The sequence below is a fragment of the Coffea eugenioides genome, chromosome 7, assembly GCF_003713205.1.
Source record: "Coffea eugenioides isolate CCC68of chromosome 7, Ceug_1.0, whole genome shotgun sequence".
NCBI classification, from domain to species: Eukaryota; Viridiplantae; Streptophyta; class Magnoliopsida; order Gentianales; family Rubiaceae; genus Coffea; species Coffea eugenioides.
The window spans coordinates 20,881,218-20,953,306 of record NC_040041.1 but is presented as its reverse complement, the minus strand read 5'-3'; the positions used below and the strand labels follow the sequence as shown (position 1 = coordinate 20,953,306).

At 40.7% G+C, this 72,089-nt stretch overlaps 3 protein-coding genes and 1 pseudogene across 3 annotated transcripts; all 4 read right to left on the bottom strand.

Moving 5' to 3' along the window:
* Nucleotides 1-48,380: 48,380 nt before the first annotated feature.
* On the bottom strand, nucleotides 48,381-49,049 carry LOC113778227 (splicing factor 3B subunit 6-like protein). The gene has a single exon (XM_027323551.1). The coding sequence runs from the start codon at nucleotides 48,950-48,952 to the stop codon at nucleotides 48,572-48,574; it is 381 nt and encodes a 126-aa protein (XP_027179352.1). The 5' UTR covers nucleotides 48,953-49,049; the 3' UTR covers nucleotides 48,381-48,571.
* A 5,372-nt stretch (nucleotides 49,050-54,421) lies between these two features.
* LOC113778343 (splicing factor 3B subunit 6-like protein) lies at nucleotides 54,422-54,960 on the bottom strand. Its single transcript, XM_027323728.1, has one exon. It carries the CDS (start codon nucleotides 54,870-54,872, stop codon nucleotides 54,492-54,494), a length of 381 nt encoding a protein of 126 aa, XP_027179529.1. The 5' UTR covers nucleotides 54,873-54,960; the 3' UTR covers nucleotides 54,422-54,491.
* Nucleotides 54,961-60,344: 5,384 nt separating this feature from the next.
* Nucleotides 60,345-60,892, bottom strand: LOC113778456 (splicing factor 3B subunit 6-like protein). The gene has a single exon (XM_027323872.1). The coding sequence runs from the start codon at nucleotides 60,793-60,795 to the stop codon at nucleotides 60,415-60,417; it is 381 nt and encodes a 126-aa protein (XP_027179673.1). The 5' UTR covers nucleotides 60,796-60,892; the 3' UTR covers nucleotides 60,345-60,414.
* A 2,147-nt stretch (nucleotides 60,893-63,039) lies between these two features.
* Nucleotides 63,040-66,980, bottom strand: LOC113778198 (annotated as a pseudogene).
* Nucleotides 66,981-72,089: the final 5,109 nt, after the last annotated feature.

The following is a 72,089-nucleotide window of genomic DNA, read 5'->3' as shown; positions in this document are numbered from 1 at the left end:
CCACACTGGGGCAAAATCTTTGTTTATAAGATTTCATGAAAACGAGCCCACACAGGGGCAAATATTTGTGTAGTCCAATTGAGGATTTCGTCCAAGAATCAAATAATGCATTTTTCAAATCAATCACGCTGCTCTTTTCATGAAAATTTGAGTGCATGTCATATTTTGGAAGCCCCCTGTGCAGGTATTCATAGTTGAAATCGACGAAAGAGCATCTGGTGCTGTGGAAGGTCGATGCCGAAGAAAGAAGGGAAAAGGGCCCTACACTGGGGCAAATTATTTTTGAAAAAAGATTCTCTCGAAAAATCAGAAAAATTCAAAAGTCAAAAATAAAAAATCAAGTTCAAATTCTTGTTTCTTGGAAAATCAAATTTAATTTCTTGTTTCTTGACAAATCAAATTCAATTTCTTGACCAATTGGATGGCAGGACTGGGTCTTATCCCACTGACCATCCACAAAGTTCACGTTGGAACTGGGTTTTATCCCGCCAACCTCGGCAGAACTGGGTTCTATCCCGCTGACCGCTTATACCACGTTGGGCCTGGATTTTGTGCCGCCAATATCACAAAATTCACGTTGGGCTTGGATTTTGTACCACCAACTAAGGCAGGCTCGGGTTTAATCCCACTGACCAGTTCATCACACTGGGGCAAATCTTTGGATAACTCTTTCTCGAGTAAATCTTATACAGTTTCTTCATACATGCCGCTAGCCGTTGGGTCAGTCCCACTAGTGCGCATTTCTTTCATTTGGCCACTAGCCGTTGGGTCAGTCCCACTAGTGAGCCCTTTCTTTTATTCTGCCACTAGCCGTGGGTCAGTCCCACTAGTGCGCATTTCTTTTATTCGGCCACTAGCCGTTGGGTCAGTCCCACTAGTGAGCCCTTTCTTTTCTTTTACACCGCCACTAGCCGTGGGTCAGTCCCACTAGTGAGCGTTTCACTTTTATCGCCACTAGCCGTGGGTCAGTCCCACTAGTGCGCATTTCTTTCATTCGGCCACTAGCCGTTGGGTCAGTCCCACTAGTGAGCCCTTTCTTTTATTCTGCCACTAGCCGTGGGTCAGTCCCACTAGTGCACATTTCTTTTATTCAGCCACTAGCCGTTGGGTCAGTCCCACTAGTGAGCCATTTCTTTTATTTACACCGCCACTAGCCGTTGGGTCAGTCCCACTAGTGCGCATTTCTTTTATTCGGCCACTAGCCGTTGGGTCAGTCCCACTAGTGAGTCATTTCTTTTATTTACACCGCCACTAGCCATGGGTCAGTCCCACTAGTGAGCGTTTCACTTTTATTCGGCCACTAGCCGTTGGGTCAGTCCCACTAGTGAGCCCTTTCTTTTCTTTTACACCGCCACTAGCCGTGGGTCAGTACCACTAGTGAGCGTTTCACTTTTATCGCCACTAGCCGTGGGTCAGTCCCACTAGTGCGCATTTCTTTCATTCGGCACTAGCCGTTGGGTCAGTCCCACTAGTGAGCCCTTTCTTTTGTTCTGCCACTAGCCGTGGGTCAGTCCCACTAGTGCACATTTCTTTTATTCGGCCACTAGCCGTTGGGTCAGTCCCACTAGTGAGCCATTTCTTTTATTTACACCGCCACTAGCCGTTGCGTCAGTCCCACTAGTGCGCATTTCTTTTATTCGCCCACTAGCCGTTGGGTCAGTCCCACTAGTGAGTCATTTCTTTTATTTACACCGCCACTAGCCGTTGGGTCAGTCCCACTAGTGAGCCATTTCTTTTATTTACACCGCCACTAGCCGTTGGGTCAGTCCCACTAGTGCGCATTTCTTTTATTCCGCCACTAGCCGTTGGGTCAGTCCCACTAGTGAGCCATTTCTTTTATTTACACCGCCACTAGCCGTGGGTCAGTCCCACTAGTGAGCGTTTCACTTTTATCGCCACTAGCCGTGGGTCAGTCCCACTAGTTTACATTTCATTGTCATCGCCACTAGCCGTGGGTCAGTCCCACTAGTGTGCCCATGATTTTAAATTTTATTCGGGTCAGTCCCATGATTTTCTAAATTTTATTCGGGTCAGTCCCATGATTTTTAACTTTATTCGGGTCAGTCCTATGATTTTTAACCTGTTCGGGTCAATCCCATGATTTAAAACTTTATTCGGGTTAGTCCCATGATTTTAGATTTTATTCGGGTCAGTCCCACGATTTTAAATTTTATTCGGGTCAGTCCCATGATGTTTTTGTTCGGGTCAGTCCCATGATTTTAATTTTGTTCGGGCCAGCCCCACGATTTTAAATACCTGTTCGGGTCAGTCCCGTTTTAAATTCCTGTTCGGGTCAGTCCCGTTTTAAATTCCTATTCGAGTTAGTCCCGTTTTAAATTTTTTGTTCGGGTCAATCCCGTTTTAAAATTCCTATTCGGGTCAATCCCGTTTTAAATTCCTGTTCGGGTCAATCCCGTTTTAAATTTTTTGTTCGGGTCAGTCCCGTTTTAAATTCCTGTTCTGGTCAGTCCCGTTTTAAATTCCTGTTCGGGTCATTCCCGTTTTAAATTCTTGTTCGGGTCAATCCCGTTTTAAATTTCCTGTTCGGGTCGGTCCCGTCTTAAATTCCTGTCTGTCGGAACCATTTTGTGGTCGAATAACACAGGTAAGTATTTGGTGTCTACTTCTTTGTCTTAAGTTTTTCCAAAACTCAGACAAAGAGGGGCAAACGGTAGACACCAAATTTTTAAGGTATTTTGTTTACTATTATTCTTATTTTTTTTATTATTTTATTTATTTTTATTTTTATTTTTTTTTGATTAATTTCATTTACTTTTAGTCTTTTATTTTTAAGTCATTTTTATCATTTAATCATTTAACTTTTATTTTGTTTGTTTCGATTCTAGGTTTTTGAAAAAGAAAAGGAAAAAGGGAAAAAGAAAAAAAGAAAAATCAATTGAAGGGACAAGAATAAGACACATAAGCCTACTTTGGGGTTTGAAATCTTGGTCTTTCAAATTAGGTTTAGTTTTGGGGTGCCCTAAAAGATGAGGAGCCGCAAGTCAAGAATCAGGGGGAGAGGTACGAAAGGCTAAAAAAAATCCGAAAGGCTCTCGATTGGGGCGGCTAAAGAAACGATTGGGGGGCAAGCAAAAGAAAATCAGAGGAGAGAAGGACGAAAAGGCTAATGGGAGGAAAAGGAAAAACAGAGAGGGACGGCTAAAGGGGACCGGAGAAAAGAAAGGGAATAGAGGGCAAAGGAAAAAGAAGTAAAAGAGTGGCGGAGTAAGGGAAAACAAAAAGGCAAGAGCTGCGGCTGAAAGAAAAAAAACAGAGGAGGGGCGGCCGCCTAGCAAAGGAAAAAATAAAAAGGCCGAGAGAAAAAAGGAGGGAAGAATTAAAAAAAGGGGGACGGAAGGCTAAGGAAAAAGGCAGAGGAGGTTTTTCGTCTGGGAGGAGCTGTAAAAATAGAAACAAGAACAAGAAGAAATCTAGGAAAATTGGGAAGGGGGTTTCGGCGGACAAGGAAAAAACAGAGAATTGATTTCGGGTTAAAGATTGATTGGTGATGGCTGTCTTTCTGCGCAATTCTTCGTGTGAATGGGATACGGTTTATGGTGGAGGTTCTGAATCCCAGAACGTGAGAGATATTTCAAGGAAAGAGATGGGTCTGGACTGGATGTTGTGACCGCAGAATACCATGGAAAAGACCCCGGTAAATATTTCGAACAAGCTTACGAGGGAGGGAAGGATCGGAGAAGAACACAAAAAAAAAAAGGAAAAACGGCCGCCTGCCCAGATTCTTCCTCAACGCCGTCAGCCCAAACCACCACCAGCCCTCATCTGCCGTTGCTGCTTTCCGCCTCTGCCGCCACTTTTCAACCTCTGCTGCCACCTCTGCCACTGTTGCCGCTGACTCCACCACCTCGTTGGAGTCTTCCATTACCGTTTGCGCATTTCACCGAAAGAGTAAGCTTAGCCCTTTTCTTTTAAGTTTCACTCTTCTTCAATCAGAAGGTTCTTGAAGTTCCAAGAGCATGACTGCCGTGGCTTTATCTATTGCATTTTTTTTTCTTGCTAATTGGCCTAAATTTTTTGAGTATACATGCTTCATATGATGCCTGGAATTGAAATCCTGTTGTTCGGATAATTTTTTTTGGGTTGGTTGCAACGTAAATGGAGCAAAGATTTGTTGGGATTTTTTATGCCTATTCACTGTTCGATGAAATGCCTGATTGGGAATTCTAATTGAGAGCTGATTTGTCTGCAATTTTGCGTGTGAAGAATCCGGATAAATTAGCAAGTTCGTTCCCTTGTGCTTGGGAGATTTTGATGTATTGGTGTCTTACATTTCTCTGTTTTTTTCACTCCCGTATGCTCCCCCCGTACGAATTTGAATTTGGGTGAAGAAAGAGCTTGAATTTGGAGTGGCCAGAGTTGAACTTTCTAGTTTTTCTTTGTTTGCGAAATGGTAGGAAAACAGCAGCGTGTGGCTAATCCATTGAAGAAGACGACTGCTTAGCCAGTTTTTACATTTTCCTCTGCTTTGTATTTTAACCCCAGAGTTCTAAAGCTTCTGATTGTGACCTCAAAACCTTCATAATTTCTTCAATTAGGCCCCTATCTTTGTTGTATTGGGACCTCTCAAGTTTCCCTTGCTCTGATGTGGCCCAGAGAATTAGACAACTTAATCAATTCTGTCCCTTTAAATGTTTTCTTTCGTGATACAAGTTAATGTGTTTTTGGATAGATTAATTCTGGGGATTTAATGCTTAATCAAAGCTTAGTAATTTTTAGTGGGGTTTTTATCTTGTTGGATTTGGTAACATTTGTTTGGGGTTTCTTGTTGGGCTTAGGAAGGTTAAAATTCAAAACTTTTGGTTGGGTTTTAGGATTGGGTTGTTGATTAATTTGGTTGGGTTTTATTTGGTAAAAGTGAGTTACTTGGCCCAAGAAAAGTTAAAGAGGGCCCAGTGGCTTTGTCTCCTAAGAGACCAGAAATGAAATTGCGAATCAGTCCCCGCATTTTTAAATAACTATGCTATGGCCCTACAAACTTCCAATGCTTTCAATTGGGTCCCTAATTTAATTGTAAATAGATCCCTAGACCTCTTTTCCCTTTCGTTTTAGCCCCAAAACTTTGTTAATGTTTGCAATTAAGTCCCTGCTTGTTTTACTTTCTTCAATGTAGGTTGTTTACATGAATTAACTAATTCAATTTCATGTTTATTTTCAATTCCATGATTATTTGTCAATTAAAGCGATGCCTTGACCCTTTCTTTTATTTTGGAGGGAAAATAAGTGATTTCATTTCATTGGGCCCTAATTCAAGGGAGGTACACCCTAATTCCTTATTTTTTACTTTATTTGACCCTACGTGCTCCTACGTGTTATGTGTGAATATGCGTGCTTTAATTTGCTTTCCATTTTGATTTAATTGCCTATTTTGCTTTCTTTTCATTTCGCCTTTTTAATTGGCAAGTCATTTGAAAGGCACTTGAATGCCAAGTTTGTAATAGTTAGGTATTTATTTTAATTATTTATTTATTTCCCCTTTAGATTGTAGTAGGGCCTCCCCAAATGTAATAGTTAGGGCTTATTTGCTTTTTTATGTGATTTGCATGCTTACGTGCTATGTGTTACCGCTTTCTTAGGGTTTTGCATCTAGATACCATGCTTATGTGTTATGTGCTATATGTGTTTATTTGCTTTATTCGCCTTTATATAATTTATTTGATTTGTAATGAATGTGTGACGTCACCACACTAGTCCAACGCTAGTTGTGGCCTTTGTCCTCGATTTTCCACTAGTCCAATGCTAGTAGGAATTCATAGATATGGGCTAGTCCAATGCTAGACCCTTAGGGACCTCCCTCTCGCTAGTGCATTTTTTGTATGTTTCACTACATTCCATGCATTTTTCTTAGTTTTCTAGTATTTGGCATGCTCCTCCAACCCTTTTCCCTTCATTTTAGGTTTTGCATCTTCATGCTAGTTATAGGGTACATTTGCTTGAGAGTCCCCTTTCGATAAGGGAAACGAGCGAGTGTGGCTACAAAATAGCCTTAGCACGCTAGTTCTTCCTTCTAATCAAAGGAAAAATTAAAGTCGTGAAATTAGGAGTCATTCCCGTACCCGATTTGATGCATTCCTCTAGGTTCATGCACTCTCATTCTTATCATATCACTTCCTCACTCTTTTATCCACATTTTCTCACTACTTATATCCTTCTCAATACAAATGCCATGTTCACACATTTTTCTTCTTGTCACTTGTTTTTCTACCTCACAAATTGCACCCAATTGCACTTATATGTATCTACTATCATATTTTCATCCATTTGCACACAAACACCTTTATTTTCCCAATTTGCACACGTGCACTTGTCTTACATTCGCATACATGCACGTTTTCTTAGATTTTCACACTTGCACTCATATTTGAGTCTTCATTTGCATCATTCGCGACCTCTATGAGGACTTTCCTTATTGGCCATCACAACTCATGTGGTTGGGACCAAAAAGCCTCGTAAGAGACATTTTAGATTTAGGATTGCATTTCTTTTTCATATCCATTAGTCATATCCAACATGCAACGCATATTTTGGGTAGAAGAATTAGGAAACGTGGGGCTAAATCGCGCAACTAGCTTTGGCTAGGGTAAGGGAGTGCCTTAGGCTTTGCCTTTGCCTTCTCCTTTATCAAATATGACCCCCGATCCCTTTCTTTGGTTACGTAGACCTAAAAATTCTTAAAAAGGGGTTTGTTTACTTTGCTTTTCAAAAATTCATTTTTGGGTGATTTGGTACACCCTAACTCTATACCAAGTGGCGACTCCATTTTCCATGCAAAAAAACCCTTTTTGAACTCTGTTTGGCCAAATCGTCGCATTTTCAAGTCCCACGGCCTTTTATTTTCATTTTCACACACGTTCACATCCACACTACTTTCACACACCATCAAAAAGTGGGGCGCGACAGTACTAAAACTGGCAATATGTAAAGCTGGCAACATGCAACACAAGGAAGTGCAATTCCAAGTGCAAAACCAGCAACTCCTCAACCATATTCGAACAAAAAAAGTAAGGGACATCAGATTAGCTACTGTTGTGGATGATATTGTTCAACTAAGAGATTTGTTTCATATGTGCTCCTTTTGTCTAGTTAAAAATAATAAGAATCAACTAAGCTCCAAGCTTAGCAACTATGCCTTGGGCATCATCTTAGATGAGGAACTTTGGTTTCCTTAGTGGTAAACATGTTGCTTGTAAAGTTAAATCGAGTCTTTGCTCGCAATTGTACATCTTTTGACAAGAAATACAATCACTTATCGTTTCGAAAAAAAATGTATGTGGCTGAGAGATCTCAAATTATCTCAGCAGCTTTTGCCAAGTATGAACTCAATTTTTATTTTCAACTAAAGGCAGCTTCTTTAGTTAAAAATCTGGAAAATGACTACTACTTTATACCTTTGTCACTAGAATATTGTTGTATGGGATTTGTCACTTATAATAGCATTGACATTGTTGCGAGTGCTAATCAAAGTATAGTGTCTGCATACTTCTGATAGGAATTTAACATGTTGGAAAAGAAATTAGTGTAGATGTTTGAAAGTGCTAGTACTACTGCAAAATTCTTAATACGGCAATATTGCAGGTTCATATGCCTTTCTAATGAAATATATTAGGAAGTTAATGAATTGGTCATATGTGAAGTTATGAATTTAACATATCATATTATGTATCTTCTGGGCAATTGTTTTCAGTGTGCATTCTGTTTTATGATGAAGTATTTACTACATATTCTCCAGTGAGACAGGGTGTATGACCTATTGAGAAGAATTTGACAAACACCTCAACTTAAGGAGCATGAGTGGAGTGCAATAAGTAATAAACTCGTCTATGACCTAATGGCTTAAAGCATTTGGAAGAAGCTGTAAACTCAATAGTTCCCTCATGTTGTCCTTAGGAACAAAATTTGTTCTTAAAAATCTTAGAAGTCCCAGAGTTCATCATTTCTGGACCTGAAACGAAAAGGAAAAGTGTGATTTTGCTGAAACAGTTTATGTTAAAAGAATATAAGTATTCTTGTAGATAATAAATTAGTAAGGATATTCTTGCAAATAGTTTGTTAGGTTTGTACTCCTATAAATACTAGTTGGTCACTCATAATACGGTGACTAGATGTTTTCCTTCCAAAATACCTATTCTTATAGTATTAGAGCAAAAGTCCTAGGATTAGGGCTAAACATCTAGCAAAAGTCTTGTTCACGCGATATTGGTCATTGCGTGTTATTCACGCGATACTGTGTCAACGGGGTACTGTTCACGCGTTACTGTTCAAAGGTACTGTTCATCGCAAATTTTGACTGCTTTTTTGTTTGAAGTGCTTTTCACTATGGCTGAAAGTTTGGTTAAAGTGGTTACCACTGACCAAGTTGAATCAAGTTCTTCAGCACATAGGTCCCATAAGACTTTACTATATCCAAGGAAGATTATGTTAAATTCCTACAGTACCAAACTACAAATCACGTATCTCTTTCCTCTGCTTCTTTAGCACAAAAAGATAATGACTCATGGATTATTGACTTCGGGGCGATTGATCATACGTCAGGTACCTCTAAAAATTTTTCTAATTTTCAAGAGTCTACTTCCTTTTCTCATGTTACTTTAGCTGATGGATCTACCACTAAAGTTAAAGAACTAGACACTGCAGAAATTAATCCATCTCTTCCGCTGTCTTCTGTTCTTTACGTACCCAATTTACCATTTAATCTAATGTCTGTTAGTAAGCTCACTAAATCTCTATAGTGTTCAGTTACTTTTTCTCCTGATTTTGTTGTCATTTAGGATTTAAAACAAAGAGGACGATTGGTGGAGGGCATGAGTATAATGGTCTTTATTTTCTCAACTCCAATAGTCCGATTGCATGTTCTACTACTATTTTTCCTCTTGAAATTCACTGTCGTTTAGGTCATCTGTCTCTACAAAATTTGAAAAAGTTGGTTCCTACTTTGAGTCAGTTGTCTTCGTTAGAATGTGAGTCTTGTCAATTAGGAAAGCATCATCGTGTTTCTTTTGCTCTTAGAGTCAATAAACAGGTTTCTGAACCCTTTTTGTTAGTTCATTCTGATATTTGGGATCCTAGTCGAATCATTTCAAAGTTAGGTTTTAAATATTTTGTAATCTTTGTTGATGATTTTTCAAGAGTTACATGGTTGTATTTAATGAAAGATCGTTCATAACTATATTCCATTTTTTGTACATTTATTACAGAAATAAAGAATCAATTTGATGTGCTTATACGTATACTTTGCAGTGATAATGCAAAAGAATACATTTTCACTCCTTTTAATACCTTTATGACTAAATCCGGTATTATTCATCAGTACTCTTGTCCTCACACTCCACAACAGAATGGAGTTGCTGAAAGAAAAATTGGACATTCAATCGAGGTTGCTCGGACACTTTTGTTGCACATGAATGTGCCCAAATAATTTTGGAATGATGCAGTTCTAATTGCATGTTATTTATTTAATTAATCGCATACCATCTAATATTCTTGGAGGCTAATTACCTCACTCCATTCTTTTTCCTCATGAACCTGTGTTTAAATTACCTTTTCATATTTTTAGATGTGTGTGTTTTGTTCATCAGCTTGCTCCCGGGGTGGATAAATTAGATTCTCGTGCTATTAAGTGTATTTTTTTAGGTTTTGCACTAGCACAAAAAGGGTATAGATGTTACAGTCCAGTTTTAAATTGATTTTTTTACTTGTGTTGATGTTGCTTTTTTTGAATTCACTCCATATTTTATGAAACACAGTTTGTCTTGTGAGTTAGACCAGTGTCATTTTTTCTCTCCTGTTTTATCAATCCCTTCCTCTTTATTATCTGAGTTATCTAGTCTACCAGATTCTATAGCTCGATTATCTCGTCCTAACCTTCAAATTTATTCTCATCGTTCCATGGTTGAGAAAGCTCCTGATATACCACACACTTCACCAATTAACTCTTAATTTTCAAATCCAGGTATGACGGCCTCCTCTGAGTTAGATCTGCCTATTGCTTTACGCAAAGGTAAGATGCATTGTACTTCTCATTCTATTTCTAATTTTGTTCTTTATTTTCATCTCTCTATGTCATATTTTTCTTTTGTTACTTCACTTGATTCTGTCTCCATTCCTAAGTCTATTACCCATGCTCTTAATCATCCTGGTTGGAGATTAGCTATGCAAGAAGAAATGTCTGCTTTGGAACAAAATAGTACTTGGGATTTTGTCCCTCTTCCTTCTGGTAAGCCTATTGTTGGTTGTAAATAGGTATACACTATAAAAGTGCAGCCTAATGATTCTATTGATCGATTGAAGGCTCGTTTGGTAGTTAAAGGATTTACTCAGGTGTATGGAATAGACAACTTAGAAACATTTTCTCCTGTTGTAAAAATTACTTTGGTTCGTCTTCTTATCTCTTTGGCAGCAACTTATAATTGGCCATTGCATCAGTTGGATGTGAAAAATGCATTTTTACATAGAGATTTGGAAGAAGAAGTATATATGGAACAATCTCCTGGCTTTGTTGTTCAGGGGGAGAATTTACGGTTAGTTTGTTATCTGAAAAAATTTTTATATGGATTGAAACAGACTCCTAAGGCTTGGTTTGACCGGTTTAGTAGTGTTATCATAGAGTTCGGCCTGACAAGATGTAAAGTAGATCACTCTGTATTTTATCGGCATTCTAATGTTGGTAAGATTTTATTAGTTATTTATGTGGATGATATTGTGATTACAGGTGATGATGTTGCGGGGATCCAGAAACTTTAATCCAATCTGCAAGCAAATTTTCAGACAAAGGATTTAGGTTATTTATAGTATTTTCTGGGAATTGAGGTAGTTCGATCTAAATATGGAATTTATTTATGTCAAAGAAAATATGTACTTGATATGCTGAGTGAAATTGGGATGTTAGGTTGTTGACTTGTGGATACTCCTATGGATCCTAATGTGAAATTAGTAGGAGATTAAGGTGCATTACTAGATGATCTTAGGCAATATCGAAGACTTGTGGGTAAATTAAATTATCTCACTATAACGAGACCTGGCATTTCGTTTGTAATGAGTGTTGTGAGTCAATTTCTTGAGATCCCTCGTATTAGTCATTGGAATGCTATTATACGGATTCTCAGGTATCTTAAGAGTACTCCTGGAAAAGGGTTGTTGTATCAAAATCATGGACACGCTGATATTAAAGAATACAGTGATGCAGATTGGGCTGGTTCTACCTCAGATTGAAAATCGATCACAGGATATTGTGTGTTTGTTGGTGGCAATTTAGTGTCGTGAAAGAGTAAGAAACAAACAATTGTTTCCAGATCAAGTGCAGAATCTGAATACCGCACTATGGCTCACACTGTGTGTGAGTTGGTTTGATTGAAGAGCATGTTATTTGAAATTGGGTTTGAGTATAAACAACCTATGAATTTAGTATGTGATAATCAGGTGGCTGTTCATATTACGTCTAATCCAGTGTTTCATGAAAGGACAAAACATATTGAAGTTGATTGTCATTTCATTCAAGAGAAATTGCTTGATAGAGTCATCAAGACATCTCATGTACCTCCTATAGATCAATTGGCTGCTTTGTTTATCAAGAGTTTAGGGGGATCTAAGGTGAAATATATTTGTAACAAGTTGGGTTCTTATGATATATATGCTCCAACTTAAGGGGGAGTGTTAAGAGAATAAAAGTATTCTTGTAGATAACAAATTAGTAAAGGTATTCGTGTAAATAGTTTGTTAGATTTGTACTTGTAGACACCAAAATTTCATTTATTTAATTCAATTTTAGCTTTGTTATTTAATTCAATTTTAGCTTTATTTGTTATTTAATTCAATTTTAGCTTTAGTATTCTTGTTTTATTTTATTTTATTTTAATTGATTAAATCATAGTTAGTATATATTTTTATAAATTAGGTTCATCATTTTTATTTTTAAGATATTTTTGCATTAAATTTTGAAAAGGAAAATTTTCACAAAAAAGATTCAAAAATTTGTTTTAATCTTCTTAGATTCAATTTATTTAAAATAAATGAAAATTTTGCAATTAGGAATTAACATCTTGTTTACCGAAATTGATTTTGAAAAAATAAAAATATAATAAATAAATAAAAATAAGAAGATAGGTGGAGGGCATGCATGGTAGACAAGTATGTTAGGGGAGCATTAGGCAAGTGTGTTAGGGAAACATTAGACAAGTGTCTTGGGTTTTAGCACAACACATGTAAAAGGGGCAGGTGGCAAGACAAGTGTTGAGTCTAGAAAAATTTGAAGAAAAAACAAACAAAGAAAATGGAAAAAGGAGAGAACTGGCGGTGGAGGAAAAAGGGGAAACCAAAAAAAAAGCAAGGAAAGGCTACGGGCTGCAGAGAAAAGAAAAAAGCAAGAAAGAAGCTACCGGCGGAGCAAAGGAAGAGGAAAACCATGCAAGGAAAAGTAGCTATAGGCAAGGGGGGAAGAAACAAGAAAAAGCTGCGGGCAAGAAGAGGAAAAAAAAGGGAAACCAGAGAGGAAAAACTAGAAGGGGGGGCTACGGGTAATGAAGGGAGGTTTGGGGCTGAAAAAGAAGAAGGCAGGGGGAAAAGCTTCGGGAGTGATCAGAAAAAAATGGAAGCAAAGAAAAAGCTACGGGCTGGGGGGAGAAAGGAAAAAACTGAACAAGAGAGGAGCTGGGAGGAGAGTTTCGGGCAAGCAAGGGAAAAGCAAAAAAGAAAAAAGAAGAAACTAAGGGTCCGTTTGTTTCGGGTGAAAATGTTTTTCAGGAAAATATTTTCCTAATTTCCCGTATTTGGTTGCACAAAAGTTACTGAAAACATTTTCCTATGTAAAATATTTTCACTCATCTTATGGAAAACAATTTCCCTTCCAAACTTACTGAAGTTGTTTTCCGAAATGCATGCATCCTGCCTGTAGTATGTTTCAAACTTACTGAAAATATCTTGTAGTATGTTCTTTTTTTTTTTAGTGTAAACAAGAGGATTCGAACCCAAGACCTCTTCCATACATTCCCTCCCCCGTACCACCCAACCCAACCCTCCCCCTAGTATATTCAAAATAAAAAAAAAAACCTCATCCTGCTCATCCTATGCTAGTAATTAATTATGTATAATAGGGACATTCTTTTCTAGAGAAACTTTCAGCAATGAGAGTGCAAGATATATGTCACAATAAGCATTGCATGTGATTGATATTTGACACTAAATGGCCAGCAATTTGTTTATTGCTTAAGGAGATATTTTTTATTCATATATACATTTCTCCAAGATTTTTTAAAGTTAAACAATGAGATAAATTTTCTTATTTTGGATGGGAAGAAGTATGTAGTTATAATGTGTAGAAAGTAAAGATAGAGATAAAAGTGAAAATATTTCAAAAGTTAAACAAACTCCAGAAAAATGAAGTAAGAAAATATTTTCAATAATCTAACCAAACACCTGAAAATGATGAAAGGGAAATGATTTTCATGGAAAATTACTTCCACGAAAAATATTTTCCCAAGAAAAACATTTTACTTCCAACCAAACAGACCCTTAGTTTCTTCTTTTTTCTTTTTTTACTTTTCCCTTACTTGCCTGAAACTCTCCTCCCAGCTCCTCTCTTGTTCAGTTTTTTCCTTTCTCCCCCCAGCCCGTAGCTTTTTCTTTGCTTCCCTTTTTTTCTGATCAATCCCGAAGCTCTTCCCCCTGCTCTCTTCTTTTTCAGCCCCCCTTCACTACCCGTAGCCTCCCCTTCTAGTTTTTCCTCTCTGGTTTCCCTTTTTTTTCTCTGCTTGCCCGCGGCTTTTTCTTGTTTCTTCCTCCCCCCTCTTGCTTGTAGCTACTTTTCCTTGCTTGGTTTTCCTCTTCCTTTGGTCCGCCCGTAGCTTCTTTCTTGCTTTTTTCTTTTCTCTCCAGCCCGTAGCCTTTCTTTGCTTTTTTTTTTGTTTCCCCTTTTTCCTCCACCGCCAGTTCTCTCCTTTTTCCATTTTCTTTGTTTGTTTTTTCTTCAAATTTTTCTAGGCTCAACACTTGTCTTGCCACCTGCCCCTTTTACATGTGTTGTGCTAAAACCCAAGTCACTTGTCTAATGTTCCCCTAACACACTTGCCTAGTGTTCTCCTAACACATTTATCTACCATGCATGCCCTCCACCTATCTTCTTATTTTATTTATTTTTTATTTTTTTATTTTTTCAAAATCAATTTAGATAAACAAGATGTTAATTTCTAATTGCAAATGCTTGCAAAATTTTCATTTATTTTGAAGAAATTGAATCTAAGAAGATTAAAACAAATTTTTGAATCTTTTTTGTGAAAATGTTCCTTTTCAGAATTTAATGCAAAAATATCTTAAAAATAAAAATGATGAGCCTAATGTATAAAAATAAACACTAACTATGATTTAATCAATTAAAATAAAATAAAATAAAACAAGAATAGTAAAGCTAAAATTGAATTAAATAACAAATAAAGCTAAAATTGAATTAAATAAATGAAATTTTGGTGTCTACAGCATTCCTATAAATACTAGTTGGTCACTCAGAATACGGTGACTAGATGTTTTCCTTCCAAAATACCTGCTCTCAGTTAGCCTTTTGAAGGGATTTGAATCTTACATTTGTATTCATTTCTTACTTGTTGGAGCCACTTACAGTTAGGAAGTTAACGTGGCTGCTCTCTTGGTAAATATGTCATTTTTTATAGTGATAAAAAGTATGTCTTTTTTTTTATTATTATTACATGACGTTCATGTTAATCATGCTCCTTGAAGGTGTATATTTATGTATGGTATCTTATTTTCTATAAGAAGGAAGGATATAATTGACAAACAATGATCTTGCTTGTCCACTATTAATTTGGTCGGCCATCAAATTCATTTTTATTACTTAGCCTTCGTCAGGGACCTTGCAATAGTAGACAAATAATGGAGTTTTATTTGCTTTAAAAAAAAAGAAATAAAATGAAAATGATGGAAGTTTGCGTTATGCAGCTTTAGCTAACTGTAATGAAAAATTGGCCTTTATTCTGGTTTCTATTAGACTGACATGCCAAACCATTATTTCCATATAAGTTCAAAATAATTTCATCATCTGTCGACTCATCCTCACACCCCCCCCCCAAAAAAAACAAAAAAAAACCCAAAAAAAGAAAAAAAATCATCATTAAACATTAAACACATGTTTTCAGCCCAAAGGGGTCCAAATCCACCAACCTTAAAGTTTAGTTGGGAATTATGGCCATATGCTACGAGTTATTTTCACAAACAATATGTCCATATGGAATTTTAATTGAAGCCAGCATCACTACATTTTATGTCCTTTATATATAAGATAACATTTTTATGTGTTATCAGTGTATACTTTTTTTCTACTAACAAATTTAGATCATCTCACGTAACATGAATTCAAATTTGTAATAATTTCTTTTTTTCACTAGCAGGTTTAGATCATGTCAAAGAATATGAATTCAAATTTGAAATTAAATCATACACATGTCGTATACATTTAAAATTGTTAGTGAAAAAAATCATTATACTATTAGTGCGTAAAAAGTTGATCTTTATATACACCATAAAACAATTAGCAAAAGAAGGAGTAGGACATTGGCAGAAAAAAAAAAAAGGAGGAGGTAGGACATTGGACAACAACCTGCCTCTTCCCATTTGTGGGGTTGTCTTTTCCTTTGTGTGTGTGTGTGTGTTTTTTTTTTTGGTTCTTTTTGTTCCCTGCAGGAACGGGATTTAATTTTTTCTATGTTGCAATTGCATTTCCTTTTGTATTTTCTAATTTCTATTTGTTAAATTGGGTTCCTCATATTAAACTTCAACAGAATTGGTCGGTGTAGTAGTTTTATTATGTTTACACAAAAGGCAAAAAAAGTAGTATGCGATTGACATATGATTGACTAAATGAGATTAAATTGGCCTTTGCTTTATAATTTAGACTAAATTTGGACCTCTCTGTGAAATGAAAATTAGATGAGAGTCAACTAGGGATTCATCATATTCTCCACATAATTTATTATCTTAATCAAGTCTCCATATATATAATTTCTTGGCAATAAAAAAGTAGGCCACACAACTTAGGATACGTTTTGTGACTAATGGTTTGGGCCAAAAGGGGACAACAGGTTAAGAACTCAGACCAAGGCCCAGTTGGGTTCTTTCCTTCACGTGATCTATATCACACACATAGCAGAAAAACTGAAACCTTCGAAGTCAAAACCCAGAAGAGAAAAACATTTTTGACTTTGTTTAAAGATGCTCAATCTCAAGATTCTTTTTTTATTTTGTGTGTAAATTAGATTAGTTCGAAATGTAAATATGATGATACATCATCTATTCATTCATGATTACATTGTAATTTCTACAAGAAAAATATAATTCACTTAAATTGCTCCAATTGTTTGGATTATTTAAAAGATATTTGAATTTATAATTCACCAATTATCAGATTATATTTTAAACACTATAATAATTTATTATTCTCAAGTACGTCCTAAATAGTCTAAAGACTTATAGGGATTTGAGAAAATTTCAAAACTTTCATCAAATTCTTAAATCCAAATGAAGCCGAAGTTCAAACCGATTTTGATCCAATTAGAAATATTGATTAGGTCAATAGCAATATACTTTGATGACATTTGATGATTTCGGTTAAATAAAACATTTGATGATTTTGCAAGATATCGACATACAATTCACAAATTCTCCCCCCCCCCGGGGTACACATTTTAATGCAAAGTTCATTTCATTGTTGTTTCTGTGTTTCTTTTCTATTTAAGAAAAAACACAATCATATACAACCAAATTTCAGTTTGAGTATTAAATATGGCTAGTCATATCTAGCTTCTGTATTGAATAACAATTTAACAGAACAATAAAGAACAAGATTTTATGTGAACAATTTAACAGAACAATAAAGAAAAAACGGTAGGTCACCGGAGAATAGAAAGATGGGGAAGAAAAAGGATAACTTAAAATTTTTGCTCTCTTTCTTTATTTAGGGTGTGTGGGATTGGAGAACAATAGATTGTTTGACATAAATTTTTTTTAAAAAAATACTGTAGCACATTTTTGAATATAATATATATGAGATGATTGAAAAATGTGTTTGTAATGCAGGAAATAAATCTATCTTTTCATGTGCATCTATTAATTGCTACTAAAATTCGGAGAAAGGTTAAAAAAGAATGCAACGGTTCTTTGTTCTAGCAACCCATGAGTTTTTCTCACTAGTAGTTATGTGACTTGCGTCCATATACAATTTTAGTTAGAGCCAGTACAGCCATAGCCATAGGTACCTGTTGACAACACTTCCTGTCCTTTGTAGAATAAAGGGATGATATCACAAACTTCCATTGAGGTCTCTTCTAATATCACTTGGCACTTTTAAAATTTTAAAAATATCACTTACCTTCCCTAATAATTATAAAAAACTATATTAACCCTCACTTGATGCATAATTTACATATCAAATAAATGAAATTCAAATTTTTTTTTTAAAAAAAGAAGAAACGAAAGCCCCTTTCTTCTCTTTTCCTTTTCTCCAACATTCTCTCTTATTCATTTTTTGGATGACTATACAATAGTATTTTATTTGTAAATTATAATAAATTAAATTTTATTTATCTTTTACTCCTTGTGATTGTGATAGAGTGGGGTATGATTCATTTTCTTATTTTGAGTTGATTTTTTATAATGATCAGTACAATTTAAAAGATTTGGGCACTGATTTAGATGAAGTTGGAAAAAAATATATAATTCATAAAAAATCAGTTTTGAGCATATAGAATTCAATTGGCGCAAGTGCATTTCTTTGTAAATATCTTTTTATTTTTGAAATATATTTTTATGGCCTATAGCATTATGACCTGGCAGTATTACTAGAGATTATTTTTTAGGTTATGGTTTTATTGAAATAAGCAAAGTGGTTTATGAATATTTTTATTTAGCAATTAAAGGGTAGTTTAGGGTTTTTAAAAATTTTGTTACACAATAACAAAAATAAGGGAGGTAAGTGATTTTTTAAAACTTTAGAAGTGCTAGGTGATATTAAGAGAAACCTCAAGGGAGGTTTTTGATATTAATTCTAGAGTAATACATATTTAGAAAAGAAAGCAAGTTGACAACACGCAGTCTCATCCCATCTATGGTGTTATCCCTTTTTTTCTTTTTTCTTTTTTTTTACCGTTCATTTTGTTTCTTTTGGGAACGGAATTTATTTTGTACGTTACCAGGTAGAGAATGTAGTTCCTTTTATCTGTTTTCTACACGTTAAATTTGGTTCCTGAAGTTTAAACTTGGACGTAATTGGTCTTTGTGTTTCTTTCATTATGCCTTCTTAACTGTACTCAAATGGAAAAGACAAAAATAAAAAAAATAGAATGGGATCGAAATATGATTGGCTAAACGAGATTAATATTGGACTAACTAAACACCCTTTTTGGCCTTCTTTACCTTCCAATTGGCCTTTGCTTTATAATGATTCCAACAATTTGTATCTCTCTCTCTCTCTCTCTCTCTCTCTCTCTCTCTCTCTAACGAAAATTGGATGAAAGCCAACTTCGAGATTCAATCAAATTCTACTTTTAAAGTCTTCATTTAGGATCTGGTCAAGTCTCCCTATAAATTTCTTGGCAATTAAAAAGTAGGTCACACATCATCTTCAGATCAATAATGTTCATTGCTCTGGGCCAAAAGTAACTTGACCAAGATGCAGAGTTTGGCGAGCTTCAAGATTGATCTTAGTACGACAATAATGCAGTGGTAGAGGCTCCACCTTTGGTCCAGCCTTCTGCTTCCTGTGACAATAGCTCTGTTCTTATGCATCAAGATTTAGGTACCGTGATTTTTAGTATCAACTAAGTTGTGTTTCAACTTCAATTAAGTTTTGTGATAACTAACGGATAAATTTTATATACACTGATAGTATATACACTATCACCGTTAGATTTATGACACATGTGCAAAAGTTGGATTTCAAATTTAAATTTTGTATAGTTGTCATTTATCTAAAACTGATAATGTATACATTGTCAATTTAAAAAAAATTAATCCATAACTATATTTTAACTTCTACACATCGGCGTTAGTTCCGGGTAATCAGTCTGTACAGGCCACGGTAAATCAAGAAGATAGCCTTCGGGTTAGACTTGATTCCTTCCGACAAGTTATGTTGAATAAGATTTGCATAAATTTTTAATGCTTTCAATTATTTTTTATTACTTGGTTTTAGGAAGAATTTGCAAGAAAGGAAGAGGACTGTTGGATTTCATAGTTGATACTCCTGATATTCTGCCTAAACAAAAAAACTGTCCACATTGCGGACACCAGCTAATTTATTTCTATGCTGTAAAAATCCACAGATTATCAATCAATAAGCACTTCTTAAAAAATTAACAAAATTGTCATTTCTTTAAACAACCATGCACATTTTCCTTTTGACTGCGAAAAGCTAATAAAAAAATGAATATTCATGAAAAAAGAAAACATAAGCATTGTTCTTTTTACTATTAACGGCACACTACATTGTCAACTCCAAAATTCTAAAAACATGTGTACGCCAAATATAACTATAAAGAGATATAAACACTTAGCTATATTTTTCCAAAAATATGATTGTAATTAAATGCTTTTGGATGGGCATGGCCTCAACTAGTTTTGACATATGGATGGAATGTACATTTGCCTTCAGTTATTATACTCGTAATATGGTTTCGATACATCGAAATTTTTAGTGTTGCAGAATTTGAACTTTGTTAATACCACCAACAGATTTTTGGCATTCAATTGGCTTTCAATTCTGTTGAATCAATGCTCTTTGCATATATTTTAATCTTTATCATATTCAACTCAACATCATAAAACTTCAACATCCGACTTAGATAATTAGCACTAATTACCAATTTGCAAAATTTAAAGTCAACGATATGCAAAAATGCTTACACCTGGGCGCCACTGCACAAATGCGTGGAAACCAAAACTAGTACAATGGGAAGGACACAGACAAGCAGCAACAATCAGCAATGGTATTTGAAACAGATGAAATGCAAAGGATGCCATGGAGATTGACAATGGTTATAGGCTGTGAAAGAGAACTCGAGATCATCTCAATTTCGACCGAGCAAATGTTGCAAAGATCACAAAGCTTGAAGCCCTAAAAATGCTAAAGCTTCAGCTTCCACATCAGTACGCACACCAAAAGGACATGAGAGGTCCCAAATAACTTCAATGTAAATCCTGCAAACTAACGTCTCTGCAACCGCCAGCTATCTCTGGGTTACCCTCAAAACCCTGATCAATCTGTAACTTGTACGGTAGTAAACCAGGTTCATGCCATACCACTGCTATAACTCTACTCAACGCTGATGACAGGGCACATACAAACAAATCAAGATCAGATTGAACCTGATGAGAGAAGGGAAAGCTTGAAAGTACAATGGAAAAGCTGTTGTGCCTCAAGATACATTTCTGTTTGCATAAGAGACTACTAACTCAAAATACAACCTTTTTTTTTTTTTGCCATCCCAATATTCCAGAAAACAAAACCTGGTGTCTTAGTTCCCAAGTGAAGAATGAGGTCCGCCAAGTAGCAAGAGTACAGCCTCCCAATATTATGCAATTTGGTGTCTTAGTTCCATCAATTGTGTAGTGGGGCAAATCCACGTGTGACATGTGTCACCTCGGCAGACTGCGCACACTAGATCGGCCACACAACCTTCGCGGCTGGCTCGGCCCAGCTCGGCATAAGAGAACCAGCTCGGCCATATCAGGGGCCTTCCATGGTGGGCCTGGTGGGCCGCCGCCTCCGAACATTTTAGGGCCGTTGCATAAAACCCTAAGAAGACTCCGAACCCTAAGGGGACTTTGACCTCCATAAGGAAACTACCACCCGTCCGGTCCTATATATATTACGCTACCAAGACTACGCAAGGTACGCCCACATAAGTACTCTCTACTACTACCCTACTAAAAGGCTCTACTGACTTGTCCGTCGGAGCTATTCCGGGGACTTCTGTCCCGTCTCCGTTCTCTGTTTTCAGGACCCTTAGCTCGATCCGCCCTCAGGTCGGCTACGCCCGAACAGCCCGGCTTACTACAGCTCAGCTCGGATCTGGTTTTTGGCAGTCGCATCAATTGGCGCCGTCTGTGGGAACACGTTACTCTTCTTTGCGAATCATGCCGAAAACTAGGTCGCAGAGGAATGCTGGCGGATCCAAGGGGACCGAGCAAAGTGGCCCCCGAAACTCTTCTCGGGGTCCAACCCCTGGTGAAGGAGGGGCGGGGCCCTCACGAATTCCTCCTGAACAGCTGGTCCAGACAGTGGCGGAAAACCTGCCCACCTTTGAGGCGATCATGAATTACCTCAAAGGGCAGTCGGAGGGTCATCAGAACAAAGAACCTAAAATCCAGGAAGCAGACCTGTCAGAATCCCGGACCGGGAGTCCTAAGACCGGGGCCAAGCGGACGCGCCGGGAACTCACGCGTGAGCAGGTCAAGGTCGTAGAATCCTCCCACAAGAACTCCCGAACGGAACACCCTGAACCCGTCCGGAGGCTCTCCCCCCTGAGGGAGCGGCAACAGGTTCGGGACAAGCTAGACCTGCTGCTGGACCCTGAGGCGGATAGGTACATTGCTTCCCCCTTTGTGCTCGATATTGAGGACTACCAACTGCCCGCGAAGTTCAAAATTCCAAACATGAAACCATACGACGCGACTACGCATCCGGAAGACCACCTGTTCGTGTTCATGACGCAGATGCGCTTACAAACGGCCGCGGATGCGGTCCGATGCAAGACCTTCCCGATGTTCCTGGAAGGAAGGGCCCGACAGTGGTTTCAGGGATTTCCCCCCAGGTCGATCCGGTCTTTTACCCAGCTCGCACGACTGTTCTCTGCGCAGTTCATTTCTTCACGAGCCTTCTCCAAGAGCACTGCTCATCTGATGACTATCCAACAGAAGCCAGAGGAGTCCTTGCGCGAGTACATGGTGCGCTTCAATAATGAATCCCTTCAGGTTCGAGATCGCGATGACAAGGTGGTCATGGCCGCCTTCATCAATGGGCTGCGCAAGCAAAAGCTCTACACCGAGCTCGTGGAGAAACCTCCCAAGTCAGTTCGGGAAATGCTAGACCGAGCTCATGAGAAGGCGAACGCGGAGGAAGCCAATCGCCTTAAGAGTGCACAAGAAAGATTGAGGGATGACAAGCGCAGGAGGGGCGCCGACCAGGTGGAGGCACGGCCTAGCCAGGGAAGGAAGAGCACCTATGACCGCCTCCCCAGGAGCCGCCCAATGAGAGGGGACAAGTCCTGGACTAGCCTCACGGCAGCTCGGGTGCTCGCGGTTATGGAGCAGGAGGGGCTCTCCCGACCTCCTCGACCATTAGGCGGGGATAAAAACAGACGGGACCAAGGTCTGTACTGTGCTTATCATCGAGATGTGGGGCATGATACGGAGGACTGCCGCCACCTCAAGAAAGACATTGAAAAGTTGATAAAATGAGGCCACCTCGGACAGTTCATACGGGATGAACGAGCTGACCAGCAAAGAGGGAGGCCCAGGTCGGAACGTCCGAGCTACCTCAGGGACCGACCCCAGGGTCCTCGTGGCCGAACCCCCGAGCAGGAAGCACAGAATCTGGAGGGGGTGATTAACACTATTGCCGGAGGACCTGCTGGCGGGGATAGTCATACAGCTCGGAGGCACAACCGTCCCCCTCCCACGGGAGAGAGCTCGGCTAAGCGGTTGAAGATGTATGAGGAAATAATCTATGGACCTGAAGACGCAGTTCCTTTGGCCTCTAATAACCATGAGGCCATTGTGATAGAAGTCATCACCTGTAATTACAAGGTGAAGAAGGTGTACATAGACAACGGAAGTGCCATAGACGTGCTGTATTACAAGATCTTCAAGGAGCTGCAGCTGGAGGATAGACAGCTCATTCCGGTTCGAACTCCGTTGATTGGATTTGCAGGCCCTCCTGTGAGGCCGGAAGGAATGATAACCCTCCTGGTCACGGTGGGAGTATCCCCGAGGTGCCGAACTATTCCGGTAAACTTCGCGGTAGTTAAGGAATCCTCGTCATACAATATGATTCTGGGGCGGCCCACACTGAATGCCCTTCGAGCTGTTTGCTCCACCTTGCACCTCAGTATGAAGTTTCCTACTCCTGCTGGGGTGGCTGAGGTACTGGGAGATCCAGAGGTGGCAAGGGCGTGTTATATTGCCACCCTCAAGGGCAAAGAGAAATTGGTAGCTCAGACAGTTTGTCTAGAGCCCTGGGAGCCCATAGAGAAAGGGGAAAGATTGGAGACAGACGAGGGGTTAGTCGAGCTACCCGTCCAGCTCGACCGGCCTGAGCGCACAGTGAAGGTTGGCACCGGCCTAGGCGAGCTGGTCAGGAGTTCTCTGGAATCTCTCTTGGAGGAATATGCTGAGATTTTTGCTTGGGGTGCTGATGACATGCCCGGAATCCCCACCGAGCTGGCTGTCCATAGGCTACATGTGGATCCCAACGTTCGACCTGTGAAGCAAAAGAAGAGGAACTTTGCGCCTGAACGAAAGGAGGTTGTCAAAAACGAGGTGAGTAAGTTGCTGGAGGCTAAGATTGTTAAGGAAGTCTACTATCCGACCTGGCTGGCTAACCCGGTGCTAGTTAAGAAGGAGGAGAAAGCTTGGAGGATGTGCGTAGATTTCACGGACTTAAATAAGGCTTGCCTGAAGGACTGTTACCCACTCCCGCGAATTGATCAGCTCGTGGACTCAACAGCTGGCTATGAGATCTTCTGTTTCTTGGACGCCTTCAAGGGGTACCATCAGATAGCCCTGGACGAGGAGGATCAAGAAAAGACCTCGTTTATCACCGAGGACGGAACATATTGTTACGTCACCATGCCATTTGGGCTAAAGAATGCAGGCGCGACCTATCAGAGGTTGGTGAACAAGTTGTTCAGAAATCAGATCGGCCGAAACCTGGAGGTCTATGTGGATGATATGTCAGTAAAAAGTCGAGCTCAGGAACAGTTCATCTCTGACCTAAGAGAAACTTTTGAGGTTCTTCGGAGCTCACGAATGCGGCTAAATCCCAAGAAGTGTACCTTTGGGGTCAGGTCGGGAAAATTCCTGGGATACATGATTTCTAAAGAAGGGGTGAGAGCTAACCCAGACAAAGTTAAGGCTATCATGGACATGGCTCCTCCCCGGAATATTAAGGAGGTGCAACGTCTGACAGGGAGGATGGCAGCCTTGAACAGGTTCCTGTCCAAATCGGCAGTTCGGGATCGCCTTTCTTCAAGGCCCTGAAAGGAGGTCGGCAGTTTGAGTGGAACCTGGGGTGCCAGAAGGCGTTCGATGAGCTGAAAGCCCACCTCGCTCGGTTGCCAGCTCTGACATCTCCCGAGTTGGGGGAGACCCTTTTCATCTACTTGGCTGCGGGAGAGGGGGCCATCAGCGCAGTGTTGGTGCGAGAGGAAGACAAGATTCAGAGACCCGTATACTACGTTAGCCGCGCCCTGCAGGGGGCTGAGGTAAGGTACTCGGGGATAGAACGATATGTTCTGGCATTGGTACATGCAGCTCGGAAACTCAGGACGTACTTCCAAGCCCATCCCGTGGTTGTCATGACAGACCAACTGTCGCGCCCCACTTTTCGAATGAATTGGGTGAACGTGAGTGATGTGTGTGTGAAGTGTGGTGTGAACGTGTGCAAAATGAAAAGTAAAAAGGCCATGGGACTTTGGAAAGCGACGATTTGGCCAAATGAAATTTTAAAAAGGGTTTTTAAAATATGAAAACGGAGTCGCCACTTGGTATAGATTTGGGGTGTACCAAGTCACCCAAAAAGTATTTTTAAAGACAAAGTAGTGAAAACCCTTTTTAAAACGACTCCTAGTCCACGTAAGCCAAAGAAAAAGGTTCGGGGGTCACGTTTGACAAAGGGGAAGGCAAGGATAGAATCCAAGGCACCCCTTTGACCTAGCCAAGGCTAGTTGCGCGACTCAAACCAATTTTTCCTAATTTTTCTACCCAAGGTATGTATCGCGTATTGGATATGTCTATATGAATGCGAAAACCTAGACCTAGGGGGACATGGGGGAAATTTCTCTTCAAAGGTTGAGTGGTGCCAATCACATTAATTGTGAAGCCCAATAATGATCCTTTTGGAGAGGTCACACCTAAACCTAAATGACGTAAAAAATGAGTGGAATGCATGCCATGTGAAAGTGTGAGTTTGTGTGAAGTGGGAAGATTGATAAAATACGATACAAGTGGAGGTGTGCAAATGTCTTTGAATGCAAATATATATACTCCAAGTGCAAGTGGGCAAAAAATGCATGTATGCAATTTAAAGAAAAGTGCGAAAGTGTCGGTGTGCAAATGAAGATGAAAGTACTCGTGTGCGAGTGAAGATAAGAGTGTTCGTGTGCAAATAAAAGTGATAAAAGGGTGCATGTGTGCAAATGAGACAAAAGTGAAAGTGTAATGATAGAGTGGATTGAGAATGCATGAGCCTAGGGAATTCATGCATATTGGGTACGGGGAGACCTAAATCGTGACTTGATTTTCCCTTTGATTAGAAGGCGAAACTAGCGTGCTAAGGCTATCGAGTAGCCACACTCGCTCGTTTCCCTTATCGGAAGGGGACACTCAAGCAAAATGAACCCTATAGCTAGTATGGGATGCAAAACCTAAAGTGAGGGAAAAAGGGGGTCGAGGATCATGCCAAATGATAAAACTAAGGAAAATGCGTGATATGTAGTGAACAGGCAAATAATGCATTAATGAAAAACCAAAGGAAAAAATCCTATTGGGTCTAGCGTTGGACTAGCCCTTTCTATGAATTCCTAATAAAAAAATGAGCCACAACTAGCATTAGGCTAGTGTGGTGACGTACATTCATCCATTCCATTCATTCATGGTTATGAAAGCAAGTAGGCATGCCAAAACGCTCGTAAACACGTAGCACGTAGCACTTAGCATGCTCGACTAGATGCAAGAGCCTACTAAAGCAATTCAACATGTAACAACAAAGACAAGCAACCAGGGGGAAGGGGAAGTGGACCAGATGCTCTCCGAGCCCTATCTATTACAAGCCAAGAGGTGTACGCATACCCCATAAAACTTAAATAAAAGCAACCAAGGGGAAGGGGAAATGGACCAAATGCTCTCCGAGCCCTATCTATTACAAGCCAAGAGGTGTACACATACCCCATAAAACTTAAATAAAAGTAAAAGCAAGCAAATGCACGCAAGGAGGTAAGGAAAGCGGAGTAGGCATGCATTTCTCACGTAGCACGTTGGTTCACATAGGAGAGACAAAAAAGATAAAAGAAGTGGTACCTCCCTTGAGTTGGAGCTCTAACGTAGTGGAATTACTAACTTACCCTCCAAAATAATAAAAAGGTCAAGGTACCAATTTATTTAAGAAAAATTAAAGGAAATAGGCAATCACAAGCTCACTTGATCGTAAAGTCCCTAAAGTCATGACTTAAGCGCAATTGAAATAAAGCATGGTAATTAATTGAAGCAAACAAGCAATGAGATTGCACAAATTAAAACTGCCAAGGACCAAAATGAAGAGATTATTCAATTGGTTGGGTCATGGTGAAACTAAAGGGAACTTGGGGGGTTAAGGTGCAATTTTTGAAAACATTTTCCATGCAAGTTCATGCAACTGACGCAACTTGTTCTTTTCTGCAAATTTTCCAGCCAACATTTTCTGCAATCTTTTCCATTTAGCCTTACCAAACTTGAGTGCAACTTAACTCAAAACAATCCAATGGATTCCACAACTCAACTTGAGTGCAATAGAGTACCATGATCATTTGCTAAGCCTCGATCAAATTTCCAAGAAGACAAACTCAAAAACAAGATAAAGAAAACTGAAAACTTCCTACACGCATGCTTTGTAGAAAGAAAATAGCAGCTATAATCTCTCGCAGCCCAAAATCTTTCAACAATCTATTCAACAATCTCCAGGACTACACCAAAACACAAGGAAGGTAACTACTGGAGCAAATGAACAAACAAGAGAAAGATAAGCCACAAATATTGAAAACATTTCTGCATTCTTCAGTTGCAGCTTCATGTAAAAACTCGGCAAATAATACTCATATACAGCTTTGGAACTACTGTAATCAAAAGCAACGGGTAACATGTCTTAATCAATGCAACTGGCGGGAGAAAACACATATAAGCTCCATGCAAATTTCGAACAGCTTTTGCAATAAAACTTTCAACAAAATCTGAAGCTTTCAACAAAGTCCTGCTGTATATTTACGGCACTAAAATACACGGATGAATAACTCTAACATGCACAAACCATTGTTTATTACCCCAAACACAGACATTGCCAAACATCATTTTTGACATTACTAAAACATGGCAGCCTATCTTTAGCCAACCCAACCGAGAACAATAAAGAAAATGCAGCAAAAGAAACTCAGTCGTGAATCATGCATTGCCCAGAATTCTCCAACCAGATTGTGCACCAAGACAACCAAAAGAACAGTCATGAACTCTAATGAAACATGTAAATCCGTCAATTAACTTCTCATGGACTTTATTTTCACAATCCCAAAGCCAAACTTTAAACACAGAAAGGGCCATAGTCAAGAAAACATCTAGAAATGAGCATGAAGAAAACCCATTAGCAAAAACTCAAGATTCATGTCTAACAAATCGGAATCTTCATGAAATGCGTATAAAAATAACAAAACGGGAAGCAAGGGTTACCTCCGTATGTTCATGGGGCCAAAGCAACGCGAGCAATCTGAAGACATGCGTTCGAACGAAAGGTTTGAAGCTGCAAATGGCTGAGATTTGCCTTTTCGGCGAAAATTCTGCACTTTTCTTTCAGTCTTCCTCTTTTGCTTCTTGCACTGCCCGAAATTCCTTCTCCAAGTTCCAGATTTCAGCCGCAGCTCCCTTCTCGGTTTTCCTCAACTTTTTCCAGCTCTCTTCCTGGATGTCGCTGTCATGGTCGTGGTCTTCATCAGGTTTGGTGAGGGCAGGAGCCGTGGTGTTGAGGACATCGTCTTCAGCTTCAGCTTCGGCTTCTGCTAACCGCTGCAGTAATTGACTCAGAGCGAGAAACAGCAGCTTGGGTGGTTGCGCCAGTTGGTGGCTTCTTCTGAGCAGTCGCTGCAGCTGTTGCGGCGGAGGAAGAGGTCGATGACGATGACGATGACGAGGAGGCGAGATTCGAGTTCAGACGGCTGTTTCCCTTTTCTGTTCGGGTGTTGCCTTCCCAAAACCCTTCTAAAACCTCTCTGTTTCCACTCTTCAGACCCTAGCCCAGATTTCTCTCCCTTCTGATTTCTAGCCGGCCGTCACTCTATCCCCCTCTGTTTTTTTTCTCTTGCTTCACTTTCTATCTTAAACCCTCGCTGTTACCTTCACCCTCAGTTTTTCTCCTTGCCCGTCAACTCTTTCTGTTTTGTTTTGCCTGAAACCCTTCAATCTTTCTCCCTCTTTGCGGCTGTTTCCTCCCTGGTTTCTATCCAATGCTACGTCACTCTCTTTCTGTTTTGTTTTGCCTGAAACCCTTCCCCCAAAACTCCTCCTTTGTTTTTTCTTTTTGCTCTTCTTTTGCTCGATGCCCTCTCTCCCGTTGCGGCTGCTGCTGCATCTTCTATTTATATGGGGCCACCCCAACCCTAAAACTCCCATTGTCTCCTCTAAAATTGCAGCCAAGGGCTGCCCGAGCCCTTACTTGCAAGCTGCGTAAAAACGCAGCTTGCCATCGCGTATTCCCTTTTTTTTTTTTTTTTTTTTTAAAGTAATTAAAATTGATAATAGTAAAAATAAATAACAAAAACAATTTAATTAACATTGGATGAAAAATAAACTAGAAACAACAAAGTGCAAATTCCAATTCATCATCTTTTCATTTTCCATTTTTCCTTTTTTTCTTTAAATAATGAAACTAAATCCTAAACAACTAAAACATATTTTTTTTGAACACTTTTCTTTTTCCTTTGAGAAATTCTAGCTAAAAATGGATAAAAATGACTAAAACTAAAAGTAAATAAACTAAATGTGACAATTAAAAATAGAACAAATAAAAACGAATAGTAAATAAATAAATAAATAATAAAACACCAAAAATTTGGTGTCTACAGTTTGCCCCTCTTTGTCTGAGTTTTGAAAAAACTTGAGACAAAGATGTAGACACCAAATACTTACCTGTGTTATTTGGTTGCCCCTTTTCGGAGGACTGACCTAACAAGGAATTTCAGACATGGGACTGGCCCGAACAGAATTATAAACGGGATAGACCCGGACAGAAATTTAAATGGGATAGACCCACGGGATAGACCCGGACAGAAATGTAAAGTTGGGATAGACCCACGGGATAGACCCGAACAGAAATTTAAAATTGTGATAGACCCACGGGATAGACCCACATTGGGATAGACCCGACAGAAATTTAATTGGGATAGACCCACGGACAGAAGAATTTAAAATTGGGAATAGAACCCACCCGGACAGAAATTTAAAAATTGGGATAGACCCACGGGATACGACCCGGACAGAAATGTAAAATTGGGATAGACCCACGGGATAGACCCGGACAGAAATTTTAAAATTGGGATAGACCCACGGGATAGACCCGGACAGAAATGTAAAATTGGGATAGACCCACGGGATAGACCCGGACAGAAATGTAAAATTGGGATAGACCCAGACAGAAATTTAAAATTGGGATAGACCCACGGGATAGACCCGGACAGAAATTTAAATTTGATGAATTGAAGTGAGATGGAGTGTTGGTGGGATGGAAACACGCACATTAGTGAGATAGGCTCGATGCTAACGGCGGTAGGATGAAAACGCGCACGTTAGTGAGATAGACTCGATGCTAACGGCGGTAGGAATGAAAACACGCACGGTAGTGAGATAGACTCGATGCTAACGGCGGTAGGAATGAAAACACGCACGTTAGTGAGATAGACTCGATGCTAACGGCGGTAGGAATGAAAACACGCACGTTAGTGAGATAGACTCGATGCTAACGGCGGTAGAAATGAAAACACGCACGTTAGTGAGATAGACTCGATGCTAACGGCGGTAGAAATGAAAACACGCACGTTAGTGAGATAGACTCGATGCTAACGGCGGTTGAAGTGAAAAACAATCCCAACATGACTTTTGTGAAGTTGGCGGCATAAAATCCAGGCCCAACGTGGTAAAGTGACGTTGGCGGCACCAAGTCCAGGCCCAACTTGATATTGTGAAGCTGGCGGCACGAAACTCAGGCCCAACTTGATTTTTGGAAGGTTGGCGGCACGAAATCCAGGCCCAACGTGATAAAGTGATGTTGGCGGCACCAAGTCCAGGCCCAACGTGACATTTGTGAGGTTGGCGGCACGAAACTCAGGCCCAACTTGATCTTTGGAATGTTGGCGGCACAAAATCCAGGCCCAACGTGATAAAGTGATGTTGGCGGCACGAAATCCAGGCCCAACTTGATAAAGTGATGTTGGCGGCACGAAATCCAGGCCCAACTTGATGTTTGAAATGTTGGCGGCACAAAATCCAGGCCCAACGTGATAAAGTGATGTTGGCGGCACCAAGTCCAGGCCCAAAGTGACATTTGTGAGGTTGGCGGCACGAAACTCAGGCCCAACTTGATCTTTGGAATGTTGGCGGCACAAAATCCAGGCCCAACATGATAAAGTGATGTTGGCGGCACGAAATCCAGGCCCAACTTGATAAAGTGATGTTGGCGGCACGAAATCCAGGCCCAACTTGACATTTGTGAGGTTGGCGGCACGAAACTCAGGCCCAACTTGATTTTTGGAATGTTGGCGGCACAAAATCCAGGCCCAACATGTGGGAAGTTGGCGGCACAAAATCCAGGCCCAACGGGATGTTTGGGAAGTTGGCGGCATTAAATCCAGGCCCAACGGGATGTTTGGAAAGTTGGCGGCATTAAATCCAGGCCCAACGGGATGTTTGGGAAGTTGGCGGCATTAAATCCAGGCCCAACTTGATCCCTGTGAGGTTGGCGGCACGAAATCCAGGCCCAACGTGATTTTTGTAATGTTGGCGGCATGAAATCCAGGCCCAACTTGATCTTTGGAATGTTGGCGGCACAAAATCCAGGCCCAACATGATAAAGTGCATGGTCAGCGGGATAAGACCCAGTCCTACCATCCAATTGGTCAAGAACTTGAATTTGATTTGTCAGGAATCAAGAAATTTGATTTTCCAAGTAACAAAAATTTGAATTTGATTTTTGATTCTTGACTTTTGAATTTTTCGGATTTTTTTTTTTTGAGAGAATCTTTTTCAAAATAATTTGCCCCAGTGTAGGCCACTTTTCCCTTTTTCCTTCTTGCTTCTCTTTGCAGTATCGGCCTTCCGCCTCACTGGATGCTTTTCGTCATTTTGGACCATGAATACCTGCACAGGGGGCTTAACAAAGCATGACATGCACTTGAATGTCAAAATATTACAACTACTATTCATAGAAAGAGCAGTGCGATTGATTTGAAAGTATATTACTTGGCTCTTTGACGAAATCCTCAAATGGACTATAAAACTTTGCCCCAGTGTGGGCTTATTTTACGAAATCTTGCCAATAAAAATTTTGCCCCAGCATGGGCCCATTTGAATGCAAAAATTGGTTTGGATGTCTCTCCATTTATTTGAACCAAGAGAAATCACACCTTCCAAAACTTAGAAAAGAATCATATATTCAACGTGAAGAAATTTGCATGTTGAGTTCATGCAGAAATATCATGATGAATCACTCAGAATATCACCAAATTACAGAAGATTTCTTCCTCACTTTAGCATCGATGCTTTGGGTGATGGGTCACCATTTCTGGTTGGTTCACCTTTCAGGACCAATCAAGCGACTTTATTTTTGAAATGGCTAAGGAAATGGGAGGTCAGAATTTGTCTCATTTGTGTACCCCAGTTGTATGTACCCATTCAATGTCACATCTTAGTGAAAGCAAAGAGTTTGTCACCCCTATTTCTTAAGAAAACTTAGTCAACGTATAAGCTTCATGGGCTTGCAAAATTTTGGGTAGAAATGATAGCTAAACATGTGAAATCTGGTTATACCCTTATGATCATGAGTGATCGATGGATTTTTATGAGCATAATCCTCACTTTGGATTGTCATGAAGGAATAAGTCAACGATGGACTTTATTAGCTTGTAATTTGGCTTGAAAACGATAGCTAAAGAAACAATTTTGAAAGGACATTGCACCGAAAATCGTATTTTTCAACATTGCCCTCATCTGAACTCCAGATTCTTGGACTTTGCTTGACTTTTATCATCACCCAACAGGGTCTTTCAACATCAAATCTTTTTGCATCTTTCTTTTGCATTCATTTCGCTCGTTTTTCTTTTCTTTTTCCCCCCTTCGCGGGGTTTCACATGAAAAGCAGTGTCAACCTCACACCTAATCAATTCAGAATACAGCAAAAATTTTCCGGCATCAGAAATTTTCTTGACAGGGCCATTGCAAAGAATAGAAGTCAGGGCTTTCGGCTTTTGTAATGGGGTCAGGTGGGGTGTTTAGAAAAGTTAAGGCTTGAAGGCAGATTTCAAGAGTGGTTTGAAGAATCTGAGATCGCATTGTTGCGTCAAGCCTATTTTAGGGTTAAATCAGAATTTGCCCCAGTTTATGCTCAATTGAGGCTTTTTCTCTTTCATTTTCTTTCTTTTTTCGATTTTTCGGCCTTCGGCCATTTTTGAACTTTCACAAAATTTGCCCCAGTTTATTTTTGAACCGAGGTTCACTTTTCTTCCTTTGTTTTTGATTTTGTTGCTTTTCACTTTTCCGCTTCTTGAAATTTTCCTTTTTCAACCCAACTTGCCCCCAGTGTGGGGTTTGCGATTCTCAGGGGTTGCCAAACGAAATAATTTATTCTGATGGCTCAAAAGGGATAACTAGGGATAGAATGTTCGATTGGAAAAGAAGATAGCCTGACTTGTATTCTGTTCCTTACAATAACTCTGAAAGGAAACTTTCGTTAATGCGAAATTTTTTGCGTGTATCTGAATTAATTGACTGAGGAAGACCCTTACTCATCCATATTTGTGAAACAAAGGCGATTCACATGGACAAAACCCCTTCTTTTCTTTTTCCCAAAAATCGAAACCCAGATAGATTCAAATTTCTCCAATTTGTGATTCCCTCTTTTTTCCCTTTTGGCATTTTTGCTTTTCTCTTTTCTCCCTTTTTCAAAATTTCCCAATCTCCTTCCCCAATGTGGGGTGCGATCATATGTGCACTCGAAAAGAACCACCAATTTAGCTCAAACGAGGATGCAAGGGATGATCAGTGTTTAGATTGTAGAAATGACGGCCAAAGTATCATTCTTATACCTCATGACAACCGAAGTAGCGAAATGGTCATTGAAAATCCATTCTTCTTTTGATATTTGAAAATTTTTCAATGAAGGGTAGTGATCATTAAGACCCTTATTTGAAACGAAATTATTCTTTTAAAAGCTCAAATGGGAGAGCAAATGATAAAAATCTGTATAGGTAATGAAACGAATGCTTGAAGTATCATTCCAAATTTTCCAAACAAATAAGAATAATGCACATTTTTGCTTTCACTTAGATGTGAATTGAATCTGGTTAAACCAATGGGCATTTTCAAGCAAAGATGGCCCCAATTTGCAATTTATCAATCAATGTGACTGATTTTATTTTGGAATTAAGTGAAGGAGAAAGGTATCTCATAGGGCCTTTTGAGTGACCGTTCACTCTCTTTCTTTCTGAGCACTCTTATTGTACAGGTTGGAACACCAATCGAGTGTAAGGATTTTAGGAAGCATACACTTGTGAAATTCAGGCTATAGGTTGAAAAATCTCAAATTGGGTCTTATTTCTCAAAAATCATCATGAAATCTCCAATGAGTAAGAATAAAGAATGAAATGTACATAAATATACACAAAACAAAAATTATCCAAAAAAAAATTTATTGTTGAAAAAGTTTGAAACAAAATTTCTCAATCAATTATGATACAAATGAGAAGAGAGAAACTCGTAAAGAGCTCAACACATACACTTTTTGTCTCCTTTTCTTTTGGAACAAAATGTATTAACAAATCAAATAAATAGAATTTCCCCTTTATGCTTTCGCGGCAATGTCTGCCCAAGAATCAAGCAATACTTGTAATCGTCAAGCTTTATTGGATCAAAATTATCAGATATAGAAGAATATTCTCGCCTTATTGAAACATTTTTATAAATGCAGGGGGAGGGGAAAACAAAAAGAAAAATACCCAGAGTCAGTAAGTAAGAATAAAAAATCGGTATGCATGTCCTATGGGGGAACCCTTTTTGTGCCAAGGGTAGGCCTAGAATGAGGATGCAATCCTCTGAAGTAGGCACTATACCATACCTGATGGATCCAATCAGCTCATGGAGTGAAAAAATAATTTTGAAAGAGTTTGGTCAATTGGAATGAGAAGGGACGTTTGTCAAAATAAGGACCTCGCCCGCAAGGATTGATCACTTTTGATCGGTACAAGATTTTGCAAAAACGCACGGGTTTGACCTTGACGAACTTCCTATCAAAGAGATTGGAATTCGTTGATAAAATTTCTCAGTGAATTACGGGTCAAAACCCTAATTGATCAAGTGATTGGGTGCAATGGACGGTTTTCTTCAAAATTGACTAGATTTCCCAATTTGAAATTTCGACATTGAAATCCTAATTGGTCAAATGGGTTGAATGAAATTGACAATTTATTTAAAATCGACCAAATTACCCTAAAAGGGAAACAGGTCAAATGAATTCAAAGGAATTTATCCAAAATTAATCAAATCACCCTAACAAGGGTAAATCGATCAAATAGATTGAACGAAACTTGATCTATTCAAAAATCGGCTCGGTTACCCTAAAAATGGGTAAATTGGCCAAATGAATGATTGATTCAAAAATCAGCCGAATGACCCTAAAAAGGGTAAATTAGTCAAATGAATTGACGATTTATTCAAAATTGACCGGATGACCCAAAAAAGGGTAAATTGGTCAAATGACCCTAAAAAGGGTGAATTGGTCAAATGACCCTAAAAAAGGGTAAATTGATCAAATGACTTGTCGATTTATTCAAAAACGACCGGATGACCCTAAAAAGGGTAAATTGGTCAAATGATTTGATAATTTATTCAAAATCGACCGAATGACCCTAAAAAGGGTAAATTGGTCAAATGAATTGGATGAAATGAATTTATTCAAAAATGATTAAATTGTGCTAAAATTGAATGAATTGAAAAAAAATGGATTGGATAAGATGGATGATTTGTTCAAAAATCGATTGAATTATTCGCCCACTGGGTGGTTTCAAGAAATCATTACAATGCCTTGGTCTATGAGCCTCTAAAATCAAAATTTGGCCTCTATATTTATCGTCTCAACAATGAGGAATCATTTGTGAATTTTCTTGGAATTAATGTCCTTTTACGCAAGGGAATTTTACCAATTTTGAGAAAATGGCCAAAAAGTGATTATTAGATGCTCATATTCCAAGGATCACTCTATGAAAATGATCGGACCTTTACCTTACCTTGTGCACTACCCCTTCGGATGGTACGAGAAAGGTAAACGTGCAAGTCTCATTTGGATTATATATCCGAGACATGGGGGGGGTTCATTCCTAACACGGGATCCCCTAAATGGCATTCCCTTTCTAGGGTTTATGCATGATGCCATTTTATTAAAGCGATATAAACATGTGACAAACATGGCCTAAAGGATATAAATAATGCAACAGGGGGAAAAAGTCTAAAAATGAAATGTACTTACTGAAAAGTAAGTGCAAAGACTGAAATTTAGACATGTGAGCTATCTAGTGGGTGAGTCACTAAAAGAGTGCCAAAAAGGGCCTCTTATCGCTAAGGCATATGAATGCAAGCCAAGAAACAAAAGAATGGTTAGTGCAATTGATAGTACACATAACACATTGGGAGCAATTAAGAAAAGAAATACAATAAAAGCAAGTAAAAAGGGGTGGAACCCCTTCCCTCGTGCCTAATGTGCTTAAAAGGGGTGAGGCTGACTCTACCCTAGGTAAATGCTAACATGGATGCATGAGGCTGGGGTTCACTAATGCCTAGACTCGATAAAGCTTCGGTTCCCAAGCCTTCAGACCTAAAGGCGAAGGGTCGTCACTCCCAGGGCCTTTGGTCGGTGGCTCGAGTGATCCCTTAGGTAGCGCTATGGGCGCAGAGCACACCATCCGCCTACCCAAGGCAATCGATCCTAGTCCTACAAGGCGGTGTGGGATGGCGCCCACGAAAAACAAAATAAAATGGGATAAAGCAAATAAATATGCACGTATGAAGTGTTCCCCTAATTTGAGGGAAGGGGTTGAGAACCACGCGAGGCTCTAAAGGTGACACACCCCCTCCCAAATGCAATGCAAGCGCGAGATAAACAAATAAACAACATCCAATCAACCAATCACACGTACGTGAGTGAGGGAATAGTCGGATACGCGCGCAAGGCAAAAGGCCCTAAAAATGGAAAATGCAACCCTAATATCCAAATGCAATGCATAAAAAGGGTAGAAAAAGGAAACGAATGGCTAAGTCAAATGCTCGGACCCACTTAGGAAGTCCCCAGTGGAGTCGCCAACTGTCGCGCCCCACTTTTCGAATGAATTGGGTGAACGTGAGTGATGTGTGTGTGAAGTGTGGTGTGAACGTGTGCAAAATGAAAAGTAAAAAGGCCATGGGACTTTGGAAAGCGACGATTTGGCCAAATGAAATTTTAAAAAGGGTTTTTAAAATATGAAAACGGAGTCGCCACTTGGTATAGATTTGGGGTGTACCAAGTCACCCAAAAAGTATTTTTAAAGACAAAGTAGTGAAAACCCTTTTTAAAACGACTCCTAGTCCACGTAAGCCAAAGAAAAAGGTTCGGGGGTCACGTTTGACAAAGGGGAAGGCAAGGATAGAATCCAAGGCACCCCTTTGACCTAGCCAAGGCTAGTTGCGCGACTCAAACCAATTTTTCCTAATTTTTCTACCCAAGGTATGTATCGCGTATTGGATATGTCTATATGAATGCGAAAACCTAGACCTAGGGGGACATGGGGGAAATTTCTCTTCAAAGGTTGAGTGGTGCCAATCACATTAATTGTGAAGCCCAATAATGATCCTTTTGGAGAGGTCACACCTAAACCTAAATGACGTAAAAAATGAGTGGAATGCATGCCATGTGAAAGTGTGAGTTTGTGTGAAGTGGGAAGATTGATAAAATACGATACAAGTGGAGGTGTGCAAATGTCTTTGAATGCAAATATATATACTCCAAGTGCAAGTGGGCAAAAAATGCATGTATGCAATTTAAAGAAAAGTGCGAAAGTGTCGGTGTGCAAATGAAGATGAAAGTACTCGTGTGCGAGTGAAGATAAGAGTGTTCGTGTGCAAATAAAAGTGATAAAAGGGTGCATGTGTGCAAATGAGACAAAAGTGAAAGTGTAATGATAGAGTGGATTGAGAATGCATGAGCCTAGGGAATTCATGCATATTGGGTACGGGGAGACCTAAATCGTGACTTGATTTTCCCTTTGATTAGAAGGCGAAACTAGCGTGCTAAGGCTATCGAGTAGCCACACTCGCTCGTTTCCCTTATCGGAAGGGGACACTCAAGCAAAATGAACCCTATAGCTAGTATGGGATGCAAAACCTAAAGTGAGGGAAAAAGGGGGTCGAGGATCATGCCAAATGATAAAACTAAGGAAAATGCGTGATATGTAGTGAACAGGCAAATAATGCATTAATGAAAAACCAAAGGAAAAAATCCTATTGGGTCTAGCGTTGGACTAGCCCTTTCTATGAATTCCTAATAAAAAAATGAGCCACAACTAGCATTAGGCTAGTGTGGTGACGTACATTCATCCATTCCATTCATTCATGGTTATGAAAGCAAGTAGGCATGCCAAAACGCTCGTAAACACGTAGCACGTAGCACTTAGCATGCTCGACTAGATGCAAGAGCCTACTAAAGCAATTCAACATGTAACAACAAAGACAAGCAACCAGGGGGAAGGGGAAGTGGACCAGATGCTCTCCGAGCCCTATCTATTACAAGCCAAGAGGTGTACGCATACCCCATAAAACTTAAATAAAAGCAACCAAGGGGAAGGGGAAATGGACCAAATGCTCTCCGAGCCCTATCTATTACAAGCCAAGAGGTGTACACATACCCCATAAAACTTAAATAAAAGTAAAAGCAAGCAAATGCACGCAAGGAGGTAAGGAAAGCGGAGTAGGCATGCATTTCTCACGTAGCACGTTGGTTCACATAGGAGAGACAAAAAAGATAAAAGAAGTGGTACCTCCCTTGAGTTGGAGCTCTAACGTAGTGGAATTACTAACTTACCCTCCAAAATAATAAAAAGGTCAAGGTACCAATTTATTTAAGAAAAATTAAAGGAAATAGGCAATCACAAGCTCACTTGATCGTAAAGTCCCTAAAGTCATGACTTAAGCGCAATTGAAACAAAGCATGGTAATTAATTGAAGCAAACAAGCAATGAGATTGCACAAATTAAAACTGCCAAGGACCAAAATGAAGAGATTATTCAATTGGTTGGGTCATGGTGAAACTAAAGGGAACTTGGGGGGTTAAGGTGCAATTTTTGAAAACATTTTCCATGCAAGTTCATGCAACTGACGCAACTTGTTCTTTTCTGCAAATTTTCCAGCCAACATTTTCTGCAATCTTTTCCATTTAGCCTTACCAAACTTGAGTGCAACTTAACTCAAAACAATCCAATGGATTCCACAACTCAACTTGAGTGCAATAGAGTACCATGATCATTTGCTAAGCCTCGATCAAATTTCCAAGAAGACAAACTCAAAAACAAGATAAAGAAAACTGAAAACTTCCTACACGCATGCTTTGTAGAAAGAAAATAGCAGCTATAATCTCTCGCAGCCCAAAATCTTTCAACAATCTATTCAACAATCTCCAGGACTACACCAAAACACAAGGAAGGTAACTACTGGAGCAAATGAACAAACAAGAGAAAGATAAGCCACAAATATTGAAAACATTTCTGCATTCTTCAGTTGCAGCTTCATGTAAAAACTCGGCAAATAATACTCATATACAGCTTTGGAACTACTGTAATCAAAAGCAACGGGTAACATGTCTTAATCAATGCAACTGGCGGGAGAAAACACATATAAGCTCCATGCAAATTTCGAACAGCTTTTGCAATAAAACTTTCAACAAAATCTGAAGCTTTCAACAAAGTCCTGCTGTATATTTACGGCACTAAAATACACGGATGAATAACTCTAACATGCACAAACCATTGTTTATTACCCCAAACACAGACATTGCCAAACATCATTTTTGACATTACTAAAACATGGCAGCCTATCTTTAGCCAACCCAACCGAGAACAATAAAGAAAATGCAGCAAAAGAAACTCAGTCGTGAATCATGCATTGCCCAGAATTCTCCAACCAGATTGTGCACCAAGACAACCAAAAGAACAGTCATGAACTCTAATGAAACATGTAAATCCGTCAATTAACTTCTCATGGACTTTATTTTCACAATCCCAAAGCCAAACTTTAAACACAGAAAGGGCCATAGTCAAGAAAACATCTAGAAATGAGCATGAAGAAAACCCATTAGCAAAAACTCAAGATTCATGTCTAACAAATCGGAATCTTCATGAAATGCGTATAAAAATAACAAAACGGGAAGCAAGGGTTACCTCCGTATGTTCATGGGGCCAAAGCAACGCGAGCAATCTGAAGACATGCGTTCGAACGAAAGGTTTGAAGCTGCAAATGGCTGAGATTTGCCTTTTCGGCGAAAATTCTGCACTTTTCTTTCAGTCTTCCTCTTTTGCTTCTTGCACTGCCCGAAATTCCTTCTCCAAGTTCCAGATTTCAGCCGCAGCTCCCTTCTCGGTTTTCCTCAACTTTTTCCAGCTCTCTTCCTGGATGTCGCTGTCATGGTCGTGGTCTTCATCAGGTTTGGTGAGGGCAGGAGCCGTGGTGTTGAGGACATCGTCTTCAGCTTCAGCTTCGGCTTCTGCTAACCGCTGCAGTAATTGACTCAGAGCGAGAAACAGCAGCTTGGGTGGTTGCGCCAGTTGGTGGCTTCTTCTGAGCAGTCGCTGCAGCTGTTGCGGCGGAGGAAGAGGTCGATGACGATGACGATGACGAGGAGGCGAGATTCGAGTTCAGACGGCTGTTTCCCTTTTCTGTTCGGGTGTTGCCTTCCCAAAACCCTTCTAAAACCTCTCTGTTTCCACTCTTCAGACCCTAGCCCAGATTTCTCTCCCTTCTGATTTCTAGCCGGCCGTCACTCTATCCCCCTCTGTTTTTTTTCTCTTGCTTCACTTTCTATCTTAAACCCTCGCTGTTACCTTCACCCTCAGTTTTTCTCCTTGCCCGTCAACTCTTTCTGTTTTGTTTTGCCTGAAACCCTTCAATCTTTCTCCCTCTTTGCGGCTGTTTCCTCCCTGGTTTCTATCCAATGCTACGTCACTCTCTTTCTGTTTTGTTTTGCCTGAAACCCTTCCCCCAAAACTCCTCCTTTGTTTTTTCTTTTTGCTCTTCTTTTGCTCGATGCCCTCTCTCCCGTTGCGGCTGCTGCTGCATCTTCTATTTATATGGGGCCACCCCAACCCTAAAACTCCCATTGTCTCCTCTAAAATTGCAGCCAAGGGCTGCCCGAGCCCTTACTTGCAAGCTGCGTAAAAACGCAGCTTGCCATCGCGTATTCCCTTTTTTTTTTTTTTTTTTTTTTTTTTTTAAAGTAATTAAAATTGATAATAGTAAAAATAAATAACAAAAACAATTTAATTAACATTGGATGAAAAATAAACTAGAAACAACAAAGTGCAAATTCCAATTCATCATCTTTTCATTTTCCATTTTTCCTTTTTTTCTTTAAATAATGAAACTAAATCCTAAACAACTAAAACATATTTTTTTTGAACACTTTTCTTTTTCCTTTGAGAAATTCTAGCTAAAAATGGATAAAAATGACTAAAACTAAAAGTAAATAAACTAAATGTGACAATTAAAAATAGAACAAATAAAAACGAATAGTAAATAAATAAATAAATAATAAAACACCAAAAATTTGGTGTCTACACCAGCCCCTAAAGCAGATCCTTTCCAAGCCTGAGTCTTCGGGTCGAATGGTGAGATGGGCTGTGGAATTGTCGGAGTATGACCTGGGATATCAGCCCAGGACGGCCATCAAGGCCCAGGCATTGGCAGATTTCATAGCGGATGGAGTTTCCTTTGGATCGCCCGGAGTAGAGGTTGATCAGGCCAGAGACATACGGGCCAGGAAGGACGGAGGAGTTGGTAAAAATGCGCACGCCGGACAAGCAGCCAAACCCTTACAGACTCCAAAGACTACCGAGGCCACCCAGGCCCAAGAAGCAGTAGAGGTCTTACAGGCCGGAGATGCTGCCGAGGCCATCCAGACCCGAGAAGCAGTAGAGGTCTTACAGGCCGGAGACGCTGCCGAGGTCATCCCGGTCGTACCGGTAGCGGAGGACGGATCGTCCGCAGAGGCAGCTGAGGCCCAGCAGGCCAAAAAAGCTGCCAAGAACAAACAGGCCGGAGGAGCAGCTGAGGCCGAGCAGACCCAAGAAACTGCCAAGGTCAGAGAGACCGAGGAGGCAGCTAAGGTCGGACAAGCCGTGGATGCTGTCGAGGCCACGAGTCCCGAAAAAGCAGTCAAAACGGAGCTGGCCAGGGATACCGCCCTGGCTGTGAAGGATGCAGAAGCTACGGAACGAGCAAGTCCCACCTGGACATTGTACGTGAATGGTGCGTCAAGTAAGGAAGGATATGGTGCAGGGCTCCTCCTAATTAGCCCCACTGGGGAGGAGCTGCCCTATGCACTAAGGTTCGATTTTAGAGCCTCTAACAATGAGTCAGAGTACGAGGCTCTGATTGCGGGGATGGAGATAGCCCGGAAGTTAGGGGCTAGATCGATAAAAGTCCACAGCGATTCGCAGCTGATAGTGAACCAAGTATTGGGGAGCTACGAGGTCAAAGAAGGGCCACTAAGAAAGTATGTGGCCAAAACACGTGAACTGAAGGGCCAGTTCGAGCAGTTCGCGCTCGAGCAGATTCCGCGGAGCCAGAATAAGAGAGCCGACGCCCTGTCAAAACTGGCTTCTACCTCAGTTGGCATATCTGGTCGAGAGATACTGGTGGAGGTCGTCAGAAGTCGGGCGTATGAACCGCTCAGCGCCGCGGTCATTCAAGTGGTGAGCTCGTGGATGGATCCCATTGTCCAGTACCTGGCTCATGGGGAGCTCCCACCAGGCAGGTCGGAGGCCCGCAAAGTCCTCCTTAAGTCACAGAAGTACGTGCTCACACAGGGGGTCTTGTACAGGAAATCTTATTTGCAACTCTGGTTGAAGTGTGTAACGCCCGAGGAAGGGAACTATGTCTTACGCGAGTTGCATGAGGGCATTTGCGGCAATCACGTGGGCCCAAGAGTATTGGCCAAGAAGGGAATGCTGGCGGGATACTATTGGCCCACCATCTTCAGGGACTCGGCCGAGCTGGTAGTTCGGTGTAAGTCTTGCCAGCTAAACGCCCCAATCCATCATACTCCCACTCAAGAAATGATTCCTCTCAGTAGCCCGTGGCCATTCTTCCAATGGGGGATTGATCTATTGGGGCCATTTTCCCGAGCTCCAGGTGGCTACGAACACCTGGTGGTAGCCATCGATTACTTCACCAAGTGGGTAGAGACCGAGCCCCTTAGCACAATCAGTAGCAGGTCGATCCAGAAATTCCTTTGGAAAAGCATAGTCTGCCGATTTGGCATACCAAGAGCTCTCGTCTCGGACAACGGTAGGCAGTTCGCTGACCACTCTCTCCAAGAGTGGTGCACGGAGCTCGGCATCCGGCAGCACTTCACGTCGGTGGGGCACCCCCAAGCCAATGGGCAAGTCGAGAATGTCAACAGAACCATCCTGCACGGCCTGAAGACAAGAATAGAGTCGGCCCGAACTAATTGGCTGGAGGAGCTGCCTACTATACTATGGGCTTACCGTACAACGCCTCGGACGGCCACCCAGGAGACCCCGTTTGTCCTAACATATGGGGTCGAAGCAGTAATCCCAGCAGAAATTGGAGTACCCTCGGGTAGGGTGCAACACTTTGTGGCTCAGAATAATGAGGAGGAGATGCGGCTATAAGGATGGCTAAGTATAAGGGCCAGGTCGCACGCTACTACAATACCAAGGTGAGACACCTTTCTTTCAAGACAGGGGACCTGGTGTTACGCAAGAATTCCGTGAGCCGAGCTGGGGGCACGGGTAAGTTAGACCCCAACTGGGAAGGTCCCTATGTGGTAAGGGAAGCTGACCGGGCAGATTATTGTAAGCTAGCTCGCTCGGATGGAAGCGAAGTCCCGCGCACCTGGCACAACTCAAATCTAAGGCTTTTTCTTTAGTATCCTGCCCGAGCTGAAGTGGTCAGCTGGACAGGTCTGTTCTTCGTTTTATTAGTTCACTTTATCAGTTCACTTTATTAGTTCGCTCGGCCTGGACTGGCACAACTCAAATTTGAGGCTTTTCTTTAGTATCCTGCCCGAGCTGAAGTAGTCAGCTGGACAGGTCTGTTCTTCACTTCATTAGTTCAGTACTGAGGATTATAATGTATTCAAAGCTTTTGAATAAATAGAGAATTTTTACAAGTATTGGATAGGAAAAGAGGCTATCTATTCCATTTCAAAAAGGACATACATAAGGTGGGCCATACAAAAGCGAGCTGGCCAGCTCGGTCCTTGCCCTAGCCTAATAGACCTATCTAAGGCGCTATCTTTCTAGTTCTCCCCTTGCTGTTCTTGCTCTGGCTCGGGGGAGGTCGCGGGCAGTGTAGGGTCGGCGACCAAGGTAGCCAGGTCACGCCCGTTGGAGTAGCCCGTGACAAGCCTGTCAATCTGATGGGCGGCCTGGGGATTGTAATCAGGCCATCTGCTCAGATCAAAGCCCGGCAAGTTCAAGGACTGAACATCCGCCATGGCCTTGGTGTAGCCGAGTTGCAGGATGGGGCCATTCAGGATGGCCAGATCGTTCATAAAGACCTCGGACTTCTTAAATTCTTGAACGCCTAGCTGGCGCCCTTCCGCCCTCGCCGTCTCTATTAGTTCGGCTGATTTCTTCTGCTCAACCTCTAGCTGGGTAGTCAGCTCGGCGGTCTTTTTCTTTTCCAGCTCGCAGGCAGTCTGGGATTCGGCGAGCTGCTTCTTCGTTGCCTCCAGCTCTGCCTCGGTCGCCTCAAGCTGACTGGACAACCTGTTCTTGGCCGCGTCAGCCTGGGAGAGATTCTCCCCCATGTTTTCATATCGCTGAGCCAGCTCGGCACCAGCGACGTTGAGCTGCAGGTCCAACAGTGAGAAATCTACGGACTAAAGAGACTGATAAAATACTAAGTAGTTGAGAAGCTACCTGAGCTGCACTCAAGTAGTAGTGCTCCAGCAGCTCGGAGGTGGATGCGAGCTGGATAAAGTGATGGTCGCGGGGGAGCACCGAGCCCCTGATGAGTTCCCGAGCAGCTTCCGGGAATTGAGCTCGATCGTTCAGGGACAGCCCCCACTTCGGGCAGAAATGCAGGAGGTGTGGGTGCGTGCTTGGCTCGGAGGGAGGCTTCAAGGGGATCACATTCCTTGTGCGCCACATGGAGGATGGCGTCTCTGACGAGGCTTGTTGCTCAGCCGAGTTCCCCCCGTAGTGGCCCAGGGGGGCGTCCAGCGGCGGTGTCTGAGCAGTAGAAGAAGTCTCTTCGGTCCGAGCCCTCTTCGCCACCGTCTTCTTCCTTTTCTTTTTGGGCTCCTCCCCGGGAATAGCTGCTGCTGCTTGAGCTGTGGGCCCTGGTGGAGGTAGGGGAGCAGTGCTGCCAGGGGCGGTAGAAGGCTCCTGGGCCGAGCTGCTGGAGCCCCCAGTTCCTCTGATGCTCAGCAGTTGAGAAAATCTTTTCACTACAAGACAGGAAAAGGGTAAGCTCGCATAAGGTTGTAGAGCTCATAAAAGAAAAAGGAGGATCAAGGATTTACAAGCTGTCAGCTCCTCGGGAGTGAGGGGTCAGAGGTCGGGTGCAAGGTCGTTCACCTCTGCTCGAATCAGCCCCGCCGACCGTAACTGGGCGTTGCTAAATTCTTTCACCGATAGCCGAGCAGTCGAGCTGACCAAGCGGTCTAGCTCGGCCGCTGGAAGAGGTAAGGGAATGGGGTCAGATACTTGGGTCTCCTCCCTCCAGGTCAAAGGGGGAAACCCTATGTTCTTCACATAGAAGAACTGGCCCTTCCAACCTTTGATGGAGGAAGGGGCATGAGAGAACAGCTCGCGGGTGGGAAGCTCCCCACCGCTCCTACGAGCAAAGTAGAACCACCCATGGACTGGGCCGCTCACTTTCATTTGGAAGAACGACCTGAACAGGTCCAGGGAGTAGGGAATCTCAAGGATGCGGCACAAGACCAAAAAGCCTAAGATCGACCTAATGGCGTTGGGAACGAGCTGGGTTATCCGAATCCCCCAGAAGGTAAGGATCTGGTAAAGGAATTGAGGGATGGGGAGGCGGAGACCAGCCACGAGCTGGTCCCTGTATATGGCTACGTACTCGTCAGGAGGTCGGCAAGCGTATTGCCCTGGCTGGGCAGCCCTAGCCTCGAACTGAGGGGGGATGTCATACCTCCCCACCAGTTCGTCAACATCCCCCTGGTCCAGGAGAGAGGGAATAATCTCGACTTCCCCGAAGTCGACATCTGGGCCCCTGGAGGGTCCTGCCCTGGCGCGAGCTGGGGCCACCTCCAGGGGAATCCCTGGAATAGCGGCCCCAGCGTCATTCCGAGCTGGTTGGTCCATGTTTAAGGATGGAGAATGTACTGGGGAAGGGAGGAATTCGGACCCAGACGAACTGGAAGAAGAAGAACCAGATGAGGAAATTATTTCTATAGGGGCAGGTCGGGCTACTCTACGCCTAGGGGCCGAGCTAGTAATGTCTGACTGAGTGGACGAAGAAGACATAAAAGGGAAAAGAGGACTTACTAGTGCTTAGAAGGAAGAGCTGAGGAGTGCTAGAAGGAGAAGCTGATGAATGCTTAGAGGGAGGCGCTACTCTCGGATGTCTTCACTAAGCGTGGAACGAGCTGGTTAAATTTTGGAAGGAGAAGAAATGAGAGAAGAAGTGTGAAAATGACGTCTGGTGGGGCCTATTTATAGGCCACCGGGGCGGGAAGACGAAGAGTCCCGAAGGGAAAATTCAAAATTTATTGCTGAAACCGCCGTCTTGGGAGACGGTTGAGCTGACAGCTCTCATTTCTTGGAGGACGTGACTCATGGAACGACGGTTACCACAAAAGACGTGGCAGTTACTGGTGAAGGGTGTAATCATGGGATCGTGGGTTCCACGCCCAGCCGACCTGGCGCTTCGTAATTTGGTCTAGACTCACGCGACCCCTCGGTGACCCTAGACACAAGGGGGGCTAGTGTAGTGGGGCAAATCCACGTGTGACATGTGTCACCTCGGCAGACTGCGCACACTAGATCGGCCACACAACCTTCGCGGCTGGCTCGGCCCAGCTCGGCATAAGGGAACCAGCTCGGCCATATCAGGGGCCTTCCATGGTGGGCCTGGTGGGCCGCCGCCTCCGAACATTTAAGGGCCGCTGCATAAAACCCTAAGAAGACTCCGAACCCTAAGGGGACTTTGACCTCCATAAGGAAACTACCACCCGTCCGGTCCTATATATATTACGCTACCAAGACTACGCAAGGTACGCCCACATAAGTACTCTCTACTACTACCCTACTAAAAGGCTCTACTAACTTGTCCGTCGGAGCTATTCCGGGGACTTCTGTCCCGTGTCCGTTCTCTCTTTTCAGGACCCTTAGCTCGATCCGCCCTCAGGTCGGCTACGCCCGAATAGCCCTGCTCACTACAGCTCAGCTCGGATCTGGTTTTTGGCAGTCGCATCAAATTGCAATAGGTGTCTTAGTTCCACCAATAGCCCACTAATATTCATTACCTCAAATGGCAACAGAGACTTGATAATGTAAGAAGAGATGATCTCTCCTCATTTAGCGCAAAAGAAGAACCTGGAGACAATGCTAATACCTCATACAATGAAAAAATTTATCAGGCAGAAGCAAGGAGTTTGAGCAGCCGCTACGTGAACAGAAAGACTATCCAGAAGAAGGTGCTTATTCCATTCCAGATTCCTAAACCAAGGCTGCTTTGAGGACTTGCAAAACACAAACCAGGCAGAAGAGATTTGACTTTGCCTTCTGCACTTGGGTAACAAATAATGCTGCCATCACCCTCAACCAAAAACGGCGTCTGGGAGATGGGAAGAAATGGACTGCTTAGTCAAGGGGTTAATCCCTTGCAAAACATCCCAATTCCAGCAGCAATACTATAAAAACTAGATTAGGCCAAAGATTTAAAGTGCAAGCATCATAGAAGCCAACACCATGACAGACATCACCATTCAAATTTATCAGCCCGGCTGCTAGAAAACCTTGTTTATCATCCTGTCTTCTGCAGCTATTGCATGTTAATGCATCAACCACTGGCATAAACCACACAGGATCAAACCCATACCCATAAGCAATCATTTTATTGAGTGAGCATAAATTTACCAACTTTGCAACAGGCTTATATAAACAACTTGAACAAGTTAATACTTGGGAGCTGTATTCATAACATGTCCTCTAAAGGAGAAGTAGCTTCTTCTATTCTTCCCACTTCACAAAAGCAACTTGTTACAGTGTTGTAAGTTAAAATATAGTTAAAAACACCTCTCTCTCACCTCATCTGTCAGTCCACAAGTTCAAATATTCAACTTTTGCTTCCCAGAGTGCAAAATCAGAGTTTTATGGCTACAAGCTCTTGTAGCGACCCTGTTTCTCCATTAGTTTTAAAACCTGAAATGCTGATGATACCTTCCCCCTTTTGTACAGGTTTTTCATCATCATCTCAAGCACTCTTCTGCAGTCATAGGTTATCCCAAGAGCCCTGAATGCATCTTGGTATTTGCTTCATAACTGCCAAACAACTAATCTTGCAAAACATTTCTCTCTCTACTAAAAGCGACAAAACAACAATCAACACCAGCAACACAATTTTAACCATAAAACTTAGTCATAATCCAAGAAGCAAAAGTACAAGCTGCACATTCAAACCACCAATTATTTGTACAGATGATTAGATTTTTTTTAAAAAAAAATTTTTGGGATTGATTACATATCTCTGAAACTTTCTTTACCGTGCTTGATGATCTCGCTCTGCATATAATTCTTCAAGAGCGTATATCAAGCTCAGTTACTCTACGAACAAATAAAATTTTATCAGATATATATATATATATATATATATATATTTAACTATACCATATATAGCACTGGGTGATTCAAATATAGACACCAAGAAATTCAGTATCATATCCAGAAAATTGTAATACAAATATCACATTAACAGAAACACCAGATAACAGTGATTCACCCAACCACCCCACCACCACACCCACCCACCCCCCCACTCCCCAAAAAAAAGTACATCAATTCCGTAAAAACCCTAAATTAAAAGGAAGAAAAGCTAATTCGGCTATCTACTTATCTTTAGCGGCCAGACCAACCCCATACTTCTCTTGCAACTTAATAATCTCTTCTTCTTTCTTCTTCTGATCAAACTTCTTGCTCATCTTAGCTTGCTGATAGTAGAGAACGATGAGGTATCTGTTGGCGACATTGAAGCCAGACAAGTGGTCGACGGCGGTTTTAGCATCATAGATATCTTCATAAACAACGAAAGCGGTGCCGCGAGTATCCTTGTTCGTGCCGATTCGAATCTGCCGGATGGCGCCGTATTTCCCGAATATATCGTACATTTCCTCGCTGGTGATGTTGAACGGAAGGTTTCGGACGTAGAGAACTCTGTTCACCTCTGGTGGAAGCCTTGTGTTGCCCTTCCTTAAGCTGATTGTCGCCATCTTCTCAGAAGAGAGGAGAATCGACGTCGAAAATGATTTCTAGGGTTTAGGAAATTGCAGAATTGGGAAATTTGGGAATGGAGGGCAAAAAATTTCTATTAAGGCACCGTGTAGGCGGTTACCGAGAAATAGGATTGTTAATAGGGCCGGACTAACCCAAAATCGGCCCACTTAGCCGCAAATAATTGGGAGCCCGGCTTGGACCATTATCAATATAAATTAAATGGTGATAGTTCATACATTGTCAGTGTATATAAGATTTTACTCTTATACACATATCATAAATTAAATGGTGATAGTGTATACACTGTTAGTGTAGGAAAAATTAATCCTTACAAGAGTAAATCTTATATACACTGATAGTGTATATACTATCATCGTTTGATTCATGATATGTGTACAAAAGTTAAATTTCAAATTTAAATTTTATATAGTTGTCTTTCATCTAATGCTGATAGTGTATACACTATTAGTGTAGGAAAAATTAATCTTTATAAGAGTAAATCTTATATACACTTACAGTTAAAAAAAAAAGTTTGAGGTCACTGATTTCAAAATGTATATTCGGACGTTGTATCTTTACAATTTTACATTGTACATTGTATCTTAAAAAAAAAGAAAGAAAAACAGCGAAGTAACAGCATAATTCGTTGTTTACTTGAACGGGAAAATCAATGAAATTGTCCCTCATATTTGTAACAAGTCCTTTTTTGGTCCATCATATATGAAAAGATGTAAAATGGTCTCTCACATTTATAAAACGTTATTTTTTGTTCCCTCACACATGGAAAGATAGAAATGGTTCCTCACATTTATTACAAATATATTTTATTAAACCTTTAGTTATATAATTTTATTTTACATAATTAAACCGTATCTATGATGTTATTATTACATCATTCGATTCTCTAATTTTTAGACCCTAACTCAACCAGTAAAGTCCACTGTCTTTTGACCATGATCCGCCATGGCCTTGGTGTAGCCGAGTTGCAGGATGGGGCCATTCGGGATGGCCAGATCGTTCATAAAGACCTCGGACTTCTTAAATTCTTGAACGCCTAGCTGGCGCCCTTCCGCCCTCGCCGTCTCTATTAGTTCGGCTGATTTCTTCTGCTCAACCTCTAGCTGGGTAGTCAGCTCGACGGTTTTTTTCTTTTCCAGCTCGCAGGCAGTCTGGGATTCGGCGAGCTGCTTCTTCGTTGCCTCCAGCTCTGCCTCGGTCGCCTCAAGCTGACTGGACAACCTGTTCTTGGCCGCGTCAGCTTGGGAGAGATTCTCCCCCATGTTTTCATATCGCTGAGCCAGCTCGGCACCAGCGACGTTGAGCTGCAGGTCCAACAGTGAGAAATCTACGGACTAAAGAGACTGATAAAATACCAAGTAGTTGAGAAGCTACCTGAGCTGCACTCAAGTAGTAGTGCTCCAGCAGCTCGGAGGTGGATGCGAGCTGGATAAAGTGATGGTCGCGGGGGAGCACCGAGCCCCTGATGAGTTCCCGAGCAGCTTCCGGGAATTGAGCTCGATCGTTCAGGGACAGCCCTCACTTCGGGCAGAAATGCAGGAGGTGTGGGTGCGTGCTTGGCTCGGAGGGAGGCTTCAAGGGGATCACATTCCTTGTGCGCCACATGGAGGATGGCGTCTCTGACGAGGCTTGTTGCTCAGTCGAGTTCACCCCGTAGTGGTCCAGGGGGGCGTCCAGCGGCGGTGTCCGAGCAGCAGAAGAAGTCTCTTCGGTCCGAGCCCTCTTCGCCACCGTCTTTTTCCTTTTCTTTTTGGGCTCCTCCCCGGGAATAGCTGCTGCTGCTTGAGTTGTGGGCCCTGGTGGAGGTAGGGGAGCAGTGCTGCCAGGGGCGGTAGAAGGCTCCTGGGCCGAGCTGCTGGAGCCCCCAGTTCCTCCGATGCTCAGCAGTTGAGAAAATCTTTTCACTACAAGACAGGAAAAGGGTAAGCTCGCATAAGGTTGTAGAGCTCATAAAAGAAAAAGGAGGATCAAGGATTTACAAGCTGTCAGCTCCTCGGGAGTGAGGGGTCGGAGGTCGGGTGCAAGGTCGTTCACCTCTGCTCGAATCAGCCCCGCCGACCGTAGCTGGGCGTTGCTAAATTCTTTCACCGATAGCCGAGCAGTCGAGCTGACCAAGCGGTCTAGCTCGGCCGCTGGAAGAGGTAAGGGAATGGGGTCAGATACCTGGGTCTCCTCCCTCCAGGTCAAAGGGGGAAACCCTATGTTCTTCACATAGAAGAACTGGCCCTTCCAACCTTTGATGGAGGAAGGGGCATGAGAGAACAGCTCGCGGGTGGGAAGCTCCCCACCGCTCCTACGAGCAAAGTAGAACCACCCATGGACTGGGCCGCTCACTTTCATTTGGAAGAATGACCTGAACAGGTCCAGGGAGTAGGGAATCTCAAGGATGCGGCACAAGACCAAAAAGCCTAAGATCGACCTAATGGCGTTGGGAACGAGTTGGGTTATCCGAATCCCCCAGAAGGTAAGGATCTGGTAAAGGAATTGAGGGATGGGGAGGCGGAGACCAGCCACGAGCTGGTCCCTGTATATGGCTACGTACTCGTCAGGAGGTCGGCAAGCGTATTGCCCTGGCTGGGCAGCCCTAGCCTCGAACTGAGGGGGGATGTCATACCTCCCCACCAGTTCGTCAACATCCCCCTGGTCCAGGAGAGGGGGAATAATCTCGAATTCCCCGAAGTCGACATCTGGGCCCCTGGAGGGTCCTGCCCTGGCGCGAGCTGGGGCCACCTCCAGGGGAATCCCTGGAATAGCGGCCCCAGCGTCATGCCGAGCTGGTTGGTCCATGTTTAAGGATGGAGAATGTACTGGGGAAGGGAGGAATTCGGACCCAGACGAACTGGAAGAAGAAGAACTAGAGGAGGAAATTATTTCTATAGGGGCAGGTCGGGCTACTCTACGCCTAGGGGCCGAGCTAGTAATGTCTGACTGAGTGGACGATGAAGACATAAAAGGGAAAAGAGGACTTACTAGTGCTTAGAAGGAAGAGCTGAGGAGTGCTGGAAGGAGAAGCTGATGAATGCTTAGAGGGAGGCGCTACTCTCGGATGTCCTCACTAAGCGTGGAGCGAGCTGGTTAAATTTTGGAAGGAGAAGAAATGAGAGAAGAAGTGTGAAAATGACGTCTGGTGGGGCCTATTTATAGGCCACCAGGGCGGGAAGACGAAGAGTCCCGAAGGGAAAATTCAAAATTTATTGCTGAAACCGCCGTCTTGGGAGACGGTTGAGCTGACAGCTCTCATTTCTTGGAGGACGTGACTCATGGAACGACGGTTACCACAAAAGACGTGGCAGTTACTGGTGAAGGGTGTAATCATGGGATCGTGGGTTCCACGCCCAGCCGACCTGGCGCTTCGTAATTTGGTCTAGACTCACGCGACCCCTCGGTGACCCTAGACACAAGGGGGGCTAGTGTAGTGGGGCAAATCCACGTGTGACATGTGTCACCTCGGCAGACTGCGCACACTAGATCGGCCACACAACCTTCGCGGCTGGCTCGGCCCAGCTCGGCATAAGGGAACCAGCTCGGCCATATCAGGGGCCTTCCATGGTGGGCCTGGTGGGCCGCCGCCTCCGAACATTTAAGGGCCGCTGCATAAAACCCTAAGAAGACTCCGAACCCTAAGGGGACTTTGACCTCCATAAGGAAACTACCACCCGTCCGGTCCTATATATATTACGCTACCAAGACTACGCAAGGTACGCCCACATAAGTACTCTCTACTACTACCCTACTAAAAGGCTCTACTAACTTGTCCGTCGGAGCTATTCCGGGGACTTCTGTCCCGTGTCCGTTCTCTCTTTTCAGGACCCTTAGCTCGATCCGCCCTCAGGTCGGCTACGCCCGAACAGCCCGGCTCACTACAGCTCAGCTCGGATCTGGTTTTTGGCAGTCGCATCAAATTGCAATAGGTGTCTTAGTTACACCAATAGCCCACTAATATTCATTACCTCAAATGGCAGCAGAGACTTGATAATGTAAGAAGAGATGATCTCTCCTCATTTAGCGCAAAAGAAGAACCTGGAGACAATGCTAATACCTCATGCAATGAAAAAATTTATCAGGCAGAAGCAAGGAGTTTGAGCAGCCGCTACGTGAACAGAAAGACTATCCAGAAGAAGGTGCTTATTCCATTCCTGATTCCTAAACCAAGGCTGCTTTGAGGACTTGCAAAACACAAACCAGGCAGAAGAGATTTGACTTTGCCTTCTGCACTTGGGTAACAAATAATGCTGCCATCACCCTCAACCAAAAACGGCGTCTGGGAGATGGGAAGAAATGGACTGCTTAGTCAAGGGGTTAATCCCTTGCAAAACATCCCAATTCCAGCAGCAATACTATAAAAACTAGATTAGGCCAAAGATTTAAAGTGCAAGCATCATAGAAGCCAACACCATGACAGACATCACCATTCAAATTTATCAGCCCGGCTGCTAGAAAACCTTGTTTATCACCCTGTCTTCTGCAGCTATATGCATGTTAATGCATCAACCACTGGCATAAACCACACAGGATCAAACCCATACCCATAAGCAATCATTTTATTGAGTGAGCATAAATTTACCAACTTTGCAACAGGCTTATATAAACAACTTGAACAAGTTAATACTTGGGAGCTGTATTCATAACATGTCCTCTAAAGGAGAAGTAGCTTCTTCTATTCTTCCCACTTCACAAAAGCAACTTGTTACAGTGTTGTAAGTTAAAATATAGTTAAAAACACCTCTCTCTCACCTCATCTGTCAGTCCACAAGTTCAAATATTCAACTTTTGCTTCCCAGAGTGCAAAATCAGAGTTTTATGGCTACAAGCTCTTGTAGCGACCCTGTTTCTCCATTAGTTTTAAAACCTGAAATGCTGATGATACCTTCCCCCTTTTGTACAGGTTTTTCATCATCATCTCAAGCACTCTTCTGCAGTCATAGGTTATCCCAAGAGCCCTGAATGCATCTTGGTATTTGCTTCATAACTGCCAAACAACTAATCTTGCAAAACATTTCTCTCTCTACTAAAAGCGACAAAACAACAATCAACACCAGCAACACAATTTTAACCATAAAACTTAGTCATAATCGAAGAAGCAAAAGTACAAGCTGCACATTCAAACCACCAATTATTTGTACAGATGATTAGATTTTTTTTAAAAAAATTTTTTGGGATTGATTACATATCTCTGAAACTTTCTTTACCGTGCTTGATGATCTCGCTCTGCATATAATTCTTCAAGAGCGTATATCAAGCTCAGTTACTCTACGAACAAATAAAATTTTATCAGATATAGATATATATATATATATTTAACTATACCATATATAGCACTGGGTGATTCAAATATAGACACCAAGAAATTCAGTATCATATCCAGAAAATTGTAATACAAATATCACATTAACAGAAACACCAGATAACAGTGATTCACCCAACCACCACACCCACCCACCCCCCCACTCCCCAAAAAAAAGTACATCAATTCCGTAAAAACCCTAAATTAAAAGGAAGAAAAGCTAATTCGGCTATCTACTTATCTTTAGCGGCCAGACCAACCCCATACTTCTCTTGCAACTTAATAATCTCTTCTTCTTTCTTCTTCTGATCAAACTTCTTGCTCATCTTAGCTTGCTGATAGTAGAGAACGATGAGGTATCTGTTGGCGACATTGAAGCCAGACAAGTGGTCGACGGCGGTTTTAGCATCATAGATATCTTCATAAACAACGAAAGCGGTGCCGCGAGTATCCTTGTTCGTGCCGATTCGAATCTGCCGGATGGCACCGTATTTCCCGAATATATCGTACATTTCCTCGCTGGTGATGTTGAACGGAAGGTTTCGGACGTAGAGAACTCTGTTCACCTCTGGTGGAAGCCTTGTGTTGCCCTTCCTTAAGCTGATTGTCGCCATCTTCTCAGAAGAGAGGAGAATCGACGTCGAAAATGATTTCTAGGGTTTAGGAAATTGCAGAATTGGGAAATTTGGGAATGGAGGGCAAAAAATTTCTATTAAGGCATCGTGTAGGCGGTTACCGAGAAATAGGATTGTTAATAGGGCCGGACTAACCCAAAATCGGCCCACTTAGCCGCAAATAATTGGGAGCCCGACTTGGACCATTATCAATATAAATTAAATGGTGATAGTTCATACATTGTCAGTGTATATAAGATTTTACTCTTATACACATATCATAAATTAAATGGTGATAATGTATACACTGTTAGTGTAGGAAAAATTAATCCTTACAAGAGTAAATCTTATATACACTGATAGTGTATATACTATCATCGTTTGATTCATGATATGTGTACAAAAGTTAAATTTCAAATTTAAATTTTATATAGTTGTCTTTCATCTAATGCTGATAGTGTATACACTATTAGTGTAGGAAAAATTAATCTTTATAAGAGTAAATCTTATATACACTTACAGTTAAAAAAAAAAGTTTGAGGTCACTGATTTCAAAATGTATATTCGGACGTTGTATCTTTACAATTTTACATTGTACATTGTATCTTAAAAAAAAAGAAAGAAAAACAGCGAAGTAACAGCATAATTCGTTGTTTACTTGAACGGGAAAATCAATGAAATTGTCCCTCATATTTGTAACAAGTCCTTTTTTGGTCCATCATATATGAAAAGATGTAAAATGGTCTCTCACATTTATAAAACGTTATTTTTTGTTCCCTCACACATGGAAAGATAGAAATGGTTCCTCACATTTATTACAAATATATTTTATTAAACCTTTAGTTATATAATTTTATTTTACATAATTAAACCGTATCTATGATGTTATTATTACATCATTCGATTCTCTAATTTTTAGACCCTAACTCAACCAGTAAAGTCCACTGTCTTTTGACCATGATCCGCCATGGCCTTGGTGTAGCCGAGTTGCAGGATGGGGCCATTCGGGATGGCCAGATCGTTCATAAAGACCTCGGACTTCTTAAATTCTTGAACGCCTAGCTGGCGCCCTTCCGCCCTCGCCGTCTCTATTAGTTCGGCTGATTTCTTCTGCTCAACCTCTAGCTGGGTAGTCAGCTCGACGGTTTTTTTCTTTTCCAGCTCGCAGGCAGTCTGGGATTCGGCGAGCTGCTTCTTCGTTGCCTCCAGCTCTGCCTCGGTCGCCTCAAGCTGACTGGACAACCTGTTCTTGGCCGCGTCAGCTTGGGAGAGATTCTCCCCCATGTTTTCATATCGCTGAGCCAGCTCGGCACCAGCGACGTTGAGCTGCAGGTCCAACAGTGAGAAATCTACGGACTAAAGAGACTGATAAAATACCAAGTAGTTGAGAAGCTACCTGAGCTGCACTCAATTAGTAGTGCTCCAGCAGCTCGGAGGTGGGTGCGAGCTGGATAAAGTGATGGTCGCGGGGGAGCACCGAGCCCCTGATGAGTTCCCGAGCAGCTTCCGGGAATTGAGCTCGATCGTTCAGGGACAGCCCTCACTTCGGGCAGAAATGCAGGAGGTGTGGGTGCGTGCTTGGCTCGGAGGGAGGCTTCAAGGGGATCACATTCCTTGTGCGCCACATGGAGGATGGCGTCTCTGACCAGGCTTGTTGCTCAGCCGAGTTCACCCCGTAGTGGTCCAGGGGGGCGTCCAGCGGCGGTGTCTGAGCAGCAGAAGAAGTCTCTTCGGTCCGAGCCCTCTTCGCCACCGTCTTCTTCCTTTTCTTTTTGGGCTCCTCCCCGGGAATAGCTGCTGCTGCTTGAGTTGTGGGCCCTGGTGGAGGTAGGGGAGCAGTGCTGCCAGGGGCGGTAGAAGGCTCCTGGGCCGAGCTGCTGGAGCCCCCAGTTCCTCCGATGCTCAGCAGTTGAGAAAATCTTTTCACTACAAGACAGGAAAAGGGTAAGCTCGCATAAGGTTGTAGAGCTCATAAAAGAAAAAGGAGGATCAAGGATTTACAAGCTGTTAGCTCCTCGGGAGTGAGGGGTCGGAGGTCGGGTGCAAGGTCGTTCACCTCTGCTCGAATCAGCCCCGCCGACCGTAGCTGGGCGTTGCTAAATTCTTTCACCGATAGCCGAGCAGTCGAGCTGACCAAGCGGTCTAGCTCGGCCGCAGGAAGAGGTAAGGGAATGGGGTCAGATACCTGGGTCTCCTCCCTCCAGGTCAAAGGGGGAAACCCTATGTTCTTCACATAGAAGAACTGGCCCTTCCAACCTTTGATGGAGGAAGGGACATGAGAGAACAGCTCGCGGGTGGGAAGCTCCCCACCGCTCCTACGAGCAAAGTAGAACCACCCATGGACTGGGCCGCTCACTTTCATTTGGAAGAATGACCTGAACAGGTCCAGGGAGTAGGGAATCTCAAGGATGCGGCACAAGACCAAAAAGCCTAAGATCGACCTAATGGCGTTGGGAACGAGCTGGGTTATCCGAATTCCCCAGAAGGTAAGGATCTGGTAAAGGAATTGAGGGATGGGGAGGCGGAGACCAGCCACGAGCTGGTCCCTGTATATGGCTACGTACTCGTCAGGAGGTCGGCAAGCGTATTGCCCTGGCTGGGCAGCCCTAGCCTCGAACTGAGGGGGGATGTCATACCTCCCCACCAGTTCGTCAACATCCCCCTGGTCCAGGAGAGGGGGAATAATCTCGAATTCCCCGAAGTCGACATCTGGGCCCCTGGAGGGTCCTGCCCTGGCGCGAGCTGGGGCCACCTCCAGGGGAATCCCTGGAATAGCGGCCCCAGCGTCATGCCGAGCTGGTTGGTCCATGTTTAAGGATGGAGAATGTACTGGGGAAGGGAGGAATTCGGACCCAGACGAACTGGAAGAAGAAGAACTAGAGGAGGAAATTATTTCTATAGGGGCAGGTCGGGCTACTCTACGCCTAGGGGCCGAGCTAGTAATGTCTGACTGAGTGGACGATGAAGACATAAAAGGGAAAAGAGGACTTACTAGTGCTTAGAAGGAAGAGCTGAGGAGTGCTAGAAGGAGAAGCTGATGAATGCTTAGAGGGAGGCGCTACTCTCGGATGTCTTCACTAAGCGTGGAGCGAGCTGGTTAAATTTTGGAAGGAGAAGAAATGAGAGAAGAAGTGTGAAAATGACGTCTGGTGGGGCCTATTTATAGGCCACCAGGGCGGGAAGACGAAGAGTCCCGAAGGGAAAATTCAAAATTTATTGCTGAAACCGCCGTCTTGGGAGACGGTTGAGCTGACAGCTCTCATTTCTTGGAGGACGTGACTCATGGAACGACGGTTACCACAAAAGACGTGGCAGTTACTGGTGAAGGGTGTAATCATGGGATCGTGGGTTCCACGCCCAGCCGACCTGGCGCTTCGTAATTTGGTCTAGACTCACGCGACCCCTCGGTGACCCTAGACACAAGGGGGGCTAGTGTAGTGGGGCAAATCCACGTGTGACATGTGTCACCTCGGCAGACTGCGCACACTAGATCGGCCACACAACCTTCGCGGCTGGCTCGGCCCAGCTCGGCATAAGGGAACCAGCTCGGCCATATCAGGGGCCTTCCATGGTGGGCCTGGTGGGCCGCCGCCTCCGAACATTTAAGGGCCGTTGCATAAAACCCTAAGAAGACTCCGAACCCTAAGGGGACTTTGACCTCCATAAGGAAACTACCACCCGTCCGGTCCTATATATATTACGCTACCAAGACTACGCAAGGTACGCCCACATAAGTACTCTCTACTACTACCCTACTAAAAGGCTCTACTAACTTGTCCGTCGGAGCTATTCCGGGGACTTCTGTCCCGTGTCCGTTCTCTCTTTTCAGGACCCTTAGCTCGATCCGCCCTCAGGTCGGCTACGCCCGAACAGCCCGGCTCACTACAGCTCAGCTCGGATCTGGTTTTTGACAGTCGCATCAAATTGCAATAGGTGTCTTAGTTCCACCAATAGCCCACTAATATTCATTACCTCAAATGGCAGCAGAAACTTGATAATGTAAGAAGAGATGATCTCTCCTCATTTAGCGCAAAAGAAGAACCTGGAGACAATGCTAATACCTCATGCAATGAAAAAATTTATCAGGCAGAAGCAAGGAGTTTGAGCAGCCGCTACGTGAACAGAAAGACTATCCAGAAGAAGGTGCTTATTCCATTCCTGATTCCTAAACCAAGGCTGCTTTGAGGACTTGCAAAACACAAACCAGGCAGAAGAGATTTGACTTTGCCTTCTGCACTTGGGTAACAAATAATGCTGCCATCACCCTCAACCAAAAACGGCGTCTGGGAGATGGGAAGAAATGGACTGCTTAGTCAAGGGGTTAATCCCTTGCAAAACATCCCAATTCCAGCAGCAATACTATAAAAACTAGATTAGGCCAAAGATTTAAAGTGCAAGCATCATAGAAGCCAACACCATGACAGACATCACCATTCAAATTTATCAGCCCGGCTGCTAGAAAACCTTGTTTATCACCCTGTCTTCTGCAGCTATATGCATGTTAATGCATCAACCACTGGCATAAACCACACAGGATCAAACCCATACCCATAAGCAATCATTTTATTGAGTGAGCATAAATTTACCAACTTTGCAACAGGCTTATATAAACAACTTGAACAAGTTAATACTTGGGAGCTGTATTCATAACATGTCCTCTAAAGGAGAAGTAGCTTCTTCTATTCTTCCCACTTCACAAAAGCAACTTGTTACAGTGTTGTAAGTTAAAATATAGTTAAAAACACCTCTCTCTCACCTCATCTGTCAGTCCACAAGTTCAAATATTCAACTTTTGCTTCCCAGAGTGCAAAATCAGAGTTTTATGGCTACAAGCTCTTGTAGCGACCCTGTTTCTCCATTAGTTTTAAAACCTGAAATGCTGATGATACCTTCCCCCTTTTGTACAGGTTTTTCATCATCATCTCAAGCACTCTTCTGCAGTCATAGGTTATCCCAAGAGCCCTGAATGCATCTTGGTATTTGCTTCATAACTGCCAAACAACTAATCTTGCAAAACATTTCTCTCTCTACTAAAAGCGACAAAACAACAATCAACACCAGCAACACAATTTTAACCATAAAACTTAGTCATAATCGAAGAAGCAAAAGTACAAGCTGCACATTCAAACCACCAATTATTTGTACAGATGATTAGATTTTTTTTAAAAAAATTTTTTGGGATTGATTACATATCTCTGAAACTTTCTTTACCGTGCTTGATGATCTCGCTCTGCATATAATTCTTCAAGAGCGTATATCAAGCTCAGTTACTCTACGAACAAATAAAATTTTATCAGATATAGATATATATATATATATTTAACTATACCATATATAGCACTGGGTGATTCAAATATAGACACCAAGAAATTCAGTATCATATCCAGAAAATTGTAATACAAATATCACATTAACAGAAACACCAGATAACAGTGATTCACCCAACCACCACCACACCCACCCACCCCCCCACTCCCCAAAAAAAAGTACATCAATTCCGTAAAAACCCTAAATTAAAAGGAAGAAAAGCTAATTCGGCTATCTACTTATCTTTAGCGGCCAGACCAACCCCATACTTCTCTTGCAACTTAATAATCTCTTCTTCTTTCTTCTTCTGATCAAACTTCTTGCTCATCTTAGCTTGCTGATAGTAGAGAACGATGAGGTATTTGTTGGCGACATTGAAGCCAGACAAGTGGTCGACGGCGGTTTTAGCATCATAGATATCTTCATAAACAACGAAAGCGGTGCCGCGAGTATCCTTGTTCGTGCCGATTCGAATCTGCCGGATGGCACCGTATTTCCCGAATATATCGTACATTTCCTCGCTGGTGATGTTGAACGGAAGGTTTCGGACGTAGAGAACTCTGTTCACCTCTGGTGGAAGCCTTGTGTTGCCCTTCCTTAAGCTGATTGTCGCCATCTTCTCAGAAGAGAGGAGAATCGACGTCGAAAATGATTTCTAGGGTTTAGGAAATTGCAGAATTGGGAAATTTGGGAATGGAGGGCAAAAAATTTCTATTAAGGCACCGTGTAGGCGGTTACCGAGAAATAGGATTGTTAATAGGGCCGGACTAACCCAAAATCGGCCCACTTAGCCGCAAATAATTGGGAGCCCGGCTTGGACCATTATCAATATAAATTAAATGGTGATAGTTCATACATTGTCAGTGTATATAAGATTTTACTCTTATACACATATCATAAATTAAATGGTGATAGTGTATACACTGTTAGTGTAGGAAAAATTAATCCTTACAAGAGTAAATCTTATATACACTGATAGTGTATATACTATCATCGTTTGATTCATGATATGTGTATAAAAGTTAAATTTCAAATTTAAATTTTATATAGTTGTCTTTCATCTAATGCTGATAGTGTATACACTATTAGTGTAGGAAAAATTAATCTTTATAAGAGTAAATCTTATATACACTTACAGTTAAAAAAAAAAGTTTGAGGTCACTGATTTCAAAATGTATATTCGGACGTTGTATCTTTACAATTTTACATTGTACATTGTATCTTAAAAAAAAAAAAGAAAGAAAAACAGCGAAGTAATAGCATAATTCGTTGTTTACTTGAACGGGAAAATCAATGAAATTGTCCCTCATATTTGTAACAAGTCCTTTTTTGGTCCATCATATATGAAAAGATGTAAAATGGTCTCTCACATTTATAAAACGTTATTTTTTGTTCCCTCACATATGGAAAGATAGAAATGGTTCCTCACATTTATTACAAATATATTTTATTAAACCTTTAGTTATATAATTTTATTTTACATAATTAAACCGTATCTATGATGTTATTATTACATCATTCGATTTCTCTAATTTTTAGACCCTAACTCAACCAGTAAAGTCCACTATCTTTTGACCATGATTTCAACCAAGTTAGTGTCTAGCGTGAGTTTCAAAACACTATTTGAATTCAGAATTGGGTTTTATTTGGGGAAAGGGATTAGGTGCTAGCACGAGACCTCTTATTTGGAGGGAAACGATCTGTTGATCCCATATTACCCCCGAAATTTTTTGATACATAATTAAGGTTTGCATTATTTAGACGAAATACTAACCAAAGATGGTGTAATTAATGACATCATAAATATATCTTAATTATATAAAATATAAAATATATAGATAATTCAATTTTATTCATATTGCAAATGTGAGGGATGATTTTCCATCTTTCTATATGTGAATGACCAAAAATGGCCTATTTGCAAGTGTGAGAGACCAAAAACAGGGCTTTTTACTTCAATGATTTTCCCTAATTTGAACGGTATGATTTAACTTTTCTTTAGCAAATAAGAACAACTTATGATGAATTCTTTATCTACTCCTCAATAGATGTAATATTCCAATTATGTAAATGCCAATTGAATCGATTTTATTAGCTATGCATTCCAAACTTTTCATATTTTTTTTGTTAGATTTGACCAGTCTATTAACTCTTCATCAAAAAAAAAATTTAACAAATAATAAAAGAAAAGAAAGACCTGTTTTATAGTTTTTCTTTCGAAACCCAAAGAGCTTACGTCAATTTTTACAAACCTAAACCCCGAGAGAACCCCAAAAGCCGGTATCCTTTGAGATCCCACAGGAGACTTATAACTACCAACCCAAACCCTCCCAACCCCGATGTGGGATACATCTCAGGGAATGACACCCCAAACCTCCACAACGGGGGAGCCTGCTGCTAAGCCCACGAGAACCCAACTCCCCCAGAGGCGATGTTTCTTTCTTTCGAAACCCAAGACCTGTTTTATAGTTGAACATAAACTACATGTATATAAACTCGCGATTATTTTGAGACTCGGTATCTTTTTGTTTCTTTACTTGTTTTAGTTTTTGGCTTTGTAGAACGCCAAAACTTCAACCTATTCTAAATAAAAAGATCAGAAAATGGAAGCCATAATTTCAAATTGTAATTGAAACAACTGATTGTGATCCAAACGAAAATCTCTAATTGAATAAGTAAGAAAATTTCAGAAGAAAATGTTAACCGATCATGCTGTCTAAGTTTGACGTCCTTGTTATAAGATTTGGCTGTGGTGGAAACAACTGACCGAAGCCCACCTGAACCTGCCCCTTGCCCTAGCAGCTGAATGCTATTATAACTTGGTGATAGATGCAACAATTCGCAACACCTGAACTACAATTCATAACTCATCATGGGGTTCATCTTCTGAATCAGCAGAGCTTCCCCCTTCTTATGATAGGATTGAACACAGCTTCCAACTCTGCCATCTTCTCATCGTAGCCTACCTTCTCTGCATTTTGATTTTCATCCAACCATTCAAGTGCTTCCTTCAATGTTGTCTCAATGCTCTCTTTGTCATCAGAATCAATTTTGGCTGCAAGCTTGTCATCATCCCTGATGGTGCTTTTCATGTTGTAAGTGTAGCTCTCGAGTTTGTTTCTAGAATCAATCTTCTCCTGCACCTCCTTATCCTGATCTGCGAACTCTTCTGTTTCCTTTACCATCCTATCAATCTCCTCCCGTGTGAGACTCCCTTTCTCGTTGCTGATGGTAATTGAGTTCGATTTCTTGGCTGCCTTGTCTATTGCAGTTACTTGTAGTATGCCATTCGCGTCCACCTCAAACATGACCTCAATTTGGGGCACTCCCCTACAACACCACGATAAACGTTATTTAGGTAGTTCATATCCAGCTTGCAATAAAATCAATGATACTTTGCATCATCATCAATTGATTTTCAGTTTGTTGCATTATTTAAACAGAAAAATTTTGACGATTCAGATGATCTAAGAGATTGTGTTACCTTGGAGCAGGTGGAATGCCAGACAGGTCGAACTTTGCTAGCTCATGACAATCTTTTGTTAAGCTCCTTTCACCTCGATAAACCTACAATTTTCCAGCAAGGAATTTTTTTCTTGTTAGTGCTATTTATAGAGCAAATTAAAGATATCTTCCAATTAATTACTCAGTATAGTGATCCGTATTTTGCCATTACCCTGATTGAAACTGTGGTTTGCTGATCTTGATAAGTTGTGAAGATCTGAGACTTCTTGGTTGGAATGCCGCTGTTTCTTGGAATCAATTTTGTCATGACTCCACCAACAGTTTCAATGCCCAGACTCAAGGGAGTAACATCAATGACAAGTACATCTACAGAAAACAAAATACAGAACCAAATGGATGTCATATTCAGTTTCATTCCCAAAATTAAACCAATTAAATTTGAACAATGGTTCTTTAAACGAAGAGCTCTATAAGAATCACTTGCCTTTAGTTTCTTCACCACCATGGCCACCGAGGATTGCGCCTTGAACCGCAGCCCCATGGGCTACAGCCTCATCTGGATTGATCCCCTTGCTTGGTTCTTTCCCGTCAAAGAAATCCGTCAACAGTTGTTGCACCTTGGGGATCCGAGTGCTCCCTCCAACCAATACAATTTCATCAATGTCAGTCTTCTTCAAGCCTGCGTCCTTCAAGGCTTGCTTCACTGGTGCCATGGTCTTTTTAAATAAATCCATGTTCAGTTCTTCAAATCTTGCCCTTGTTAGTGGCTCGGAGAAGTCAATTCCATCGAAGAGTGACTGAATCTCAACGCGCACTTGGTGCTGGTTACTCAAGGCCCTCTTAGCTCTCTCACATTCCTTTCTGAGCTTCCCAAGAGCCTTCTTATCATTGCTGATATCTTTGTTGTATTTCTTCTTAATCAATTTCACAAAATAGTCTATTACTCTCTGATCAAAATCTTCTCCTCCCAGATGAGTGTTGCCATTGGTGGAAAGAACCTCAAAAACACCTCCATCAAGAGCTAATATGCTAACATCAAAAGTACCACCACCAAGATCAAAAACTAGAATATTCCTTTCCTTTTCTTGCTTATCAAGACCATAAGCAATTGCAGCTGCTGTTGGCTCGTTAATAATCCGAACAACGTTTAGCCCTGCAATTGTTCCTGCATCTTTTGTAGCCTGCCTTTGTGCATCATTGAAATAAGCTGCAAACACAAAATACACAGTCAATTGTAATGAGATTAAAAAACCAACTTTAACTGTTCTTGTTTATACTGATCTTTTGATTCTTGTGGACTAAAACGGGCGGAATTCGAAGTATCTGAAATTGATAATGTACCTGGAACATAATAATTGCGTTCTTAACTTCTTTTCCCAAATAAGATTCAGCTGTTTCCTTCATCCTTTGCAGCACCATAGCACTGACTTCCTCAGGACTTAACAACTTCATCTCACCATTTTTCATCTTAACATCAATATAAGGCTTCCCATCTTTGTTAGCAACCTTACAAGGTAACAGTTTCATATCCATTTGAACCTCAGGATCATTGAACTTTCGTCCAATAAACCTCTTAACATCAAAAACAGTGGATTCAGGGTTAAGGGCTGCCTGATTTTTTGCAGCCTCTCCAATCAACCTCTCAGTATCAGTGAATGCAACCCATGATGGGGTGATTCTGTTTCCTTGGTCGTTTGCTATGATCTCAACGTTGCCGTTTCGATACACCCCGACACAAGAATATGTAGTCCCAAGATCAATGCCTATCACTGTCCCAAGATTTTGCTTTTGAGTACCCTCTGCAGCTAATGCTATCCCTGCCAAGAATTCTTCAAAATTTTCCCAAAAAAAAAAAAAAAAGATTAGAGACTTCCCATTCATCTTTACCACAAATTTAAGTAAAACAAGCTATGCAATTATTGAGGTTGGTTTTCTGGATAGTAATAAATACTAAAAATATCATTGCCATAAAAACTCGAAAAATTCTTAAGGACATTAATCTTTGTAATCTTTATGGTTTGCACAGCAATTACAGGGGTAATTATTACCAATAAAACAATAAACAGGTTAATATTCTTTTTCCAGGTAGGAGAAATTTGTTGCAGATTGGCACAAAGGAATTGGATTATCGAATTGTTACTTGTTAGTTGTTACACTACTGATCTTTTTTTCTTTCTAAGCTCATATGATTTTTTCCTTTCGAAGAATATTTCGTAAAATTATTAGTTTTGAATTTTGACTATCTATGCTTATATGAAAGTACGGATGCAAAAAAAAAAAAAAAAAAACCCAAGAAAAGTATAAAATCAAAAAGTCGAACAAAGTCGTGTGAATCACATAATTCAGTAATGTAACATTAACAACTGATGAGAAACTTTGTTTTAAAAAGAAAAAAAGGAGTAAGAATCATGCTAGCGTTCGTTACCATGCTTAGGACTAGAGATTGTTCAAATCAGAATTTAGTTTTAAGCTACAAACTAATGATTCAACTTCCAGTTGTAGATTTCTAAAACTAATAATTAGCCAAACCAAGAAAGAGAAAAGAAAAGTTATCTTAGTTAACCATTGAAACGAAAAACTCAGAAGACCAACCAAGATAATAGAGCTATACTAAGCAATTGATGAGGTTTATTAATGATGATTGCAACGAAATTTACTCACATAATAATAAACATGGCCAAAAAAAAATGAATCTAGGGATGCCTAGTAACAGATACTAATTACAATTAAGATTTATTTACATAATAACAAACAGCCATGTTTGAACTGTGAAAAAAAAAGATGAAGAAGAAAACTCTTATGGATTAATACCTGAAACGAAGAGAAGAAGAAGCCAGAAAGCTTTATTCTTCAGGGAAGAAGAATAAGGCATTGTCGTCAATATATATTTGTGAAAGAAAATATCAAGAATGATAAACTAAAAATAATGTATTGCTATTTGAAGGTTGGATATGATATGCTTTTGTGAGCTGGTGGTATGTGAATTTATAGACTTGCATGGTGAGAAAATTGACAAGAGTTTTACGAATACTATTGGGATTTTGAATTGGTTGGGGTGATGTGTTTCTTAAAAATGAATCAATTTGATTGGTTCAAACACTTTGCATAACGTCACTTTGCTAAATCTTGGAAGGGAGGGATTACATTTCTTTTCCAATTATAATTGGGTTTATATTGCATATTTAATTTCACTTTTTTCCTTCTTTGAGTATGGTTGGGTTTACTCTTTCTACCACAAAAGGTAAAGATTAAAAATGCATAAAAAGAAAGGGGTTGCCAATTCAACTCAAAAAGATTGTTTAAGAAATTTTATTCCTCATCGTTAGCCTGATTATGTATTCTTAAAAGAAGTAGCATAGTCAATATAACAAAGGGTAGGGCTAAATCCACACCCCTAGTATTAAAGTGACAATAAAGCCCATAGTAGTTTTATGAAAAGTTCTTTCAATATAAAAACTTGTCTTTCATACAACAAGAGAAGTTTAAAAAATCAATTACAAATTTTAATTAATTTAAATTGTTTAATACCATCATCCTAATTATATATGGATCTGCTAGTATTTTCTAAAATTATTCTTCAATCAACTTTGAAGTGCAATGTGCCAAAAACGTAAAAATATTTTCTTAACACAATTTTAAAAAAGAAAATCTCTCATCCCCTCTTACATGATGGAAAGAGACAAAAACAACCAAATAAGAGGAAAAAATAAATGCCATCAAAGTGAATAAAGAAATGTCAGAAATTTTAAAACCATTCATAATTATGTAAATTTTAAGTCCAAATTAACACCCTATACATTTTTTTAACACCCTAATTTTTAATCGAAAGGGTTTCTACCAAGCTCCATAAATGCTATAGGTCTTTTGGTCAACTTGGTTGTAAGGGTGTGAATTTAGATTGTGGAAGTGTGGATTTAACCTCATCCTATAACAAAACATTACTTGACAGAATCTCTAAGGGCTGTTTAAAGTTGGGATAATTTCAAAAACCTCCCTTGAGATTTTGGACAATTTCACCTAGTTTTCTTGAGATTTTAAAAATTACACATACCTTTCTTTAAGTTACTATTATGGCAACAAAAATTATTCAGTGGTCAAAATTTTGAATGAATAATCTAAAACGCCCTCATAAAATTGTGAAGTTCATTTTACTTTCCCATAAAATTCTTAAAAAATTTTGGAACATATACAACATCACAAAACCACATTCAACTCTAATCACTACTATCCCAAGCCTTCCACATTTTCACATTCCAAATTAGTACCATTATCTATAGGACCACAACCACTATCAGTCCCTAAATTCTAAAACCTCAAATGAAACAAAAAAAATCAGCACTATTAATTCCAAAAAAATTTCACCAACTGCATTAATATAACATCCTATTTCTCAAATGTTGGAGTACCAGAACTAGTCTTGTCCTTCTTAAACCTTCAATTCACATCTTCTTCTACTCATCTGTAAATCCTCCAAACAAAACTAAAATAAATTTGTAATATGTTTCAAATTCTGTTTTCAACATAATTGGTTATTCCTTGAGTGAACCTTATTTTAGTTTCCATTGAATGTCTAATTGTGTGTAATGCATTCATATGCACAAGATTAGGAGCGGATTATTTGATTGCATGAAAAATATTGATATGTTAAGGTTATTATGATCATTTTATAAGGCCAAGGGAGGTAAGTGTAATATTGTAAATCTTAAAGATACTAGGTGAAATTGTCAGAAACTTCAAGGGAGGTTTCTAAAATTACCCCTTTAAAATTCTTACTAAGATGAAGTTTAATTTTGGTATCTTCTAAAAAAATAAAAATTCATAACTGATTGGATTTCGATAGTTTCAACTTTCAAGTACTAAAATGCATTTAACCTCTTTCTGGATGAAAATTTAAAATCTTTTAATACGTTGTCAAAAAATGTTAGTCCAGATGGAAAATATGATTTTCTTTTTCACCATCCTTTCTATTTTTTGCTTGAATAGTTGCCAACAATATACAAAGCAATCAAAGGATGATTGCCACTTTAAATGGAGATAACAAACTTCTCTTCGCAAAATATTGTGAAAAGCATGTAACAAATTTGAAGCGGTGCTAGAATAGACTTTTGGTTGCTGAACAATCTCTGCTTTTTACTTTGTGATTGTGGATATCGTAAAAAATTTGTTTTGGAAGGTATATAATCTAGAAGCCTCGAATTCTTTTATGCACCTTATGTGAAAAAATGGTAACCAAGTGATAAACTATTATTTACACTATATCTTTCTTAAATTTTTTTCAACTCTTTTAGAGCTACAAATACTTAATAGGGATAATTTCAGAAACCTCCCTTGGAATTTCTTATAATATCACTTAGCGTCCTGCAAGTTTCTAAAATTTCACTTATCTCTTTTAGATTGACACCTTTTGTGACATTTTAGCCCCTTTTGTGGAAAAGCAAGAGAGAAATTGCTTTTCTTCCAATACTACCCTTATGTTATCCTATTTATGAAACTTACATCAACAATAAAAATTAAAATAAGGCTAAAAGATGAAGCTGAAAATATCCAGAAATTGATTATATTCTTAACATAGGCAATATTTTGATATTTAGTCATGAGATCATTTTTTGATTAATATTTTTAATGTTGGCTTATATATATAGTAGGCTTTACATACAAACCGCACAAATAACAAAGATAATTTTAATTTAAAGTACAATTTGGATTACATCATGTATTAAAAAATACTTCCTCAAAACCTCGCTTGACTTCCTTAAATCCGTCCTGCAAACTTTCCTAAGGTGTAATCACTTACCAAAATCCTTTGCAACAGTTGACATTACTAAATTTAACTTAACCACCACCTTTGCTATATCACCACCATCTAATTACAGAGGATCATGGACTAATATTGGATGGTCATTTGGTTATTTTTGTTTATAGTTTTGGGTTAAAAATTCTCTTTTAATTTGGGATTTTTGGTTAAATAATTATTAAGAATGCAAGGGTAATGTCATCAATTTATGACCATTGAAAGGGATATCTAACCTTGTCAAGCTGATAGGGAAGGTAAGTGAGATTTTAGAATTCTTGGGGTGCTAAGTGATATTAGAAGAAACCTCAGGAGAGGTTTTTGAAAGTATCCCTACTTACTAATCAGCAAACTATCTAAACTTGAAAGTGAGACTTTTATTCTTGGATCATAGTCCAGCTCTTTTTTGTAACTGAACCAAAATTTGAAGCATCATCTTTTGCACTCAAAGGACATTATTGTTTCTTTGATATATAAAAGGGACATATAATTCAAAAAAATTAAGTGTTTGTTGTTTAAGGGGCTAATAGCTCTTCTAGACATTAGTGATAGCAGATTCCTAGATCTTGACAAAAAAGTTTTGAACATTAAATAACAGATTTTGATGTCTCGATGAAATATTTTTTAAGAATAACAGATTCCAATATTTGAGCAATTAAACCTATTCATATAAGAGAACAATTTGCTTTAGCTCCTACATATCTTGTGTGGATGGCAAGGTTGACGAGTCGATGAGCCAAGGTAGAGAGACTTGAACATGGCACTTTTGATGTCGTTTATCATCTCAAATATCCAGTCAGAACATTGGGGATTTTAATCTTTGACAGAGCATGCATGTTAGTTGTAATATCAAACCATGCAAGGATAGACCTTTTATTGCATACAATCCAATGCAAATTATGGCTAGTACTTTGTTACTTGCTAATAACATGGTTTGATTTATATGATCACGCAATCTATAGTTTTTCAAGATTTTTTAATAGAAACAAAAATGAAAAATTGAAAGGAATTTCTGTGGATTAGAAATGGGCAATGTTTTAAAACCCGGACCGTCAATTGAACCGGTGAGGTGAAAGGGTCGAGATTCAATCGGTCAGACCGGTTCAACCTCGGTTCAATGAATTTTTTTAAAAATAATTTATATAAATATATATATGCACAAAATAAGACATGCAATAGACTAATTTAAAACTTTATATGATGAAAAGTTCACTATTTTTTAATAATTTGGATTTTCAAAAATAAAATTTTAAAATTATAAGTTAAAACAAATAAATTTCATCTCAATTTCAATTGTATCTACCAAAAAATCTTAAATCCAACCCAAAAATATCACAATATTTTGAAATTATACAAAATTCACGTCTATGAGAATTTGACATTGTGAACTTAAATTTTAATTTACGTCTTTGAGATTTAAAGATTGTAATTTAAAAAAGAAAGTTTGGAGTTCGAAAGAAATTAAGAGAATTGAAAATAGAAATGCAAACTTGATAAGAAACAAAAAATGAGATAAAAGTGAGTGGTTGTGGCATTAAATAATTTGGGTTAAAGAAAAATAATTCTTTTTTAACTTTTTCCAATTTAATGGACAAAAACAAAATTAAAAGATAGAAGAAAATATCAATAAATTAAAACTAATGAGGTTTGATTAAAAATGGAGTGACAAAAGAAAAGATGAGAGAGAAAGAAAGAGTTGAAGATTAAAAAGAAAAAGTCATGAGAGGATGAGGTTTTGTAAGAAAAATGAAAAAATGAAATATAGATGTTTGTTTTATATAAATAAGTTATAAAAAAAGCAAATAAAATGTGATGGTGCCAATTGTTACATAATTGATCTTCGATTGCATAAGGTCTTGAGTTCGAATCTTGAATAGAAGCATTTTGCAAACAAGTCAAAAAAAAAAAAAAAAAAAACCGGTTCAACACGGTTCACGGTTTTGACCGGATTTGACCGGTTCTCTAGCAAAGTCAACCAAAGCATAGAACCGGACCGGTGCCATGGCCGGTTCGCAGTTCAACCGGTCGAACTGGCCGGTCCGGTCCGGTTTTCAAAACATTGGAAATGGGTACCAAAAATATCATAACCAGGTGAAAGAAACAAAAAGAAATACTGGCGCATGTGAAGTGGATACTGATACAATAACAAAGTGATTATTACAAGAGAATCATCAAATGCCTATCTTAATGGTAGCTGCATCAAGGTTCGTATAATTGAATTTAAATTGACTCACTTTGATGTAATTCTACATTATTTCAGAACCATCCCATGCAAACTATCACAAATTCGTGCTACAACATGTATCCTCTTTATGAAACGAAACAACTGGAGATAAAGAGAGGTGCAAGTTATCGTGAGTTTAAGCAACATTAGACTAATTCTCCATTTGATTCTAGTCCTTGCCTAGGAAATGCAGTCCTCAAAAAGTGACCAGATGACAATGAAAAGCAAGAATTGAGGATTTGATTGTGTTTGGTAAGGAAAATAATGACAATCTTGCTGACAGATCATCGCAACAAAAGCCAACAAATTTGATATAAGTTTAAGCAGAAGCCATGAGGTATCCACCACTCAAAAAGTAAATTTGTTAGTCAAGCACCACATTACATTGCATCTATGGATGCTACATCTTAGGTACATTCTTAGGACAGAT

Bases quoted from the DNA above. Each gene is read 5' to 3' on its own strand.
- LOC113778343 (XM_027323728.1), bottom strand. From the start codon at position 54,872: ATGGCGACAATCAGCTTAAGGAAGGGCAACACAAGGCTTCCACCAGAG.
- LOC113778456 (XM_027323872.1), bottom strand. From the start codon at position 60,795: ATGGCGACAATCAGCTTAAGGAAGGGCAACACAAGGCTTCCACCAGAG.
- LOC113778227 (XM_027323551.1), bottom strand. From the start codon at position 48,952: ATGGCGACAATCAGCTTAAGGAAGGGCAACACAAGGCTTCCACCAGAG.